Below are 72,089 nucleotides of genomic sequence, written 5' to 3'. Positions count from 1 at the left end.
TCATACTCCCTACCTTGTACAGAATTACTTAATAATATTGTCACTGGCTGTATGAGATTAAATTTAATTTGTATTAGATTAAACTTCAATTGTCTTAAAACTATTAATATCACTATGTATTAGAATAAATTTAAAAGTGTTATTTAATTAATTGTATTAATTGTATTAGTTATAATATTATGTTAAATAGCATGCAAAGTTAAAAAAAAAAAAAAAAAAAGTTTATAATATATGGTAATAGTAAAAAATATTAAAAAAAAATAAAGAAGAAAAAAAAATTATACTAATATTAAAAAAAATAAATAAATAAATATAACAATAAAAAAATAAAAAAAAAAACTTTAAAAAAAATGCATGTTATACAAAAATAATGCATGTAAAAAAAAACTAGTTAAGAAACTAAAATATAATTATTGTATTATGGTAGTTGACGGGACTACCTCATATCTTATTGTGACGAGTAAACCATCCTTTTGTACAAAAAACATTATATTATTATCAAAAAAAGGCACGGACCTTGAGTCTGTGGAGTTTGTTTTCATTATAAAAAAAAAAAAAAAAAAAAAAAAACCTAACCTAATCGTTTCTTGGATATGGACATACGAGGCGGGTGTGTAGGGAAGAGAAGGACCGATGCAGCCACTGCGCTGGTCCTCATATGAGGACTGAATGCGACAAGTGGTTGCGGGGAGAAGCGCCTCAGTGCATTAACTGCACTAAGGCCAAGAAAGGCAGCGCTGAGCACAGCGCCTTTGATCGAGAGTGTACAGAAAGAAAGAGGTGGGACGCTCTGGCCAGATCGGCGGTAGCGTATTGCTAGGGTTGCCCAAGGTGAGTCCTTCCAGTACCGAATATTGCAGGCCAATCTCCAGCGGAGCCAAATCGCCACAAGGGAGCTACTGCTCGAAGCCACCAAGCGTAAGGCATGCGTAGCGTTGCTGCAAGAGCCCTACGTTGGCGGGGCGAAAAGTATGAGGACATACAATGGAGTGAGGATCTTCCAGTGCGAAGGGGAAGGGGGTGGCGCAGTAAAGGCGTGTATTGTAGTACTCGACGACACACTGGATGTCGAACTACATACACGCCTTAGCAGTAACAACATCGTTGTGGCCGCCCTCAGAACCAAAGCCTGGGAGATGATTGTAGTGTCCTTCTACTTCGAGCCCGATAAGCCAGTGGGGCTCTACCTGGACCATCTTAGGCGGATAGGGAGAGAGCTGGGTATCCATAGGATGGTCCTGGGAGGCGATGCAAACGCAAAAAGCCCGTGGTGGGGTGGCGAAGTGGAAGACCCGCGAGGAAGAGACGTGTCTGCTGTACTGGAAGAAATGGGAATGCACATACTCAACACCGGGGACATCCCTACGTTCGATACCATCAGAGGTGGGAAAAGGTACTCCAGCTACGTGGATGTGACAGCGTGCTCCGACGATCTGCTGAACCGAGTGGACAACTGGAGGGTTGAGGAGTGTCTCACGAGCTCGGACCACAACGGCATATCCTTCGGCATCAGACAACATAAATCCACAGGCACGAACATAATACGAACTACACGCATATTTAACACACACAAGGCAAACTGGACTCAGTTTCATGAGAAACTGACCCAGCTGATGTCGGACAGACATTTAACTATACAAGGCATAGACACAATACACAGCACACAACAAATAGATGATGCAATAGACAAATACACTGAAGCAATCACACAGACATGCAGAGACACAATGCCGACCAAAAAACACACACAGAAATTCACCTTGTCGTGGTGGAATGATGAGCTCGCGCAGATGAAGAAGCAGGTGGCCACGAGGAGACGCAGGATCCGAAACGCAGCACCTGATCGCAGAGACCGCGTGGTCGGATTGTACCTGGAAGAAAGAGAGATGTATGAAAAGGCAGTGAAAGAAGCACAAGAGAAGAGTTGGAAGGAGTTTTGCCGGAAACAGGATAGGGAGGGGGTCTGGGAGGGCATCTACAGGGTGCTTAGTAGAGCCACAGGGAGAGAGGAGGATCTGCCCCTTTCGAGGGGTGGTGAAACCCTCGATGCCCGGAGCTCGGCAGAACTGTTGGCGGAGACCTTCTACCCCGAGGACCAGGAAAGTGGAGAAAGTGAGGGACATCGTCGGGTGCGCCGGTGTGCGGAGTCCTTGGACACCGAACCGCCGGCGGGCCCGGACGACCCTCCTTTCATCATGGAGGAGTTGAAGAGAGCCGTAAGGTCCTTCAACCCCAAGAAGGCCCCCGGGGCGGATGGCCTCACGGCCGACATCTGTCAGCACGCTGTAGATTGTAACCCGGGATGGTTCCTTGCCTTGCTCAACAGATGCCTCTCTGCCGCCTACTTCCCCGCACAGTGGAAGTGGGCGACCGTGGTTATACTGCGAAAGCCGGGCAGGGAATCATATCGGGTACCGAAAGCCTATCGACCGATCGGCCTCTTACCTGTTCTCGGCAAAATCTTCGAAAAGATGCTGGTCGGCCGACTCAGGTTTTACCTGTTGCCCAAAATAAGCCCCCACCAGTATGGCTTTATGCCACAGAGGAGCACCGAAGACGCCCTCTATAGACTAGTGAACCACATCAGAAATATGAGGGAGGAGAAGAAGATTTCTGTTGTGGTATCGCTGGACATAGAGGGAGCCTTCGACAGCGCCTGGTGGCCAGCCATAAAGGTGCGGTTGGCTGAAGTTGGGTGCCCGGGGAACGTGAGGCGGGTGATCAGCAGCTACCTGAGTGAAAGGGGAGTGAAAGTTAGATATGCGGGTGTGGAAGTGAGTAGGGGGACCAGCAAGGGGTGCGTGCAGGGGTCCATAGGCGGACCAATCCTGTGGAACCTCTTGCTGGACCCTCTGCTATGGATGTTAGAGGAGATGAAAGTATTCTGTCAGGCGTTTGCCGACGATATTGTGTTGGTGTTTGAGGGTGATACTGCACTTGAAATAGAAGTTGAAGCGAACCGTGTCCTAAATCTAATACACAAATGGGGTAAAGACAATAAATTAAATTTTGCACCACATAAAACTTGTGCCCTCCTTTCCACGAGGAGGTTGAAATATGACGTGCCACGGCTCGCTATGGGGAATGTGGAAATAAAATATTTTTCTCAGATTAAGATATTAGGCCTTACAATTGACAGCGGCCTCACCTTTAACGCCCACGTCGGGACGGTATGCCAAAAGGCAATCGCCCGGTATAAACTCTTGGCTAGGGCAGCCAGAGTTGGTTGGGGACTTAGCCCAGATATCATTAGAACTATTTATGTAGCTGTTATCGAACCGACTATTATGTATGCATCGGCAGCGTGGGCACCCACCGTGGAAAAGATGGGGGTCCAAAAAAGGCTGAACACCGTACAACGGGGGTTCGCCCAAAAGATCTGCCGAGCATATCGGACCGTCTCCCTGAACTCAGCTATGCTGTTGGCTGGGATACTCCCCCTTGACCTCAGAATACTCGAAGTTTCGAGATTATATGGGATCAAGAAGGGGGTGTCGCACCCAGCGTTGGGAGACAGGGAGGTGGAAAGAATGGCTCCGGCGATTGAGGACCCACATCCGGCAGAGCAGGAAGGGCTGGGGTTCGGGCTGGTGGACGAGGACTCGTATTCCGACGTGGCTAATAGCCACGTACATAGGATCTACACGGACGGCAGCAAGATTGAGGGTCGAGTCGGAGCCGCCCTTTCCGTATGGGAGGGGGAGGCCGAGACGAAGGCCGTCAAGCTTGCTTTGCCGCCGTATTGCACCGTCTACCAGGCCGAACTCCTAGCGCTCCAAAGAGCAGTAATAAGAGCCTGCAAGAGTGGAGTGCCGAAGGTCGGCATCTTCAGCGACTCCAGATCGGCCCTCCAGGCCGTCACACTCGGTTCCCCCCACCCCCTTGCTGTGCAAACAAGGGCGGCCCTCCGAAAAGCTGCTTCGCAGAGGCGGGAGGTCGCTCTGTTTTGGATTAAGGCGCACGCAGGGCTAAGGGGGAACGAAAGAGTTGACCAATTAGCCAAGGAGGCCGCTCTGGGGTCGAAGAGGAAACCCGACTACGATCTGTGTCCTGTTTCATTCGTCAAGCGTATCCTGAGACAGGATACGATCGGGGAATGGGACAGGAGATATGATGTGGGGGTGACGGCTGGAGGCACGAAGCTCTTTTTCCCAAGCGCTGCTGCTGCATACAAAATAGTTCGGAAAATAAACATCACTCACCACACCACACAAGCACTGACTGGACACGGTGGATTCGCCTTCTACTTGAACAGATTCAAGCTGAAGGAGAATCCATCGTGTCTGTGTCAGCCCGGAGTCGACGAGACGGTTTCTCACCTGTTGCTCGAGTGTCCGATTTTTGCAAGAGATAGATATGTTATTGAGCAAAAATTGGGCATCGCGATGACGGGTGAGAATCTGCCTGCGGCCCTGGGGGACGAGACGAGAAATGAGTTTTTAGAGTTTTGTCAACAAATTGTGAGGGTGGTGAACAAACGAAATTGTGATAAGCTACTGTGATATTAGGGTTAAGTAATTGTTGTGCCGTTTTAATTAATATTGTTTTATTTGATTGTAATGTTTAATTGTAATATTTTGTTTTAAATGTCATCTTTTATTATTGTATTTTAATATTAATTTTAAATAATTTTACCGGACATTGTTAATATTTTGTATTTCATATCTGTATTTATAAACATTGTATTTTTAATTTAGGCCTAATTGTTAATAAAAAATTTGTGGTATTTGATTAAATGAATAAAAAACACCTCTGGACTATATTCCAGAGCAAAGCACACAACACCCTGAGATGGCGGGTGCTTAAAAAAAAAAAAAAAAAAAAAAAAAAAAAAAAAAAAAAAAAAACCTAACCTAACCTAACCTAACCTAACCTAACCTAACCTAACCTAACCTAACCTAACCTAACCTAACCTAACCTAACCTAACCTAACCTAACCTAACCTAACCTAACCTAACCTAACCTAACCTAACCTAACCTAACCTAACCTAACCTAACCTAACCTAACCTAACCTAACCTAACCTAACCTAACCTAACCTAACCTAACCTAACCTAACCTAACCTAACCTAACCTAACCTAACCTTTTTTTTTTTTTTTTTTTTTTTATAGTGGAGAATGCATTTAGGCATACCTAGAGCGCTCGGGGAAAGGGCCCTGGGTTATGTCGGACTCACACCGCAGAATGCGGCGACTACCGACTAAACTCCACTGTGTTCCGTCACTCCGCTGTATTGGCAGGGTCGCGGGTATTTGGTCGAACCACTTCCGCAACCCCGTCAGCGGCAGCCTATTTTTTATATAGGCCCATCGCGATTAAGGCCTGGCTTGAGTTCGCCAGTTTCTCCTTCCTGGGGGGCGGCGTGAACGGAACACGTCTCACGCCGCCTCACCGCACCGGACGATGGATTATGTCCCCGTTCCACCGTTCGGCACCCATCATTACGGAAGCAAGTCGCGACCGTGTACAGCGGTTGCGACTCGGCGACTGCGCCCAATAAGACGTCGCCGCCGAATAGGATCTGCGTTGGGATCTCCCTCGCGGACTCGCTCTGCTTCCTCCTTCTGCGACATCACATCTTCACAGAATGTGATAGCCGCGCGCCACGACCTGTCGCTGCCAACCATTGCGCGAGCTATGGAAGACAGAGAGAGGTCAGGGCCGACGACTGCGACTAGGCGAGCACGGGGCTCGGACCACGCGGGGCACACGGCGAGAGTGTGGTCTGCCGTGTCCTCCGGACTGTCACACCAATGGCAAGCCATTTGCGGCTCCCGCCTGGCGACTTTGCACAAGTACCACCCGAAACAGCCATGTCCGGACAGCACCTGTGTCAGGCGGAAGGTAATTGCCCCATGCCGCCTGTCGCACCATTCGCGTAGGACCGGTCGGATGGCTTCGACCGTCCTCGCTCCTGCGCTGGGCCTCTCGAGCCGGCGTTCCCACTCCCTGAACCGCCGCTCGAGAGCATCGGCCCTCCATTGCTGGACTTGCTCCAGGTATGGATTAATTCCATGCGATCTGGACGCGGTGACGCGGCGATAAACGTCCGCCAGCATCTCGGCATCCAGGTCCCACGGGGGCGTCCCAGCCATGACACACGCGGCCTCGAAGGACACTGTGCGATATGCCCTCACGACTCTGAGCGCCATGACCCGCTGCGGTCTACGCAAGTAGGGTCGGGTACGGACGCTCAAAGAGTCGGCCCAAATGGGCGCACCATAAAGGGCCATGGAGCGAATGACGCCGGTGTATAGACGACGACACGCACCCCCAGCCCCTCTTAGATTCGGGAGCAGACTTCCAAGTGCCCCGGCCACCCCAACAAGACGGGGAGCGAGGCGACGAAAGTGCTCCACAAATGTCCACCGGCTGTCCAGCACGATGCCCAGGTAGCGCAAGGTGGAACCGACGCCGATGGACGTGCCACCCACCTGGATAGCTGAACCAGCAGCCTGCGCCCTTCGACGGCCGCGAAACAAAATCGCTTCGGACTTGTTGAGAGCGACCTCTAAGCCAAGTCGTCTGATTCGGCGCACAACTTCCGCCACACCAGCGGTCGCAATAAGGGCTGCCTCCCTATACGAGGCCCCGCGTGCAGTTACCAGGGTGTCATCCGCGTAGCAAAGCACGCTGACACCCGGTAGATAAGTGGCACGCAGGACCCAGTCGTAGCCGATGTTCCACAGAAGGGGCCCAAGAACCGAGCCCTGTGGAACACCGCACGTCACTGCCTTTTCTTGCCATCCACGGCGCGCGGGGTACGCCACAGCCCTCTCCGATAAGTAGGACTGCAACAAGCGTACCATATACCCGGGCACGTTGTGGTAGCGGAGCGCTTCGATCACGCAGCTCCATGGCAGAGTGTTGAATGCGTTGGCGATGTCAAGAGACACCGCCAAAAGCACTCCGCCTTCATTATCCGCATCATCAGCGAGGTTCCGCAATTCAGCAATCGCATCGATAGTGGACCGTCCCCGGCGAAATCCAAATTGGTTCTCGCTTAGGTCCGGCCCCACTCCCTCCAGATGGTCGATGAGGCGAGCTGCGAAGACGCGCTCAAAGAGCTTGCTCACCTCATCGAGCAGCACGATCGGCCTATAAGCCGAGGGCGAGTCGCGCGGGCGTCCCTCCTTCTGCAACAGGACCAAGTTCCCGGTCTTCCACCTACGGGGAAATTGGCCCTGTTGGAGGCATTCCGTGAACAGCTGTTCCATCCTGGGTCCAAGTGACTCTAGTGCCAGCACCCAAGCCCGCCCGGGAACACCGTCAGGGCCGGGGGCGGCATTCTTCGCCTTTAGGCGCTCTACTGCCACAGCGAGCTCGTTGCGAGTGACTGGAGGGACATTTTCGTTGTTGAGCTCCTCCTGCGCAGTCATCGCGGGTGCCATCGGTGGGGGAGAATGTCTTCCCCGATCCGGAAACAAGGACGTCACCACTTGCTCCAGAAATCGTGGCTCGAGACTTTGAGACAGGGGCGGGGCCCAAGGGCGAAGCTTTTGCCTCACCCTCTTATACGGCCGACCCCAGGGTTCACGGTTCAAACTCTCGAGCATCTCCTCCCATGCACGGGTCTTAGCGCTTCTGATTGCGTCCTGCAGAGACACAATACAGTCCCTATAGACGGCGTATAACCGCGCTTCCTCATCTTCGTCACGCCGCCTACGGCGCCTGTGCCTGGTGTACGCCCGCCTCGCAGCCACACATGAAGCACGCAGCTGGGCAACATCGGCGGACCACCAGTACATTTGGCGCCTACGTGGAACCGACCGCACCCTCCGCATGCTCGCGTCGCACACCTTTGACATTGCTTCAGCAAGCCAAGTGGCCTCTTCCTCTACGTTTACGCTGCCATTCTGCTGCGACGGGAGCCAAGCCTGCACTAAGGCAGCCTCAATGAGGAGCTCCCTATCGAGGCTACCAAGTGCCCAGCGCGGACGACAATCGCCAGGGGGGAATTGACTGGGAGCCGTTGAGGGCGTGGAGACGCTAAACCGGATATAACGGTGATCCGAGAGCGTCTCCACGTCCAAAAGAACCCTCCAGTCTTGTATACGACGAGCGAGAGGGGGGCTCGCAAACGTGACATCTACAATGGATCCACCCCTCTGCCGAACACAAGTTAATTCTGCTCCACGGTTAATAACCGTCAGTCCCGACGCAACTGCCCAGTCAGCGAGTATTGAGCCACGTATATCACTTGCCACACAGCCCCAAGACACCGACTTGGCGTTAAGGTCCCCGGCCAGAAGCACAGATTGAGGTTGTGCGAAGTCTAGCAGATCCCTCAACTCAACCAGGAACTGCTCGAAATCGGCGAGGCAGCGATTCGGCGAGAAGTACGCCCCAACAACGGTGAAACCCTTGACAACCGCCGAGACGCATCCCCGCCGCCTTATGACTTGCTCAAGCTGTGTGACGCCTTGAGCAACTAGCGTCACCAAGCCATCCAGATCGCCCGCCCAGTTATCCCGGGGGGGCAGATTGTATGGCTCGGACACTACCGCCACGTCAATCCCCCACTCTGCCAGACTCTGATGTAAAAGGTCCTGAGCCCTGGCACAGTGGTTGATGTTGGCCTGTAGGAAACGCAGTGGGGCCATTACTGCGTTTCCATGGCTGCCTCCGTTTGTGGTACCTCATCAGGTACCGGAGCAGAGCACGATGGGACTCGAGCGCCATCTTGCTTCCGCATTCCGCCTCTTTTAGGCTTCGGGGCCTTACAGGCTGCGCTTCCAATCCGATGCTCTGCCGGTAGCTTTGCCTCCGTGCATAGGGCGCAGCGAGCGGAGGCGGCATCGCATCCACCAGCTTTATGGCCTGTTTCACCGCAGCGGAAGCAAGTGGCACTCCTGTCCGTCGACGAGGAGCAAGTGGCGCTGACATGGCCCAACTCCAGGCAGCGGTAACAGCGCAGGGGCTTCTGCTCAGTGAGAGATACTTTCGCCGAAACCCACCCAACCATTACGCGCCCCGCCTGCGCCAGCTTCTTCGCCGCAGTCACCGGGCAACTAACCCAGGCTGATACAGCACCTCGGGGGCCCGCGCGCAGGCCACCACACTTCACATGCTCCGCGGTACACTCCCCTGCGTGCGAGACCGCGGCCGCAATGTCCTCGACTGTGGCCGAGTCATCCAGGCCAGTGATTCGCAAGTCTGCGCACTTGACCGGCCTGGACACCTTAACGTTATCCTCACCGAGGACCTCCCGCAATTTGGCGGCAAGGGAGTCCGCTTCTTTGGTGCTGGAAGCACCGGGGATCTCTAGTATCCTGGCACCAGTGACGGCGCGCTTAAAACGCATTGCACTGATGCCAATTTCGGCGAGGTCTATTTCACGCCGCGCCTCCGTCAAAACACCGGCGTAGGTTACGCCACGCTCCTTCGCACTCGGCTGCAGGGTAAGGACGACAGCCGAGGAATTCGGAGCGTGGAGCTTTCGCGACTTCTTGCGGGACTTAGCCGCGCGCTTCTTCCCTTTCCCCTTGTTTCCTTTTCCTCGCTTTCCAACCACAGTCCACTCTCCATCCTTAGACGGCTGCTGCGGGAGGCCATCTTTTCTGGGGGGCTTTGAACCCGCCGGAACAGGCTGCACGACGCCCGTTTCTTTCCCCTTTTCCAATTTCTTTTTCTTGTTTTTCTTCGAGGTTGCCTCGGTCCCCACCGCTGGGACCGCTGCCTGCTTCGAGGTTTTCTTTATTGCGGGCCCAGGCACAGGTCTGCCTGGTTTCGATGTTGCCGCAACACCTGCGTATGTTTTCGCCTTTGATGGAGGGGACGGTGCAAGTTCTTCGGCCATCTCTTCTTCAGCCGCCTTCGTCGCTTTCCTGCTATCCGCCGCCAGCGGAGGTCTTATGCGCTTGGCCGGCAGCAGACGCTCCTCTAGGGCCTCGAATCTCGCGTTTATCATTGCTCCGACCTGGCGCAAGATGACAGCAACCAGATCGGAGTCTGAATCTTGGGGCTGAACAGGCAGCGACGAGCCCTGAGGGGCCTTCACCTCTTGGAGCTCCCTTTTCAGGGAGTCGAGCTCCGCCTGGAGGCGGGAATTGGCTGCCTGCAGCAATCTCGTCTCCTCAGACACAGTGCGCTTCTCCAACTGTGCCACCGACTGCTCAATATCATCGTGGGCTATCTTCAAGGTCTTTTTGAAAGTGCCCTTGAGATTTGATGACCTGGTCAACACCTTCTCTATTGCAGCCAGGTCATCGGCAATGCGGCGACTGAGATCCTCAGATGTGTTCAACTTTACTGGGATGGGAGGGAGAGGAGCGCTAGCTCGCGCCACTTCAATGCGCTCGGCGCACTCAGCAACCTCTTTCTCGGCCTGCGCCTCCAACTCCATCTTACGCATCCTCGTCATATCAAATGTGGCCTCACGCCGAGTGGCGCTTGAACCCGATGGGCGGCCCTTCCCTCTTTTTGAGGTGGTCTTCAAAAATGGGGATGTAAAAACCCCTGTGCCATCTGTGTCGGAACCTGAACAGCTGGTGTCCAGCGTCCGCTTCCGCCACAGCCTGTCTCTTCCATCCTTTTCTTTAATGCTGTTGACAGAGCTGGAGCTTGAACGCAGCACAGCCCTGCCCCGTCTTGTCTCGACACGCGCTGGAGACATACTTCCGTCAGTGTCTTCCAAATCGTAAAAGTTTTCAGTGTCAATTGTGTGTTTGCCAGAGTCGTCGTTGATCATTTCGGAGTTAAAGGACATTTTTGTTCCCACGAGTATGGGGGATATAAAACGTCCATCCGGGCGGTGCCCCCTGCACCCGGATAACCCTTTTACACCATGGAGGTCGGGCGGTATCCATGGGTGTACACAGCTAAAAGCTCACGCTCTCCCGAGCCAAACTGTCCAAGAAGGACAGGAAATCCACGCCGCTGGACTACAACGCGGATTTGAGGGTTTTTGATGAGGTGTCCTTCCTCTCAGGCCAGCCGATTAAGGCAAGCCCCCTGGTCCGTCGTAGCTGCTAGACGTGACAACAACACTACGACGGATAACAGGTTGCCCGACGGGAGGCCGAAGCCCCTAACCAGGCAACAGAAAACCTGCCGCCCAGCCCGCCGCGCCGCGATTGATACAACCGCCATCCATCGCTGCAGAGCAGCCCGTCGTCCAGTAGGACTAAAACATCCGCAACCACTGGTTGCCATACCTCGCCGCAAAAGCAGCACTGTTCGAATATGAACCCAGCACATTCTCTGCAAAGCAGAAATTGCAACAAGGACGTGGCAGCCCTCGAGTTCCTCCACGCTGGTTTTGGTCCGCGCCGGCAAGACAACCGGTACCCCCCATATCTGGAGGGCCTCCCCCTATCCGCCACCTGAGGACGCACCCGATGGGAGACCAGAAACTCCACACGGGAACCTAACCTAACCTAACCTAACCTAACCTAACCTAACCTAACCTAACCTAACCTAACCTAACCTAACCTAACCTAACCTAACCTAACCTAACCTAACCTAACCTAACCTAACCTAACCTAACCTAACCTAACCTAACCTAACCTAACCTAACCTAACCTAACCTAACCTAACCCCCAACTGAAGGAATGAAAGAAATGATGACTAGAATGAAAGAGATGACAGAAAGTATGAAGGAAAATGAAAGCAAAATGGAGAGACTGAGTTCGCTTCTGGAGGGCAACATGGCTGTCGCCAAAACGGCGACTTATGCGAGCGTTGTCTCGAGGGGAGTCATTGAGAAACTCCCCGAAGCAAGGGCGCTGCATTCAGTCATGGTGTCATCCAAAGACGAACAAGAGACAGGCGATGAGGTGCTAGAGAAGATAAGGAAGACTGTGGATGCAAGGGACGGATGGGTAAAGGTGGAGAGAGTAAGAAAGGTTAAGAATAGAAGGGTAGTCGTCGGCTGTGCGAATGAGGAAGAAAGAGTCAAGGTGAAGGAAAGACTGAGTAAGAATGAGGGACTAGTAGTGGAAGATGTTAGAAATAAGAGCCCCCTTCTGGTCTTCAGGGATGTGATGAAGTGTGACACTGCTGACTTCATCACTGCGCTGAAGAACCAAAACGCAGGCATACTTGAGGGCTTGAAGGGGGAAGAGCGAAATGTTGAGATAGCATATGTGATGAAAGCTAGGAACCCCCTCCAAAACCACGTAGTGGTAAGAGCGGACCCACAGGTATGGAGAAGATGGATGAATGAGGGATACGCCCACATAGGGTTGGGCAGAGTGAGAGTAATGGACCATAGTCCACTGGTGCAGTGCTCCCGTTGCCTTGGTTATGGGCACACTAAGAGGATGTGTAGGGAGGAAAAGGAAAGATGCAGCCACTGTGCCGGTCCTCATATGAGGACTGAATGCGACAAGTGGTTGCGGGGAGAAGCGCCTCAGTGCATTAACTGCACTAAGGCCAAGAAAGGTAGCGCTGAGCACAGCGCCTTTGATCGTGAATGCTTTGAACGAAAGAAGTGGGACGCTCTAGCCAGATCGGCGGTAGCGTATTGCTAGGGTTGCCCAAGGTGAGTCCTTCCAGTACCGAATATTGCAGGCTAATCTCCAGCGGAGCCAAATCGCCACAAGGGAGCTACTGCTCGAAGCCACCAAGCGTAAGGCATGCGTAGCGTTGCTGCAAGAGCCCTATGTTGGTGGGGCGAAAAGTATGAGGACATACAATGGAGTGAGGATCTTCCAGTGCGAAGGGGAAGGGGGTGGCGCAGTAAAGGCGTGTATTGTGGTACTCGACGACACACTGGATGTCGAACTACATACACGCCTTAGCAGTAACAACATCGTTGTGGCCACCCTCAGAACCAAAGCCTGGGAGATGATTGTAGTGTCCTTCTACTTCGAGCCCGATAAGCCAGTGGAGCTCTACCTGGACCATCTTAGGCGGATAGGGAGAGAGCTGGGTATCCATAGGATGGTCCTGGGAGGCGATGCGAACGCAAAAAGCCCGTGGTGGGGTGGTGAAGTGGAAGACCCGCGAGGAAGAGACGTGTCTGCTGTACTGGAAGAAATGGGAATGCACATACTCAACACCGGGGACATCCCTACGTTCGATACCATCAGAGGTGGGAAAAGGTACTCCAGCTACGTGGATGTGACAGCGTGCTCCGACGATCTGCTGAACCGAGTGGACAACTGGAGGGTTGAGGAGTGTCTCACGAGCTCGGACCACAACGGCATATCCTTCGGCATCAGACAACATAAATCCACAGGCACGAACATAATACGAACTACACGCATATTTAACACACACAAGGCAAACTGGACTCAGTTTCATGAGAAACTGACCCAGTTGATGTCGGGCAGACAATTAACTATACAAGACATAGACACAATACACAGCACACAACAAATAGATGACGCAATAGACAGATACACTGAAGCAATCACACAGACATGCAGAGACACAATGCCGACCAAAAAACACACGCAGAAATTCACCTTGTCGTGGTGGAATGATGAGCTCGCGCAGATGAAGAAGCAGGTGGCCACGAGGAGACGCAGGATCCGAAACGCAGCACCTGATCGCAGAGACCGCGTGGTTGGATTGTACCTGGAAGAAAGAGAGATGTATGAAAAGGCGGTGAAAGAAGCGCAAGAGAAGAGTTGGAAGGAGTTTTGCCGGAAACAGGATAGGGAGGGGGTCTGGGAGGGCATCTACAGGGTGCTTAGTAGAGCCACAGGGAGAGAGGAGGATCTGCCCCTTTCGAGGGGTGGTGAGACCCTCGATGCCCGGAGCTCGGCAGAACTGTTGGCGGAGACCTTCTACCCCGAGGACCAGGAAAGTGGTGAAAGTGAGGGGCATCGTCGGGTGCGCCGGTGTGCGGAGTCCTTGGACACCGAACCACCGGCGGGCCCGGACGACCCTCCTTTCATCATGGAGGAGTTGAAGAGATCCGTAAGGTCCTTCAACCCCAAGAAGGCCCCCGGGGCGGATGGCCTCACGGCTGACATCTGTCAGCACGCTGTAGATTGTAACCCGGGATGGTTCCTTGCCTTGCTCAACAGATGCCTCTCTGCCGCCTACTTCCCCGCACAGTGGAAGTGGGCGACCGTGGTTATACTGCGAAAGCCGGGCAGGGAATCATACCGGGTACCGAAAGCCTATCGACCGATCGGCCTCTTACCTGTTCTCGGCAAAATCTTCGAAAAGATGCTGGTCGGCCGACTCAGGTTTTACCTGTTGCCCAAAATAAGCCCCCACCAGTATGGCTTTATGCCACAGAGGAGCACCGAGGACGCCCTCTATAGACTAGTGAACCACATCAGAAATATGAGGGAGGAGAAGAAGATTTCTGTTGTGGTATCGCTGGACATAGAGGGAGCCTTCGACAGCGCCTGGTGGCCAGCCATAAAGGTGCGGTTGGCTGAAGTTGGGTGCCCGGGGAACGTGAGGCGGGTGATCAGCAGCTACCTGAGTGAAAGGGGAGTGAAAGTTAGATATGCGGGTGTGGAAGTGTGTAGGGGGACCAGCAAGGGGTGCGTGCAGGGGTCCATAGGCGGACCAATCCTGTGGAACCTCTTGCTGGACCCTCTGCTATGGATGTTAGAGGAGATGAAAGTATTCTGTCAGGCGTTTGCCGACGATATTGTGTTGGTGTTTGAGGGTGATACTGCACTTGAAATAGAAGTTGAAGCGAACCGTGTCCTAAATCTAATACACAAATGGGGTAAAGACAATAAATTAAATTTTGCACCACATAAAACTTGTGCCCTCCTTTCCACGAGGAGGTTGAAATATGACGTGCCACGGCTCGCTATGGGGAATGTGGAAATAAAATATTTTTCTCAGATTAAGATATTAGGCCTTACAATTGACAGCGGCCTCACCTTTAACGCCCACGTCGGGACGGTATGCCAAAAGGCAATCGCCCGGTATAAACTCTTGGCTAGGGCAGCCAGAGTTGGTTGGGGACTTAGCCCAGATATCATTAGAACTATTTATGTAGCTGTTATCGAACCGACTATTATGTATGCATCGGCAGCGTGGGCACCCACCGTGGAAAAGATGGGGGTCCAAAAAAGGCTGAACACCGTACAACGGGGGTTCGCCCAAAAGATCTGCCGAGCATATCGGACCGTCTCCCTGAACTCAGCTATGCTGTTGGCTGGGATACTCCCCCTTGACCTCAGAATACTCGAAGTTTCGAGATTATATGGGATCAAGAAGGGGGTGTCGCACCCAGCGTTGGGAGACAGGGAGGTGGAAAGAATGGCTCCGGCGATTGAGGACCCACATCCGGCAGAGCAGGAAGGGCTGGGGTTCGGGCTGGTGGACGAGGACTCGTATTCCGACGTGGCTAATAGCCACGTACATAGGATCTACACGGACGGCAGCAAGATTGAGGGTCGAGTCGGAGCCGCCCTTTCCGTATGGGAGGGGGAGGCCGAGACGAAGGCCGTCAAGCTTGCTTTGCCGCCGTATTGCACCGTCTACCAGGCCGAACTCCTAGCGCTCCAAAGAGCAGTAATTAGAGCCTGCAAGAGTGGAGTGGCGAAGGTCGGCATCTTCAGCGACTCCAGATCGGCCCTCCAGGCCGTCACACTCGGTTCCCCCCACCCCCTTGCTGTGCAAACAAGGGCGGCCCTCCGAAAAGCTGCTTCGCAGAGGCGGGAGGTCGCTCTGTTTTGGATTAAGGCGCACGCAGGGCTAAGGGGGAACGAAAGAGTGGACCAATTAGCCAAGGAGGCCGCTCTGGGGTCGAAGAGGAAACCCGACTACGATCTGTGTCCTGTTTCATTCGTCAAGCGTATCCTGAGACAGGATACGATCGGGGAATGGGACAGGAGATACGATGTGGGGGAGACGGCTGGAGGCACGAAGCTCTTTTTCCCAAGCGCTGCTGCTGCATACAAAATAGTTCGGAAAATAAACATCACTCACCACACCACACAAGCACTGACTGGACACGGTGGATTCGCCTTCTACTTGAACAGATTCAAGCTGAAGGAGAATCCATCGTGTCTGTGTCAGCCCGGAGTCGACGAGACGGTTTCTCACCTGTTGCTCGAGTGTCCGATTTTTGCAAGAGATAGATATGTTATTGAGCAAAAATTGGGCATCGCGATGACGGGTGAGAATCTGCCTGCGGCCCTGGGGGACGAGACGAGAAATGAGTTTTTAGAGTTTTGCCAACAAATTGTGAGGGTGGTGAACAAACGAAATTGTGATAAGCTACTGTGATATTAGGGTTAAGTTTTATAAGTGTTGTGCCGTATTGTTTTATTATTTTCATTGTAATGTTTTAAATTGATGTAAGTTTTTAAAATGTAATATTTAATTTTAGTAGGTATTTTATTATTATCTTAGAAATTTCATTGTAAATTATTAATTTGTATTTTAAACTTTTAATTGTATTCATTTATTTTATCCCGTTTTTTATTATTCTCATTGCAATGTATTAATAATGTAAGTTTTTAAATGTTATAATATTTAATTTTAGTATTAATTTGGAAATGTTATTGTAAATTGTTAACTTGTATTTTTTATTTTAAATTGTATTAATTTAGGCCTAATGTGAATAAAAAATTGTTTGGTATTTATTTGATTAAAAGAATAAAAAACACCTCTGGACTATATTCCAGAGAAAAGCACACAACACCCTGAGATGGCGGGTGCTTTTATTTAAAAAAAAAAAAAAAAAAAAAAAAAAAACCTAACCTAACCTAACCTAACCTAACCTAACCTAACCTAACCTAACCTAACCTAACCTAACCTAACCTAACCTAACCTAACCTAACCTAACCTAACCTAACCTAACCTAACCTAACCTAACCTAACCAGTCATTTGCCCGAACGCGACACGTTTACAGCGAATCTGCAACGTTCCATATATTATTTTTGAAAAAAGTGGTATTTTTTAAAGTCTCAAATACGTGTTATATATCAAAACTTGCGCGCTTTTACGCTCTATTTAGTCGTGGAAAAAGTTTGAAAATTCGTGCGTTAAATAAAAAGATACAGTGAAAAGAAAATTTTACTTCTTAAAGCAATATAACGTCGTCGCTTGTAAGTCTCGATTTACATCGAGGACTTTACGAACTACAACTGTGGTGTTGTGTGTTATAGTGATACGCATGTCTGTGTGAAGTTTCGGATTTTTTGGACCTGTAAATCAGGAGAAACAAACAGTTTTTGGTAAGCCGGGCGGTGGCAATCCCCCTTAACTCAATATAATTATAGTGAAAGATAAGAGTATATCTAGACGCGTCTTTCCAAAACAAAGCTCTTGGTTTTTGTTCCGGGGAAATCGGAGCTAAATTGGCGAAGCTAGACGCAAAAGTGTTTTTAACCTATAAGCAGAAACTTTCTCCGCCAAAACTGCACTTTCCCCCTTTCGCTTACACCTTGTTTTTTGTTGAACTGTGTGCCCAAATGCTTTATACACCCTCCTACACAAAGCTTATAACTTTTTATTACGTATTTTAAGAGAAAAAGCTAAGTAGGTCACGGGTGTATTGACAAAAACAACAAGCACGTGGCGGTAGATTATCATTATCTATTATCATTGTAATTTAATTTATATTTTGGATTTTTGTAAGTTGTTTAGTAAATTGTAAGTTTATCAATAGTCCAGCTACATCATTTTTGGTGTAGCTGTTAGATTTAGCTATATATTGAGTGCTTAGGGACCATTAGTTACACACAACAATTATTATATTATATATATATATATATATTAATTTATTTGTTCATATATGTACTAATTTTCATTGTATTTATACATTATCATTGACAGGCGACTCCCCTATTGGGAGACCTGATAGTTTTAAGTATAATAATTATTGACTTCAGTTTTTAATATTGACTAGCTTACTAGGTAGCTTACTAGGTCGAACCGTACGATAATTATCGTACAGATAGATAATTTTGTACAATAATTATTGACTTGAGTTCTCAGTATTGACTGGCTTTAGTTTTATTTATTGACCTAGATATTATTAATATCTTACTGTGATATTACAACAGCTGTTGACTTGACTATATATTATATACAATTATATATAACTATTGGCTTGACTTTTTGACTATTTTTACCTACATATTATTCACTAGTTTGACCTAGATATTATTAATATTTTATATCTGTATAGTACTTAATATTTTATAATTTATATTTGTGACTCATTCTTATTTGACCCAAATATTATTAATATTTTATTTTAAATCTGTATATTAATATATCTGTGATATTCATTTTTATTTGTAATTTTGTAACTATTGACAGGTATCTCCCCTATTGGGAGACATAATAGTGTTAAGAATTATTGACAGGGGTTTTTTTTGTTTTTTTTTTTTTTTTTTTTTTTTTTTTTTTTTTTTTTTTTTTTTCCCCTAATTCGTCACCATGATCCACACTCCCCAGAGGCGTGCCAGTGACACGTTCACAATTTCGGAACCTAACAAGCCTGCAACCACAGCAGCGCCTAAGACTATGACAAGTCGGACAGCAGAAGGGCGAGCCTGTATGCTGAAAGGAAAAGCCCACCTGCGAGAGTCTCGAAATTTAAAGACTGACATAAAAGATGGGGTTATACTGGCATTAGAAAGAATGTTTGACATTATAAAAGAGATGGACACTGAACTGACCAATGCCAGGGCTGGTATAGGGCGTAGTGGGGACCCTATACATCCCCCCCCGCCATCCAATGCTGGCTCCAGTGTGGACCTAAGTGAAGGAATCAAAGAGATGATGACTAGAATGAAAGAGATGAGGGAAAGCATGAGGGAAAATGAAAGTAAAATGGAAAGATTGAGTTCGCTTCTGGAGGGCAGCATGACTGCCGCCAAAACGGCGAGCTATGCGAGCGTTGTCTCGAGGGGAGTTACTGAGAAACTCCCTGAGGCGAGGGCCCTGCATTCAGTCATGGTGTCGTCCAAAGACGAACAAGAGACAGGCGATGAGGTGCTAGAGAAGATTAGGAAGACTGTGGATGCAAGGGACGGATGGGTGAAGGTTGAGAGAGTTAGAAAGGTTAAAAATAGAAGGGTAGTCGTCGGTTGTGCGAATGAGGAAGAAAGAGTCAAGGTGAAGGAAAGACTGAGAAAGAATGAGGGACTAGTTGTGGAAGACGTTAGAAATAAGAGCCCCCTTCTGGTCTTCAGGGATGTGATGAAGTGCGAAGTTGACGATTTCGTCACAGCATTCAATAATCAGAATGTAAGCATCCTTGAGGGCTTGAAGGGGGAAGAGAGAAAGGTAGAAATAGCGTATGTGACGAAAGCTAGGAACCACCTCCAGAACCACGTAGTGGCCAGGGTGAGTCCACAGGTATGGAAGAGATGTACGAGTGTAGGGCACGCCCATATAGGGCTTACTAGAGTGAGAGTAATGGATCAAAGTCCCCTAGTGCAGTGCTCGCGCTGTCTTGGATATGGACATACGAGGCGGGTGTGTAGGGAAGAGAAGGACCGATGCAGCCACTGCGCTGGTCCTCATATGAGGACTGAATGCGACAAGTGGTTGCGGGGAGAAGCGCCTCAGTGCATTAACTGCACTAAGGCCAAGAAAGGCAGCGCTGAGCACAGCGCCTTTGATCGAGAGTGTACAGAAAGAAAGAGGTGGGACGCTCTGGCCAGATCGGCGGTAGCGTATTGCTAGGGTTGCCCAAGGTGAGTCCTTCCAGTACCGAATATTGCAGGCCAATCTCCAGCGGAGCCAAATCGCCACAAGGGAGCTACTGCTCGAAGCCACCAAGCGTAAGGCATGCGTAGCGTTGCTGCAAGAGCCCTACGTTGGCGGGGCGAAAAGTATGAGGACATACAATGGAGTGAGGATCTTCCAGTGCGAAGGGGAAGGGGGTGGCGCAGTAAAGGCGTGTATTGTAGTACTCGACGACACACTGGATGTCGAACTACATACACGCCTTAGCAGTAACAACATCGTTGTGGCCGCCCTCAGAACCAAAGCCTGGGAGATGATTGTAGTGTCCTTCTACTTCGAGCCCGATAAGCCAGTGGGGCTCTACCTGGACCATCTTAGGCGGATAGGGAGAGAGCTGGGTATCCATAGGATGGTCCTGGGAGGCGATGCAAACGCAAAAAGCCCGTGGTGGGGTGGCGAAGTGGAAGACCCGCGAGGAAGAGACGTGTCTGCTGTACTGGAAGAAATGGGAATGCACATACTCAACACCGGGGACATCCCTACGTTCGATACCATCAGAGGTGGGAAAAGGTACTCCAGCTACGTGGATGTGACAGCGTGCTCCGACGATCTGCTGAACCGAGTGGACAACTGGAGGGTTGAGGAGTGTCTCACGAGCTCGGACCACAACGGCATATCCTTCGGCATCAGACAACATAAATCCACAGGCACGAACATAATACGAACTACACGCATATTTAACACACACAAGGCAAACTGGACTCAGTTTCATGAGAAACTGACCCAGCTGATGTCGGGCAGACAATTAACTATACAAGACATAGACACAATACACAGCACACAACAAATAGATGACGCAATAGACAGATACACTGAAGCAATCACACAGACATGCAGAGACACAATGCCGACCAAAAAACACACGCAGAAATTCACCTTGTCGTGGTGGAATGATGAGCTCGCGCAGATGAAGAAGCAGGTGGCCACGAGGAGACGCAGGATCCGAAACGCAGCACCTGATCGCAGAGACCGCGTGGTTGGATTGTACCTGGAAGAAAGAGAGATGTATGAAAAGGCGGTGAAAGAAGCGCAAGAGAAGAGTTGGAAGGAGTTTTGCCGGAAACAGGATAGGGAGGGGGTCTGGGAGGGCATCTACAGGGTGCTTAGTAGAGCCACAGGGAGAGAGGAGGATCTGCCCCTTTCGAGGGGTGGTGAGACCCTCGATGCCCGGAGCTCGGCAGAACTGTTGGCGGAGACCTTCTACCCCGAGGACCAGGAAAGTGGTGAAAGTGAGGGGCATCGTCGGGTGCGCCGGGGTGCGGAGTCCTTGGACACCGAACCGCCGGCGGGCCCGGACGACCCTCCTTTCATCATGGAGGAGTTGAAGAGATCCGTAAGGTCCTTCAACCCCAAGAAGGCCCCCGGGGCGGATGGCCTCACGGCTGACATCTGTCAGCACGCTGTAGATTGTAACCCGGGATGGTTCCTTGCCTTGCTCAACAGATGCCTCTCTGCCGCCTACTTCCCCGCACAGTGGAAGTGGGCGACCGTGGTTATACTGCGAAAGCCGGGCAGGGAATCATACCGGGTACCGAAAGCCTATCGACCGATCGGCCTCTTACCTGTTCTCGGCAAAATCTTCGAAAAGATGCTGGTCGGCCGACTCAGGTTTTACCTGTTGCCCAAAATAAGCCCCCACCAGTATGGCTTTATGCCACAGAGGAGCACCGAGGACGCCCTCTATAGACTAGTGAACCACATCAGAAATATGAGGGAGGAGAAGAAGATTTCTGTTGTGGTATCGCTGGACATAGAGGGAGCCTTCGACAGCGCCTGGTGGCCAGCCATAAAGGTGCGGTTGGCTGAAGTTGGGTGCCCGGGGAACGTGAGGCGGGTGATCAGCAGCTACCTGAGTGAAAGGGGAGTGAAAGTTAGATATGCAGGTGTGGAAGTGTGTAGGGGGACCAGCAAGGGGTGCGTGCAGGGGTCCATAGGCGGACCAATCCTGTGGAACCTCTTGCTGGACCCTCTGCTATGGATGTTAGAGGAGATGAAAGTATTCTGTCAGGCGTTTGCCGACGACATTGTGTTGGTGTTTGAGGGTGATACTGCACTTGAAATAGAAGTTGAAGCGAACCGTGTCCTAAATCTAATACACAAATGGGGTAAAGACAATAAATTAAATTTTGCACCACATAAAACTTGTGCCCTCCTTTCCACGAGGAGGTTGAAATATGACGTGCCACGGCTCGCTATGGGGAATGTGGAAATAAAATATTTTTCTCAGATTAAGATATTAGGCCTTACAATTGACAGCGGCCTCACCTTTAACGCCCACGTCGGGACGGTATGCCAAAAGGCAATCGCCCGGTATAAACTCTTGGCTAGGGCAGCCAGAGTTGGTTGGGGACTTAGCCCAGATATCATTAGAACTATTTATGTAGCTGTTATCGAACCGACTATTATGTATGCATCGGCAGCGTGGGCACCCACCGTGGAAAAGATGGGGGTCCAAAAAAGGCTGAACACCGTACAACGGGGGTTCGCCCAAAAGATCTGCCGAGCATATCGGACCGTCTCCCTGAACTCAGCTATGCTGTTGGCTGGGATACTCCCCCTTGACCTCAGAATACTCGAAGTTTCGAGATTATATGGGATCAAGAAGGGGGTGTCGCACCCAGCGTTGGGAGACAGGGAGGTGGAAAGAATGGCTCCGGCGATTGAGGACCCACATCCGGCAGAGCAGGAAGGGCTGGGGTTCGGGCTGGTGGACGAGGACTCGTATTCCGACGTGGCTAATAGCCACGTACATAGGATCTACACGGACGGCAGCAAGATTGAGGGTCGAGTCGGAGCCGCCCTTTCCGTATGGGAGGGGGAGGCCGAGACGAAGGCCGTCAAGCTTGCTTTGCCGCCGTATTGCACCGTCTACCAGGCCGAACTCCTAGCGCTCCAAAGAGCAGTAATAAGAGCCTGCAAGAGTGGAGTGCCGAAGGTCGGCATCTTCAGCGACTCCAGATCGGCCCTCCAGGCCGTCACACTCGGTTCCCCCCACCCCCTTGCTGTGCAAACAAGGGCGGCCCTCCGAAAAGCTGCTTCGCAGAGGCGGGAGGTCGCTCTGTTTTGGATTAAGGCGCACGCAGGGCTAAGGGGGAACGAAAGAGTTGACCAATTAGCCAAGGAGGCCGCTCTGGGGTCGAAGAGGAAACCCGACTACGATCTGTGTCCTGTTTCATTCGTCAAGCGTATCCTGAGACAGGATACGATCGGGGAATGGGACAGGAGATATGATGTGGGGGTGACGGCTGGAGGCACGAAGCTCTTTTTCCCAAGCGCTGCTGCTGCATACAAAATAGTTCGGAAAATAAACATCACTCACCACACCACACAAGCACTGACTGGACACGGTGGATTCGCCTTCTACTTGAACAGATTCAAGCTGAAGGAGAATCCATCGTGTCTGTGTCAGCCCGGAGTCGACGAGACGGTTTCTCACCTGTTGCTCGAGTGTCCGATTTTTGCAAGAGATAGATATGTTATTGAGCAAAAATTGGGCATCGCGATGACGGGTGAGAATCTGCCTGCGGCCCTGGGGGACGAGACGAGAAATGAGTTTTTAGAGTTTTGTCAACAAATTGTGAGGGTGGTGAACAAACGAAATTGTGATAAGCTACTGTGATATTAGGGTTAAGTAATTGTTGTGCCGTTTTAATTAATATTGTTTTATTTGATTGTAATGTTTAATTGTAATATTTTGTTTTAAATGTCATCTTTTTTATTATTGTATTTTAATATTAATTTTAAATAATTTTACCGGACATTGTTAATATTTTGTATTTCATATCTGTATTTATAATCATTGTATTTTTAATTTAGGCCTAATTGTTAATAAAAAATTTGTGGTATTTGATTAAATGAATAAAAAACACCTCTGGACTATATTCCAGAGCAAAGCACACAACACCCTGAGATGGCGGGTGCTTTAAAAAAAAAAAAAAAAAAAAAAAAAAAAAAAAACCTAACCTAACCTAACCTAACCTAACCTAACCTAACCTAACCTAACCTAACCTACGCAGGCATACTTGAGGGCTTGAAGGGGGAAGAGCGAAATGTTGAGATAGCATATGTGATGAAAGCTAGGAACCCCCTCCAAAACCACGTAGTGGTAAGAGCGGACCCACAGGTATGGAGAAGATGGATGAATGAGGGATACGCCCACATAGGGTTGGGCAGAGTGAGAGTAATGGACCATAGTCCACTGGTGCAGTGCTCCCGTTGCCTTGGTTATGGGCACACTAAGAGGATGTGTAGGGAGGAAAAGGAAAGATGCAGCCACTGTGCCGGTCCTCATATGAGGACTGAATGCGACAAGTGGTTGCGGGGAGAAGCGCCTCAGTGCATTAACTGCACTAAGGCCAAGAAAGGTAGGGCTGAGCACAGCGCCTTTGATCGTGAATGCTTTGAACGAAAGAAGTGGGACGCTCTAGCCAGATCGGCGGTAGCGTATTGCTAGGGTTGCCCAAGGTGAGTCCTTCCAGTACCGAATATTGCAGGCTAATCTCCAGCGGAGCCAAATCGCCACAAGGGAGCTACTGCTCGAAGCCACCAAGCGTAAGGCATGCGTAGCGTTGCTGCAAGAGCCCTATGTTGGTGGGGCGAAAAGTATGAGGACATACAATGGAGTTAGGATCTTCCAGTGCGAAGGGGAAGGGGGTGGCGCAGTAAAGGCGTGTATTGTGGTACTCGACGACACACTGGATGTCGAACTACATACACGCATTAGCAGTAACAACATCGTTGTGGCCACCCTCAGAACCAAAGCCTGGGAGATGATTGTAGTGTCCTTCTACTTCGAGCCCGATAAGCCAGTGGAGCTCTACCTGGACCATCTTAGGCGGATAGGGAGAGAGCTGGGTATCCATAGGATGGTCCTGGGAGGCGATGCAAACGCAAAAAGCCCGTGGTGGGGTGGCGAAGTGGAAGACCCGCGAGGAAGAGACGTGTCTGCTGTACTGGAAGAAATGGGAATGCACATACTCAACACCGGGGACATCCCTACGTTCGATACCATCAGAGGTGGGAAAAGGTACTCCAGCTACGTGGATGTGACAGCGTGCTCCGACGATCTGCTGAACCGAGTGGACAACTGGAGGGTTGAGGAGTGTCTCACGAGCTCGGACCACAACGGCATATCCTTCGGCATCAGACAACATAAATCCACAGGCACGAACATAATACGAACTACACGCATATTTAACACACACAAGGCAAACTGGACTCAGTTTCATGAGAAACTGACCCAGCTGATGTCGGGCAGACAATTAACTATACAAGACATAGACACAATACACAGCACACAACAAATAGATGACGCAATAGACAGATACACTGAAGCAATCACACAGACATGCAGAGACACAATGCCGACCAAAAAACACACGCAGAAATTCACCTTGTCGTGGTGGAATGATGAGCTCGCGCAGATGAAGAAGCAGGTGGCCACGAGGAGACGCAGGATCCGAAACGCAGCACCTGATCGCAGAGACCGCGTGGTTGGATTGTACCTGGAAGAAAGAGAGATGTATGAAAAGGCGGTGAAAGAAGCGCAAGAGAAGAGTTGGAAGGAGTTTTGCCGGAAACAGGATAGGGAGGGGGTCTGGGAGGGCATCTACAGGGTGCTTAGTAGAGCCACAGGGAGAGAGGAGGATCTGCCCCTTTCGAGGGGTGGTGAGACCCTCGATGCCCGGAGCTCGGCAGAACTGTTGGCGGAGACCTTCTACCCCGAGGACCAGGAAAGTGGTGAAAGTGAGGGGCATCGTCGGGTGCGCCGGGGTGCGGAGTCCTTGGACACCGAACCACCGGCGGGCCCGGACGACCCTCCTTTCATCATGGAGGAGTTGAAGAGATCCGTAAGGTCCTTCAACCCCAAGAAGGCCCCCGGGGCGGATGGCCTCACGGCTGACATCTGTCAGCACGCTGTAGATTGTAACCCGGGATGGTTCCTTGCCTTGCTCAACAGATGCCTCTCTGCCGCCTACTTCCCCGCACAGTGGAAGTGGGCGACCGTGGTTATACTGCGAAAGCCGGGCAGGGAATCATACCGGGTACCGAAAGCCTATCGACCGATCGGCCTCTTACCTGTTCTCGGCAAAATCTTCGAAAAGATGCTGGTCGGCCGACTCAGGTTTTACCTGTTGCCCAAAATAAGCCCCCACCAGTATGGCTTTATGCCACAGAGGAGCACCGAGGACGCCCTCTATAGACTAGTGAACCACATCAGAAATATGAGGGAGGAGAAGAAGATTTCTGTTGTGGTATCGCTGGACATAGAGGGAGCCTTCGACAGCGCCTGGTGGCCAGCCATAAAGGTGCGGTTGGCTGAAGTTGGGTGCCCGGGGAACGTGAGGCGGGTGATCAGCAGCTACCTGAGTGAAAGGGGAGTGAAAGTTAGATATGCAGGTGTGGAAGTGTGTAGGGGGACCAGCAAGGGGTGCGTGCAGGGGTCCATAGGCGGACCAATCCTGTGGAACCTCTTGCTGGACCCTCTGCTATGGATGTTAGAGGAGATGAAAGTATTCTGTCAGGCGTTTGCCGACGACATTGTGTTGGTGTTTGAGGGTGATACTGCACTTGAAATAGAAGTTGAAGCGAACCGTGTCCTAAATCTAATACACAAATGGGGTAAAGACAATAAATTAAATTTTGCACCACATAAAACTTGTGCCCTCCTTTCCACGAGGAGGTTGAAATATGACGTGCCACGGCTCGCTATGGGGAATGTGGAAATAAAATATTTTTCTCAGATTAAGATATTAGGCCTTACAATTGACAGCGGCCTCACCTTTAACGCCCACGTCGGGACGGTATGCCAAAAGGCAATCGCCCGGTATAAACTCTTGGCTAGGGCAGCCAGAGTTGGTTGGGGACTTAGCCCAGATATCATTAGAACTATTTATGTAGCTGTTATCGAACCGACTATTATGTATGCATCGGCAGCGTGGGCACCCACCGTGGAAAAGATGGGGGTCCAAAAAAGGCTGAACACCGTACAACGGGGGTTCGCCCAAAAGATCTGCCGAGCATATCGGACCGTCTCCCTGAACTCAGCTATGCTGTTGGCTGGGATACTCCCCCTTGACCTCAGAATACTCGAAGTTTCGAGATTATATGGGATCAAGAAGGGGGTGTCGCACCCAGCGTTGGGAGACAGGGAGGTGGAAAGAATGGCTCCGGCGATTGAGGACCCACATCCGGCAGAGCAGGAAGGGCTGGGGTTCGGGCTGGTGGACGAGGACTCGTATTCCGACGTGGCTAATAGCCACGTACATAGGATCTACACGGACGGCAGCAAGATTGAGGGTCGAGTCGGAGCCGCCCTTTCCGTATGGGAGGGGGAGGCCGAGACGAAGGCCGTCAAGCTTGCTTTGCCGCCGTATTGCACCGTCTACCAGGCCGAACTCCTAGCGCTCCAAAGAGCAGTAATTAGAGCCTGCAAGAGTGGAGTGGCGAAGGTCGGCATCTTCAGCGACTCCAGATCGGCCCTCCAGGCCGTCACACTCGGTTCCCCCCACCCCCTTGCTGTGCAAACAAGGGCGGCCCTCCGAAAAGCTGCTTCGCAGAGGCGGGAGGTCGCTCTGTTTTGGATTAAGGCGCACGCAGGGCTAAGGGGGAACGAAAGAGTGGACCAATTAGCCAAGGAGGCCGCTCTGGGGTCGAAGAGGAAACCCGACTACGATCTGTGTCCTGTTTCATTCGTCAAGCGTATCCTGAGACAGGATACGATCGGGGAATGGGACAGGAGATACGATGTGGGGGAGACGGCTGGAGGCACGAAGCTCTTTTTCCCAAGCGCTGCTGCTGCATACAAAATAGTTCGGAAAATAAACATCACTCACCACACCACACAAGCACTGACTGGACACGGTGGATTCGCCTTCTACTTGAACAGATTCAAGCTGAAGGAGAATCCATCGTGTCTGTGTCAGCCCGGAGTCGACGAGACGGTTTCTCACCTGTTGCTCGAGTGTCCGATTTTTGCAAGAGATAGATATGTTATTGAGCAAAAATTGGGCATCGCGATGACGGGTGAGAATCTGCCCGCGGCCCTGGGGGATAAAATGAGAACTGAATTTTTGAATTATTGTGAATATATTGTTGGGGTGGTAAATAAAAGACACAGTGATAAGTAGTGATGTTAGGGTTAAGTTTTATAAGTGTTGTGCCGTATTGTTTTATTTTTTTATTTTATATTATTGTCGTTGTAATGTTCTAATTTATGTAAGTTTTAAATGCAATGTTGAATTTTAGTATTTTATAATTATTTTGTAAATTTTAGTGTAAATTGTTAATTTGTATTTTTTTACTTTAAAGTGTATTTTATTTTTAGGCCTAATTTGTGAATAATAATTTAATGGTATTTTATTGATTAAAAAGAAAAATAAACACCCCTGGACAATATTCCAGGGAAAAGCACACAACACCCTGAGATGGCGGGTGCTTTAAAAAAAAAAAAAAAAAAAAAAAAAAAAAAAACCTAACCTAACCTAACCTAACCTAACCTAACCTAACCTAACCTAACCTAACCTAACCTAACCTAACCTAACCTAACCTAACCTAACCTAACCTAACCTAACCTAACCTAACCTAACCTAACCTAACCTAACCTAACCTAACCTAACCTAACCTAACTTTTATACATAGAAACTTAACACAAACTAACCTAACTTTGACATTAACCTAACCTAAACTAACCTAACTTTTATAGAAACCTTGCCCAAACTAACGTAAGTATTAAGCTAACTTTTGTAGTTAGGTTAGTTCAGGTTAGGTTTCTGTAATAGTTAGGTTAGTTTTCTATAAAAGTTAGGTTAGTTTAGGTGAGATTTCTGTAATACTTAGGTTAGTTTGGGTAAGGTTTCTTTAAAAGTTAGGTTGGTTTAGGTGAGATTTCTGTAATACTTACGTTAGTTTGGGCAAAGTTTCTATAAAAGTTAGGTTAGGTTAATGTCAAAGTTAGGTTAGTTTAGGTTAGATTAATGTGAAAGTTAATGTGAAAATTATCAAAATAAAATATTTTTTTTTAATTGATAGAGCAAATCGGACGCAATTTTTAGCAAAAAAATTTTTTATGAAAAGTGAATATTTTTCATTCTATAGGGAAATCAAGTTTTCAGTATTTGGATTTTTAAAAAAAAATATTAAAAATAAACTAATAATTATAGAAGTGGAGCAATTACTGATTCTCATGGAGCATTTAAGGAGCAATTTTTTGAGATATTAATAATTAAAAAAAAAACTTTCCGCGCTAACTTCCTTCGGGTTATGTAATTAAAAATAAACAACACAATTCGTTTGTTTTTATTTTATTATAAAATAAATGCACGATATACCATAACAATATTACACTTTTTATGAACAATTTTATCGAAGAAAGAATTATAATATCAATGTGAGGCATGCGGCTGCGCAAACTGCAATGGGAGCGGTCGATGCACACTGCGCGCTGCGCACCGGCCCCAGCCCCCAGCTGCAGCGGCCAGGCGGCAGGCGCCCGTCGCCGCGCTACCCGAACGTGGGCACCCAGCCGGCCAGCGCCTTCGACAGCCAGCGGCTGTGTCGCTCGCAGACGGGCTGCCGAACGAAATTGCTCAAGTTATACTACCTTCTTCTGTTACGATTTTAATTACAAATTCCATCTAAAAAAGGAAACTTAATTATAATTCTTACAACCTATCTTAATAGCTAAATTCTCTCCTCATTTAGCAGAAACGGATTTATATTATAAAAAATAGTTTATAATATAAAGATTTTTGTTATGTTTATTTACTCTGTGATTGACCATACGCACCGGCTCACCGGCCAATTTGCGCGTCCACCACCGAGTTTGAGAAAAGAGAAGTACCAGTTCGGCGATCGCGGTCCGCAGAGCGGCGGCGGCGGCCTCGCAGCCGCCCACGCTCCGCACCTCGGGCGGCTCCAGCGGGTGGAGCTCGCTCAGCTCCACCACCACCGCCTCTTCCTTCCACCACTTCTTGCACTCCACCGAGCGGGCCGTCTTCGTCACCTGTGAACATCGAGTCGCACGTGAGTCGCGTCGCGAGATTTTCGCTCGATGGTTTTCAACGAACGGAAGCATCGCGGGCCGGACCTTGATTCGGTACTCGGGGTACGTGGCGGGCAGGCTTTTAAACTGGGCTTTGACAAAGGTCCACCCGAAGTGGAGGCGCACGAGCAGGCGCAGCAGCTCGCGGTCGGCGGGCGCCAGCGCGGGCAGCGCGGCGCGCACCCCCCCGCTCGCCACGTCCACGGCGCAGCCCAGCACGATCGTCGACAGCTCCTGCGCCAGCCGATCCGGATCTGCGAACCGAATCGTACGCGTCAGACGTCGCGACCGCTCTTCGAGAGAGGGCAGAATCGATGAAATGAGCGATTACATTTCCAATATTATTTAATTTTAAGTTAAAACCTTTTTAAAGATAAGCCTTAAGGACGCTGTCACAAATCTGCGTTACTCAAATTTAGGTATCTAACGTCGCCACGTGGTTCGCGGGAACATCGCGCTCACGTAAACATAGCGCATTCCATTTTATAGACCATCTTCATACTTGATATTATTTTTTTTATATTTTTATTGAAATTGATTCCAGAAGATTACTGGGAACTTTAAAAATTCATTTTGTTACTATTATTAGTAGGTACGATCCTTATAAGTATTTTAGTGTATTCAACCAACTTAAAAAAGTGTGACTATTTTACAACAATTTGAATATGAATTGTATTATTGTATACAATATCGAAGCTTTTAAGAAATGTATAAAATACTTTTTTAAGAATTATTATCATACATAATATTATATGTTACCGGCAATATATTAAACCCGGCATTGTAAGCAATTCTTAGTAAATGTATGTTATTCCGAGAAACAGTCGGAATGAAATAAATTAAATTCGTTACCACACATTCACATTACCTATATCTTTAAATATGAACTTTTCCTAAGTAGCAAACACATTTGCAAATGTGGGTAGTTTTTGGGGTAGCTATTAACCAATATGAGGTCAAAACTAAAATACAAGATGGCACCGACGAAAATTTGAAATCTTTTCGTCATGGGTGTCATTTTCAAGGAGTTGGAGTAGCTATTAAATAAGTATTAATCAATATGAGGTCAAATCTAAAATCCAAAATGGCGCCGACGACAATTTGACATCATTTCGACACGGGTGTTATTTTCATGGTTTTTGGGGTAGCTATTAACCAATATGAGGTCAAAACTAAAATCCAAGATGGCGCCGACAAAAATTTTATATATTTTCTTCATGGGTGTCATTTTCATGGTTATTGGGGTAGCTATTAACCAATATGAGGTCAAAACTAAAATCGAAGATGGCGCCGACGAAAATTTTACATCATTTCGTCACGGGTGTCATTTTCATGGTTATTGGGGTAGCTATTAACGAATATGAGGTCAAAACTAAAATCCAAGATGGCGCCGACGAAAATTTTACATATTTTCGTCATGGGTGTCATTTTCATGGTTTTTGGGGTATCTATTAACCAATATGAGGTCAAAACTAAAATCCAAGATGGTGTCGACGAAACTTTACATCTTTTCGGCATGGGTGTCATTTTCAAGGTTTTTGAGACAGCTATTACCAAATCCCCAATGTAACCGTCGATAATTAGGTATATTTTTCTTACTCCTTTAAAGTAAACTTAAATAAAATAACAAAAACGTTAACAACCACAGTTTTGTAGAAAGTCTTAAAAAAAACAATTTTAAAGAACATTGAAATGCATATTTAGAAATTTAATATAAAACGCAACTCTGTGGCAATCATGTTAATATTCTGACAGATATTAGTAACTTTAAATATATTCTTTAAATATATTCGCTAAACTTTATTTAAAATAAAGTTTATCTAAAACATTTAAACGAAGAGAATAAAATAAAAAAGAACGTGTGTGCCGAGAAAACGTGTCAGGAGTGAAACTTCTTTGGCGAGATTCATAGATACCAAAATCGCCGCCTTGCTCCATAACGCGACAGTATTACCATGACGCGATCTTGAAATTCAACGACCATCTTGGATTTTAGTTTTGACCTCATATTCGTTAATAGCTACCCCAAAAACCATGAAAATGACACCCATCACGAAAAATGTCAAATTTTCGTCAGCGCCATCTTGAATTATAGTTTTGACCTCATATTCGTTAATAGCTATCCCAAAAACCATGAAAATGACACCCATGATGAAAAGATGTCAAATTTTTCGTCGGCGCCATCTTGGATTATAGTTTTGACCTCATATTCGATAATAGCTACCCCAAAAACCATGAAAATGACACCCATGACGAAAAGATGTAAAATTTTCGTCGGCGCCATCTTGGATTTCAGTTTTGACCTCATATTGGTTAATAGCTACCCCAAAAACCATGAAAATGACACCCATGACGAAAAGATGTAAAATTTTTGTCGGCGCCATCTTGGATTATAGTTTTGACCTCATATTCGTTAATAGCTACCCCAAAAACCATGAAAATGACACCCATGACGAAAAGATGTAAAATTTTCGTCGGCGCCATCTTGGATTTCAGTTTTGACCTCATATTGGTTAATAGCTACCCCAAAAACCATGAAAATGACACCCATGACGAAAAGTTGTAAAATTTTTGTCGGCGCCATCTTGGATTATAGTTTTGACCTCATATTCGTTAATAGCTACCCCAAAAACCATGAAAATGACACCCATGACGAAAAGATGTAAAATTTTCGTCGGCGCCATCTTGGATTTCAGTTTTGACCTCATATTCGGTAATAGCTACCCCAAAAACTATGAAAATGACACCCATCACGAAAAAAAGCCAAATTTTCATCGACGCCATCTTGAATTGTTTTACCCCACCAATCTATTCAGTATTCAACAACCCATAAAAAAGAGGATCTCAGGCAAGGTAATTTAAAAAACATAATTTTAAATTACAAATAATTGGAATATGAAACTTATACAGTTTACTCATAAAAAGTATCAAATATTTCAAATCACGAAAAAGACAGTGCACGCACAATAATCTTTTTTATTTCGTTTTTATTTTTGGCACGAGGAGCGATACACCCGTCCTTCCAAGAGCGCTTCTGAGCGCGGTCTGACGAACCGCGAGAACAAAATGTATGAAGAAATCGACAAGTATTTTTAATTTAGCTCATTATTGAAATAAAATTTTGATTTAGATTCATAAAAATTACACCATATAGAAAGGACTATATATCCCTCAATAAGATATAGTTAAGAAGATAGATTAGGCTCTTAATTTTCCTAAAATGGTACCGGTTTAGACCCCATTTTTTTGCATTTTATGCGTTTATTGTGATGGAAAAAACGTATTTCAGCGACAATTTTGTATGACGTCGTACAATTTTTATAAGATGAACGTAGAGCTGAATATATTATCTTTAAATTAAGATATTACTATGTTCTCACGTGTAATTGTTTTAAGTTAAAATGGTACCGAAAAACAGCGTGTTTTTGTAAAAATACGTTATAGCGTCCTGCGCTTAAAATAAAAATGAACATTTACATTAAAACGTTTAGATTACTGCTAACTTTTATAATACGATATTAATATTATATTTTTGATTTAATTGATTTATAATTGAACGAACGAATGAATCAAAAGCGGGATCGTGGCTCAGCGCACCGGCTATGAACATGGCGCGAGGCTCGGTGACGTTGCTGGGCACGGGGCAGGCGGCGAGCGCCTGCGCGCAGCGGCGGCGCGCCGGCAGCCGCGCCAGCGCCGCGCGCACCACGTCCGCCACCAAGCCGCGGTGCCGCCTGCCGTTATATGCAACATGCATTATTTCTTACTACGCCTTCCTTCCATTTACGTTTGACTTCAGTATGAATTGTATAGAGACTCTTGCGATTTTTTTCCAAATAATATTATCTTCGATGTTACGTACTATGGTATATATGATTAATACCTTTACGTTATAGATAGAAGGTCCGCATTGACTCTCTGGATAAACCCAGTCCGTATAAGAGTGTGAAAAAAATTAAAGTCCGGTGGCCCCTAGTGAGGTATGGGGTAGATGCATTATGCATACATCTATTTCGCTGATCTATTTTCTAGTGATAAGTAGGTGATCGGCCTTCTGTGACCTCCCAGACCGAGACATTGTTTTCTTCGTCTCCACCGAGAATCGAACCCAAGACCCCTCACGCGTTTAAAACAGCTGCACCGAGGGGGCCGAGCGGTCTGACCACAGATCACAGAAGGTATAAGGTAAGGTGGTGGTATATTTATATTAGTTTATGTTTCACGCTAAATATTCGAAGTATGAAGCGACTGAGGTACGAGAAGATTCCTCCACTTCGAGTTTTTCATCAATTGCAATAATATTACATAGACGAAAGTTGTGGATGCGCTCACCCCATGATGCGCACGAGCCGGTCGCGCAGCTTGCACGAGCCGGCCGCGGCGCAGAGCCGCAGCGCCAGCAGCGCCGTCAGCAGGAAGCCGGCGCTCACCGCGGGCGCCGGCAGCGACTCTTCCGCGCTGCGGAACGATCGTTATATCATTCATATTAAAACAACAAACCGCATAGCGATTAAAAATATCGACACAAAATATACATTCACCTCACGATCGCCGGCCACTTCCGACGCATAGCGCACAACAGATCCAAGTATAACGACAGGGTTTCGGACTTCTTCAATTGAACTGCGGTTTAAATAAAATAAACAATTACGGTAACACAAAAAGCAATATTAGTTTGGAATACGGCTCGTTACACAGTAGGGGAGCGTGCGGGGCTCGCTCACCGTCCTGCTGCAGCAGGCGCGCGGCCAGCATGTCGAGCGCGCGGTAGGCGACGTGCTGCAGCGCGGGCCGCGCGCCGCCCAGCGCCGCCAGCGCCGCCGCGCGCAGCTCCGCCGGCATCGCCTCCTGTCGAACCGTTTGCCTTTCTATTGTAAAACCTTTTAACGGATTTTATACGAACGTAGCAGGTCTACTCGGCTAGTGGGCATATTGCCGATAAAAAAAGTAATTTAGGTTAAGGAAGAAAATGAAACAAGTAGGTAGTAACTTAAATATAATATTATGTAGGTACATACTCAGTGGCAGGCCTAAATTGTGGCATACACACATATGTATGCCACAATATAGGCCTGCCACTGAGTGCAATAGGTACACTGAATACGATCCGTTCCAAAATTTTAATTGCCAAAGGTATAAAATAAGACTCGTAAAAATAAAAAAAACAAGAGAGTATGTACACGATAACTTACTAAATGAGGAGACCTCTTTAGGGGCGACAGATCGGGTTCGATGGCCAGTATTTCGGCGAGTTTGAGCAGAGCGTCCGTCGTCAACGCTTCGCAGATGCATAGTTCGTCCGCTGATCCTCCTCTTTTCTTATTCTGTGTTCCAAAACCTAGGTTTGTTTAAAATGAAGCAATTATGAAAGTCTTATCTCGATTATTTATTAATAGAAAGAAAGAAAATGCGTTTATTATGGCATGAGTCCACAACACAGGTCCACAATAAAAAGATAATGTTTCGTTTGCAAATAAATGTTACGTCTCGCTATCGATTATTATCTATATGTCGGGGACGGTCAATAGCACGGATGTAAAACGATTCGAAGCACGTCGAGTTCCGTGTGGTGGCAGCACCGTCGCTACAGTGAAGTGGGCGGCTTACTTCATGCTTGTACCGAGTCTAGCCGTCTAGCCGATGAAGGCTCGCCCTCGGGAGTCGGGGCGGGCGACGGCACTTCACATTCAAACATCTAAGAGTTCGGACCTTCAACTACTTGGAACTGTTAATCTTTTCTTTGCTAGTGTTTAATTTTAATGTGTAACGTAACGGTTATTAAAAATGATTGTAAGTATTGTATGGCGTTTCTTTGCTCGATTACCCAATGCAACGCCCACAGCTTGAAAATAGATCACATTCTACACCTTTCCCCGACATATAATAAGTATATATATATATTTTATTGTAGGGGTTTTCCAACGCCTGAAAATTATTAAAAGAATAAATACCTAGTTAAAATCGGTAAAAAAATAAGTAAGCACTTAATTTTTAACCGACTTAAAAAAAGGAGGAGGTTATCAATTCGGCCGGTATATGTTTTTTTTTATGTCGGTGCCCAGCACTAAGCACTTAGCCTTATTAAGCCCGTGAACCGACATCAAACCTTTTTAGTAAATAGCACATCTAAATAATATTATGTTGTCTATATTATATATTTGTAATTATATATGTATGTATGGTTTTCACACATAAACTACTTGACCGATTTCAAAAATCCTTTCACCATTAGAAAGCTGCATCTTCACTGCGCAACATAGGCTAGGTTTTATCCCGAAAATCCCACGGGAACGGGAACTATGCGGGCTTTTCTTCGAAAACGCGGGCGAGGTCGCTCGCGGAAAGCTATTATTATATATTAATTAATAATGTCAAATATTTTTTATTTTTTACTTTTCCGCTTTTGAAGTCTCTTGTTTTTAACATAGTTATTTTTTACACTCACGTAAAATGTTAAGGTAAACTTCGCCGACAAGTTTATACAAGTTTCGCAGCCTGGAATCTATATACGCGTCTCCCTCTCTTTTAGAATGATAATACGTAGCCTTCACAATTCGAAAAGTCGGTAAAGCCAAAGTTGCGACCTGTAACAAAATGATAATCGTATGTCAGCAACAGTCATCCGGTCAGAAAGAACAAGCTAGGTCAGGAGGCGCACACGGCACAGCGCACCTTAGCGGTGATGAGCGCCGGCTCGCGCGCCAGCGCGGCCAGCGCCTGCTGCACCGCCGGCTGCGCCGCTATGGAGAACAGCAGCTCGCTCATGGACGTGCTGCGGTCTTTGTAGTACACGTACCACAGCAGGGAGCTGTGGCTCAATATCGCCTCCCACTCCATGTCCGAAGCTCGCCTGACGGTCATAATAAACAAATGTACAGAGCGATAGAGGTAGTGGTTAATATCCTACGGGCCACGGCCACGGCAGAAGTGAAAACTTAATTGATGTCTATACCTTTCTCGCTCACATACACCCGTCAGGAGTTCACCCGATCAGGCTTTTCAAGTAATAGAGTGACGAATTATTATTTATTAGATACGAATGAACTCGCAAACCAAGTTGGCCAAACACCCCACCGCCCACGCCACGTTCGGCACCCACCCGTCGGGCAGCGCGCTGTGGCAGGCGGGATGGCGCGGGTCGTCGGGCAGGTCGGCGCCGGGCTGGCGGCGCCACAGGCGCAGCGCGGCGGTGCGCGCCGCCACCACGCGCGCGGCCCGCGCGCAGCGCGTGAGTCCCGCCTCCGATGCCGTGTCGGTCGCGTTCATCTGGAACGCGTCTTTGTGCATCATTTTATTTTATCTGTGTCGCTATGTCGTAATATTATAATATACGCGATATGCCTCGCGTTCTAAGATTCTCATTTATACTGTGACGATTCGTATGTCGCATTACTACTGTTGACGTATGATATGCTGGGTATGATCGCAGTAAAGTCCGAAATTACGAATTCATTTTTATAATTTACCTGAATGCTGTGAAAATATCCATTCGATTGAATCAATTCCTTGAACTCCGATTCATCCTTGTCGTAAAACGTTCTCTGTATATACTCCTTTTTTAGAAAATCTTTTTGTGCTCTTTTGGCGACTTCGAACACTGTATGGGCGCGGGCGTATGCGTAGTAGTAGCCGTACTTATTCGAAAGGTCGGTCAATAATTTAACGACCGATACGAAAAAATCTTTACAACCTTCTTTTTCTATTTTATATAAAAATCGCAACGCCCAGTTTTTTCCCTTTTGAAGAATATCATCGAACGGCATCTGAAACAAATAACATTAACCGTGTAAGTTTCGTTACAAACGAATTACCTTATTTTCGCAAGGGATCAAGAATGCGATCTCACCAGCGGCGTGGTGTAGGTGAAGTAGGCGCTGTCGGGGTGCACCTCGTGCAGCGAGTGCAGCACGGCGAAGTCGCGCGCGAGGTCCGCGCAGGCGCGCACGAGCCGCCGCACCGCCGGCGACCACGCGCCCCGCGCGAAATCTTTCGCTTTGTCTATGTTGCTCGCTGCCTTCAGCAAATACAGCCCGCGGAAAAGAACATTCCGGCTAAATATTTCGATATCCTTCTTCCTCAGGTATATTTCCTCGTTCCCGTCCAGAATTGGCATTATTCCTTCGCGACGGAAGCCGAGAGACTCGTCCTCCGCTTCCGTGGGACAGTTCAAAAGCCCTAAGATGCAGTCTTTGACCAGGGCGAAGGTTCGCACCGTAGTTGAACATTTATAATCTGTTGGATTTTCAAAAAGTATTTCGTGGATCTCTCCTATCGTATCGTTTTCTGTGGTTCGGTTGAAATAATCCGTTATGTAGAAACTCAATTCCGCCAAATGATTCACGAAAATCTCATCATAAGGATATTCGCTGAAAAGACAAATGCGCTCAGATAATCAATCAAAATAATAGATCGGAAAAACATTAAATTTTAGATGTGAAAAAATAACACCGACTTCAAAAACGGAAAAGTAAAAAATAAAAAAGATTTGTTATTATTAATTACTAAGTACATAATATTATTCTTTAGATGTGCTATTTACTAAAAAGGTTTGATGTCGGTGCACGGGCTTAATACTAAGTAGGTACCTTGTGTTTGGCACCGACTTAAAAACTATTTAATAAATACCTAGCACCTAAGCCTAGCACATCTAAATAATATTATGTAAGTAGTTTGAAGTCGTTTGTTTTTAACGCAGTTAGGTATTTTTATTTAATACTTTTTAGTGTATTTTTCAACAAGAATCAAATGAGCCCAAACTCGATAAAGTTGAGTCAGTATATTATTACTGAGTTCCTATAGCCACCTTCAGATTCCATCATCAAATCAGCTCTATGTCATGATAATGTTTCATCGCTATCCAATTTACATTTATATACAAAATTTCAGCTCAATCGGTTACCGGGAAATGAATCAAAGTTACATTGCTACATTCCAATCGAGTACCTACAGACAAAAATGTTCATAAAATAAAAACTACTGGGCCTATCCGAATAAAATTTTTATAGGACCAATTCGACACCATCCCGCGTCGAACAAAAAAAAAAGAATCACGTAAATCGGTTCAGAAATCTCGGAGAAATCGGTGAACATACATAAAAAAAAATATACCGGCCGCATTGATAACCTCCTTTTTTTGAAGTCGGTTAAAAATGGTGTGAACCGACATTGAACAAAAACAATTGCAAACAAAAGCCACCAAAGAGATTGGTCACTCACAGAAGTGCGAGCCGGCGCTGCAGCGCGGCAGCGGCGCCGCGCGCGAACTGGCCGGCGGCGCGGTGCGGCAACCGCGCGCGCGCCGCGCACGCCTCCGCGCATTGCTGCCGGCGTCGCGCGCTCTCATCGTTGTCCCCCACCTTTGCATCGTTTATTTAAATTCATAAGTATCAAAGCTTTTTTATATTATTTTATGAAATATAATGATATATGATATAAATAAATAAATAAATGAAATTAATATTAGTACCTACAGAACGAAAATATGTATCACTTGCTTTCCGCCGGCGGCTACGCCCGCGTAGTCAAAAAAACCCGCATAGTTCCCGTTCCCGTGGGATTTTCGGGATAAAATCCTATCCTATGTCCTTCCTCAGGTCTCAAACTATCTCTGTACCAAATTTAAAGTAAATCCATGCAGTATCTATTTGAGTCTAGCCCGGCAATACATACGGAGTACGGACATACAGATATACAGACAAACAGATAAAAATTCTAAAAACTATGTTTTTGGCTTCGGCTTTCTATTGTATCACGCCACGCCCCAAGTATTCTTAATAGAAAAATAATAAATAAAAAATTATACATATTTATTTAGGTACTTGTGCTTTTCCCTTAGTTTAATACTTCAGAAATCTGTTAGTTTTAAGCTAAGGTTTTAAGTATTTGGCTCCCTTGCAACAGATATCAATTATAGTACAAGTGAGTTTTTCTTTTACTTTTTCTTTATGTTCACTGTGAGACGTATAAGTATATTAAGAAGAGCTGGAACGTCAACACATTTACACATTGCACATGTTAGGCCGGGAGATACTGACACAAAATTTCGGGTCATTTGTAACAGGATGGCGGTCTAGAGGGGTCTTACTTATCCGACGAGTGTGACTTACGCCCACGCGACTAGTCCGCCGGTACCAGCGTTCTGACCATCATTTTTCTTTTTGTCATTGCGTAATAAGACCTCTGTAGAACCGCCATTCTGTTACAAATGACCCGAAATTTTGTGTCAGTATCTCCCGGCCTATGTATGTGTCATATTTTGCAATTGTTTATAAATACAGGGTGATGTAATTGGTGTAGTACGAATATCTAAAAATCTATGAAGAATTTTGTGATACAGTAAATGGAAGAATTATATACTATTTTACAGTATTTAATAAAATCATTTTATTTTTTGTTCATTTTCATTAGAAATGTCAATTTTTCTCACCAAGGTGGAAATTGGGATGATAAGGATCTTGTTAGAAAAATATAAATTTTGACTAAAATCGGCATTTTTTTTTTTCAAAAATCAAATTACTAATTAATAATCAAAGTTATCCACAATATTAAAAAAATAAGCCAAACTATACACAATTTTTACTTGATGCAATCCTCAAAGATCATGGACATAGTGTATTGCGCCTTCCACCGTACCATCCAGAACTCAACCCAATAAAGTTACTATGGGGCATAATTAAAGGGAAAGTAGCATCACATATAATGTGGAGGAAGGAAGGTGGAATTCCTCCATCGAAAAAGGGAGGATCCTCGACCAGTCAACTCGACTGGCCGGCCGTAAAGGCCCCGATGGATGATGTCGGAAAGTTGTATATATATCTCTGTAGCGAAAACATTTCGCTTGCGCGATTCAGAGCGAGGTGTCGCTACAGACATCACGTCGGGGTCACCACTGTGGAGGAAGGAAGGTGGAATTCCTCCATCGAAAAAGGGAGGATCCTCGACCAGTCAACTCGACTGGCCGGCCGTAAAGGCCCCGATGGATGATGTCGGAAAGTTGTATATATATCTCTGTAGCGAAAACATTTCGCTTGCGCGATTCAGAGCGAGGTGTCGCTACAGACATCACGTCGGGGTCACCACTGTGGAGGAAGGACGGTGGAATTCCTCCATCGAAAAAGGGAGGATCCTCGACCAGTCAACTCGACTGGCCGGCCGTAAAGGCCCCGATGGATGATGTCGGAAAGTTGTATATATAGCTCTGTAGCGAAAACATTTCGCTTGCGCGATTCAGAGCGAGGTGTCGCTACAATAATATTTCTTAGATATTTTTACTCGACCAAAGTTAGGACAAGACTGCTCCGCAATCATTATCAAAACAACCATCCGTGTGTTGGGACTTGGGAGTGAGCACACGTGTTATTTGTATTGTTTTTATGACCTGAAATTTAATTATTATTTGATAATTGAATGATTATTAATACTTTTATCCAATTGATTATTTTTAGAATAAATAATTAAGTTCATCAATTGATTTACTTTTAAATTATAATTTTACAGGTAAATTATGAGAGCTTTCATAATTATATTTGCATATATTTATCTACAACGCACCCATTTTACAATTCAAGTCTAAAATGAAACTAGAGTCGCATTTATTTTTGAACATACTGTAAGTGAAATTGCATAAGTGTGAGTACTGTGAACATGCCAGCTTTCCTTAATTGACCGATACAGGAAACAATTGTTAATGTTACCATTGTATATATGTCATTAATTTATATATTACCTACACGGGTTTAATTGTTTCTGTTAGATCTCCAAATAAATAAATAAATAAATACTTAAATAAATAACTAGCAGTTCGGTACGCGCTTCGCTACACGACATGAAACACCGACGGCCATAGTATGTTAGAACACAACAGAAAGCAATAATTCCAATTCGAAGCCAGGTCAAAACGAAATGACCGCATGAATGACATTTACTGTAAACACCTTGGTCAACACTGAAAAAAGTTTCAATTTTGTCAAATTCAAAAATCCTCGTCTGATAGAAGGTTCAGTTTGACACTTGACAGCATGTGGCATATAATCCCCATTTGTAAAATAGTCCGAATTCATTTGTTACCTACACAAAATGTGCTGAATGATGTACCGCACTACCGATTTTGTACAAACTTTACATAAACCGTCTACTTAATAGACCGAACAAAGCCTTAACATTTTGGTTTGGACGTTAGTTGAATAAACAACGTGAGACGATTCGATCCGTACGAATGCGCCACGATTCAAAGGAAGGCATTTTATTCGACCGCAAAACATGTTCCAATGGGAATAAGTTTCTTACAACTATAATGACCCTGCTATTGATCGACAAAAATATACATCTAACAATCAAGCTAACAATAATCTTCTTCTATATATATATATATATGTATATAAAAATGAATCGCAAAATGTGTTGGTAAGCGCATAACTCGAGAACGGCTGAACCGATTTCGATAATTCTTTTTTTATTATATTCCTTGAAGTACGAGGATGGATCTTATGTAGAGAAAACGTAAACATGTACCACGGGCGAAGCCGGGGCGGACCGCTAGTATATTATATTATAAACGTTCTATAAATGTCATTTTACTCTAAGATTTATTGAAAGTAGAATAATGGTAGAATAACAAATAAATTAGAGAGACTAGAGTCTAGACCACGATAATATAGACGTCTCACCTGAACTGTCAGATGAAGTTCGAAAGTATGGAGAAGTAGAGACAATGCGAGGGCGGGGCAATCGGTCACCAGAGTCACGTTTGGCGATAATAACGTGTCAATAGCACTCGCAGTTAGCAGCGTTTCTGAAACATTATAGACGTATAAACGTATCACACGTTCGATATGGTTCTAATCGTACTACAATTTCCAGGCACCATTCTGCCTTCTGCCTGCCTTCACGTATCCGCTGTTATATTATATACCACTGGCCAAGAGTCCAGAAATAAGCAGAGCATACATTTACTTTTAAATCAAATATGATGTTTACCATCACGCGCAAGACATTCCAGAATGATTTTGATAGCTGCTAGTCGGCGGGGGCGAGCTTCGGGCGCGCCGAGCGTGCGCTCGAGCAGGTCGGCGCGCAGCCACCTCGCCGCCGCGCCGCTGCAGTGCGGCAGAGACAGGCCCGCCGACGTGCACCACTGCACCACCGGTAAAGGTAACTGAAAAATATTGTACATTTTTGTTGCTTAGTTAAATGAGTAAAGCTAGGTAATACTTTTGCAAAAGACTATTCGTAAGACAGAGAGCGTTATCATATTATATTTCATAAAATCAATAATTATAACAATTTGTATTTGTAACGTAATGGCTTTCAATCAAACAATATTTATAAGTACATAATATACACTTGTAACCAAGTACGTGAACTCAACTAGAGTAAAAAGTTTAAAAATGAGTCGGTCACAGTCGGCTTACCTTTTCGAAGGATTTAAACATAAGATCCAGTTCCTCTTCAGTGAAGAATTTCGCCAACTCAAACACAAGGTCGACAAGGCAGCGACTAGCCGCCTCGCTTTCGAGCCATGCCCGTACCACTTTATCATAAACTGAGTATAGTGAATCTAATCCGTGATCCTTCACTTTGGTTAATAACCCGTCTATATTCTGCAAATCCACATAAAAACTAAGTAATGCTCCCAAAACGGCCGCTTCCATATTCTTGTTGTCGGATTGTAAGAAATAAGCATTGCATGTCGTATTTAAGAAGTCTTCGAAGCCAGATTTGTAATTACATATAACGATTTCGTTATTGGCCTTCAAAAACTTAAGTATTAATATATGTATCTCGATGGCCTTAAAGACTTTGCCTCTATTCTGTCGCTCAGACTCAATATTATTAACAATAGCCTTAGATAAGGTTTGCCAGTAAAATTTCGTATCTTTAAAGCCCGCTTTTAAACGATCGGTCAATCTTTTGGCAATTACATCGGAAGCACTGGCTGCTTTATTATTGGTTTGATTATTTTCGATGAAAAACTTTTCAAAAAAGATTTTGTACTTTTTCGAGAATCTCAGAAACTCCTCTAATTTGGTGGCACTCAACTGTGAGTTTGTAAAACCTATTCCTTCAGAACTGAAATATAAATGAATAATAATATAAGTGTGAATAGTATAGATTATAGGTACTTACCTAAATAAGAATCCTAGAAAAGCGGAATCCAATAAGTAGGTACTCTAATATATTTTTTTTGTTACCTACTAATTTATGTGTGATTAATCGTGTTGTTTTAAATAACAATTAATTTTTTTCTTTCTTTGTAACTGAAATATTTAAATAGTAATGATAACGGGGTCTAACTACTAAAAATCAAGTAAAAAAAATGTACCCGTACTCACACAGTAGCAAAGGTGTCAAGGTAAGTTTCGCAGTAATCACTTAGTAATAATTCAACTGATTTCTTTTCCAGAAGAGATAAAAGCACCTCGGTTAAGACAGAACCGTCACCCCATATGCCTGTAATTAAATAGGTAGTATCGGGAATTTAAGAAAAAAAAGCGTGTGTGCCGAGCACATGTATCAGAAGTGAAACTTCTTTGGCAAGATTCAAAGATACCAAAATCGTCACCTTACTCCATGACATGACAGTATTTCTAGATTATTATTACGACATTATCAGATTTGAAAACGTCAAAACGGTACACTACTAAACTAAAAGTCAAAACCTCGTCAAAACGGTATACATAGGTATTGTACGAGAAACATCACTGTATAAAAATGATCACTCATTTATCACTCTTAGACTCTTAGTGATGTATGGACAAATAGATCATAGTACGCGCAGTATAGTACAGTCGTTGATACTAAATCAAACACTTGATGCACACAAACACATTACACATAATACGAGTAGAAAAGCGTGTGTAAATTTTAATAAGTAAAAACACTGAAAAAATACCCTATATATACCTACTTACCAGTTTGCAATGATTCGAGAAAGGTTTGTATAAGAAGATCTGGCTTGTCATTCCAATAAGTCGATTTCTGTAAATTTACGTAGGTATTTATTTACAAAGTTGCTTTTTTTTCTTAAATTATTTTCTAGCAAAACAACAAACGGAACCTCTATAGAATCACTTCCTTGTCTGTCCGTCTGTCAAGTCTCTTTTGCTCAGGAACGCGAGGAGGTAAGAAACAACGGGCACAGATTGATTTTATTATATTGCATTTAATTGGAAAGCATACCTCTGGTGAGGAGTCGGCGTGTCCGGTCACCAGGTGGAGCAGACAACGCCGCACCCAGCCCGGCAGAGCATCTTCGACGTCCGCGGGATCACTTTTCTGAACGACATTCACTAACTCCTGCAAAGCAATAATGCTATTCTTTACGTATTTTAATATATTATGTATAAACTATAAAGTTTAGTTAATGCAATACTAGCTGTGCCCCACGGTTTAATACCCACATTGCTCCGCTCTTATTATTGTTAGCGTGATGAAATATAATATAAGCCTTCCTATTAAAAAAACCACATGAAAATCCGTTGGTACTAAATCCGTTGGTAAGCATACATAGGGACAGAGAAAGCGACTTTGTTTTATACTAGGTACTTACCTATGTAGTGATCATCAGAATATTACGTGAGCTACCTATAGAAATACTAGATATTACCCGCGAGTTCGCCCGCAGGTAAAACCGCGCGGCACAGCATGTATTTAAAGGTTTCTCATACTCCAGTTCAGAAATCGTCAGTATGCGCATTAGCGAACATTCCAGGCGCACTGCTGCAGAAGCGAGGCAGTCCCAACAGCATTCTAAACGCATCACTCGTAAGGCAGTAAGCGATCTATCAGAATGAATAGTCAAACCATAGACTACCCGTGTAGAAATTCTGACAAAGCGTGATTTTCACTGGATTACTACAATGGGCAAATCTACGGGCCAACATATTACTTCGGATCGCCAGTGCCCTACGCTCAACGCCTGTGCTCAACGCTCTAAATCTACATTATCCTTGAGGTCATCAGTTAGCATGTGCTCGAGATACTTAAACTCTTTAACTCGTTCAACTGTTATCGCGTTAAGAGATATGCATATATCAGACGCACATTTTCTATGCTTGCCAACGTCCCCAAAAACAATGCATTTACATTTAGACACATTATAAAGCAAGCCGTGAGCAGCGACATAATATGTCTCACAGACTTTGAGCATCTCAGAAATGGCACTTGCAGTCGGAGCCAGCAATACCATATCATCGGCATAGCTTATGTTGCTACATAATACCTCCGATCCGCCAAACAACACGCATATTGCTGAGTACGTCATTTACGTAAAGATGAAACAATTTAGGCGACCACAGTCCCCCTTGTCTTTATAACTATTAAGCGATATAACAACTAGGTAAGTAGGTTCCCAAAAACGACATTATCAGAAAAAGTGTGATTTATTGATATTGTCCGCCACTAATTACCTTAATCCTTAATGGTAAAACATCCGACATCACAACATCCATAGTAGCTCAATCTGTAACATAATAATATTACTATAAAGTAAACGAAACAATTATGTATAAGTTGAAAATAAACAAAATAGTAGGTATCGAAGGCAAACCGAGGCAAACGCTATTCAAAATCCCAGTCTAAACGAATATTTTAGTTATTAGAAAAATAAAAATTCTTTTTAGATAAAATTATAGGTAAGTACCTAATCTGTAGCCCTCGATCAATTAATAGATAATGAGTATTATTTGCAATGGTGCAGTTTGTTGAATTTATACAAATATAATATTCTTAATTCTATGAATTATTAGCCTTTCCAAGTATTTTTTTTTTTTTTTTTTTTAAAGATTTATTGCAACCAAACAACACAATGATAAGCTTATACATTCTAAGACACCGTCAAAAAATACAAAAAAAAAAATTACAAAAATAAAACATATTATGGTAACAATCGAATTATAACTGACATTAATATTATTATATCAAACTTGCATTGTAGCTGCAAAAAGGCCCTGGCTCAGCATATTGTTGCAGAGGCAAACTCCACAACGCTGGTAATTCTGCCAGATACCCACATGGCTAGTTTGCGCCTCTAAGATGGAAGGAGTATGAAATAAGATAAATAATAATAAATAGATATACAATAAATATATAACATATAAAGGATAAGTTACATATATATAGGAGACAATATTTTTGGTCAAGTTTATGGGTAGAACTAGGTATGTGTTAATCATGAAATGAAGTCGATATAAGCAAGCAATAAGTAATAATAATATAATATAATATAATTTAGGATACGAACTCCGTATTCTGGCTAAGAACACAATAATAATATAACTATCCAATAAATTGTTATATTAGCCAAAAACGATAAACCGGTACATTCAATAGGTCATAAATCATAAACGGTAAGTTTTACAAAAAAAGTTTACAAGATATGCATAAAAAATCATTAAAAAATGCGGAATTTTATTCAGTACAAAAAAATATCAAAATAATTTTTGTCCTAAAGTAAAAGGCTTTCGAGATATTTGCCAAAAACTTATCGCGAAGCTACTGGGCCTTGGTCCTGACCTAAAAAAATATGAAATTAGATCGGAACTTTATTTACCTACTGGGGAAAGGCGATTTACCGTTTTGAACCTTATTTTGAAGTTTGAACACTTCACAGCGAGCGTGGCGCCCGCGACGCGTTTTTCCAAACTATACATAGCCAGAACGCAACCATAGGAAACTGCTCGTGTATACTTTGTAATGCTGTTTTTAAGTGTATTACAAAATATACACGAATTTTGCGTACTGATCGTGTATACTTTGTAAAGCGGATGCTTGCTTCTTCGTTCCAAACTATACACGATCAGTACGCAAAATATAACTTAATATACCTACTACACCACTTACGCTTGAGCGAAATAATAAATATATAGGCAATCAAAGACTTGTACAATCAATATTATCTATCTACTTTTATTCTTCTTGATTGATTCAGTAAAATATGGAATAAAAATATTATTAGGTGAGCTTTGAAAAATAAATAGGTAACAGATATAAGGGTTACCTATGGGTTAGGTTAGGTTCGTGTTTTTTTAACTACACAAAAATAGGAGCCCCGCCGTCGCCTCGCAACCGTCTTCTTCTGGACTTATTAGATTCTTACATTTTTTTAGCACTATTGTCAATTGTAAGTCGTGCAGTATAGTCGGGAACGAAGACACAAGCATCCTCGATACAATAAATATACGATCAGTACGCAACATAACATACACAATACACATGCATTTTAATAATAGATTTCAAAACAGCAATACAATTATAATATAAACACGAGCAATGGAAAGACGCCGCGCTTACTCCGAAACATACACGATTAGTCCTTACTTACTTCACTAGGTACAAAGTATACGCGAGTATTTGCGTACTGCTGTTGTATAGATTGGAAGAACTTTGTAAAAAAGGTATTTCCAAACTATACGTGATTAGTTTCACACCGTTGCGTACTGGCCTAGTATAGTTTGGAAAGACGCGCCCGCGACGGGGACGCGTGCGGCGTGACGGGGAGACCGTCATAAAATGAATCATACAATTAGCATTTAGCAAAAGTATTTATAATTTTTAACCGACTTCAAAAAAAAGGAGGAGGTTATCAATTCGGCCGGTATATTTTTTTTTTTTTTTTATGTATGTACACCGATTACTCCGAGGTTTCTGAACCGATTTACGTGATTCTTTTTTTGTTCGATGCGGGATGGTGTCGAATTGGTCCCATAAAAATTTTAGTCGGATAGGCCCAGTAGTTTTTATTTTATGAGCATTTTTGTCTGTAGGTATTTGTAAATTTTGCAAGTGAAAGTTTGAAGTCGGTTGTTTTTAACGCAGTTATCACTTGTAATTTAATTAACTAGGTAGGTAGGTACTACCTATCTTATTTTCCAGACGAGTCATTCAAATCCATAAAGATACTCCATAAAAATGAAATAGGTATAGGTAGGTAAGTTAGAAATTATTAACCGACTTCAAAAAAAGGAGGAGGTTATCAATTCAACCAGTATTTTTTTTTAGGGCTGGCAGGCTTTAAATCCCCTGTCCAGCCACTGGGCTAGGTTCACGACCTAACTGGACCACTAGGAGAATATAACAATAAAACCTATTGAATTTATATTTTTTGGTTTTTATGGCATTCAAATGCTTTATAAATATAAATTTATAAAGAATAGAAAAAATTCGATCACGAGGCGGGACTCGAACCCGCATCCTTCGCGCCATTCCGGGGCGGATGCCTAACCAACTCAGCCACTCGTGACCCGCCCGAGTAATCGAATTTATTCTATCCTTTCAGTTTTATGTGTGGTCGGGCGGGTCACGAGTGGCTGAGTTGGTTAGGCATCCGCCCCGGAATGGCGCGAAGGATGCGGGTTCGAGTCCCGCCTCGTGATCGAATTTTTTCTATTCTTTATAAATTTAAATAAAACCTATTTTTTTATTATGTTGTATCTTTAAATTTTGTTTTAGCCGTTTTTTTTATCTGTGCTCTATGACGTGTTTTTAACCAAATTTCAAGACTCGGTGTTCACCATCTGTGCTACCTATAAGATGTTACTTTTTGCAGGTTTTCATTCCCTTGCGAATGTCGAAATTTGCGATAATTCGCAGTATAATCGGCTGCATCTTTTGATTGCGTTGGCTTATTCGTTTGATTTTTCACAGCATCAAGGGACCGTAGATTTGAGTAGGTATTCAAAAGAACTAAGTTCGTTACAAAACTTCGAACTGAAATCAAACTACTAGCAAACGCATTGAAAAAGATACAGCCGTTTCTGCTGATAATTTACGACATTCGCAAGTGTCGCCAGGGATCAAAACCTTCAGGTTCACTTCCCGTGAACCGAGAATCTTGAAATTTTGTAGGAAGTTACGTCATATAAGTTATAGCACAGATAATGGAAAAATTGCAAAAAGCATAAACTTAAAGTTAAAACATATAAAAAATGTTTGTACCTATGGAACTCTTGGTGGGCGAATCCGACTCGCACTTGGCTGTTTTTTTTTTTAAATCTACTATCTGCGTGTCAATTAAATTTATCTAAATATAGCTTTGGTAACTTGACCACGACTATGTGATCCCCCGGGCCCCCCTGGCACTAAAGCTGGCTGCTGGATCCACCCTTGCCTACATGTTTTGCCAAAATAAATAGGTTAGGTATAGGTATATAGGTAGTTGACGAGATTTAAAAGGAAATTCACGAATTTTGCAAAACTCAAAAAATTTCATTCATGTAAGTAATCTTTGACAAGTAACTACATAAATTTATATTTTTTGGTTTTTATGGCATTAAAATGCTTTAGAAATATAAATTTATAAAGAATAGAAAAAATTCGATCACGAGGCGGGACTCGAACCCGCATCCTTCGCGCCATTCCGGGGCGGATGCCTAACCAACTCAGCCACTCGTGACCCGCCTGAGCAATCGAATTTATCCTATTCTTTCAGTATTTTTATGTGTCGTTTTTTTTTCTATTCTTTATAAATTTATATTTATAAAGCATTTTAATGCCATAAAAACCAAAAAATATAAATTCAAGAAAAGGTCGTGTTCCATCGTTACAATATTGTATTCACTGAAAAGTTAAATCATCTCAATAGATGGTGCGCGGTGTGTCCCACACACATAAAAAAACTGAAAGAATAGGATAAATTCGATTGCTCAGGCGAGTCACGAGTGGCTGAGTTGGTTAGGCATCCGCCCCGGAATGGCGCGAAGGATGCGGGTTCGAGTCCCGCCTCGTGATCGAATTTTTTTTATTCTTTATAAATTTATAAGTAACTACATAGGTATTTATTTATGAATTTTCATTTTTTTTAACTACTATAGCCACAGAATACATAGGTAGTACATAGTAGCTAAACGCTAAAATACCGTACTCCGTAGTCGTCCTCGTCCGTAGTCCACGCAAGCATAGAATAATAATATTAGTAGGTAGCTAGCGCTAGCGTATAAAATAGTAGGTACGTATTATATACTTACATAATAATATACAATAATAATATTATAATAGGTACTGACCTATTATAATATTATTATTATATCCTAATAACATATTATTATAATAAATAGAGAGCTAATTAGTTAATAGTTATATCAACAAAAATAGCAATTACAAACCTTTGGAATGTTTGCACAAGGGCGTAGGTACATCTGCTATAAAAAACACTGTTTATATAACTTCCAAATTACAATAAATCTATCTACTACCTAGCCTATATTTTTGTAGACTTTACCTAAACGAACTTAAGAAAAGCAAGGTAAAAAAAACAAACAAACACATCTACGCTCAATTCTGTAAATTACTATTGCTAGTGAGGTAGTGAAGAGTGAAGACTGAAGAGCGGGCTAAACTTGAACTTGTGTCATTCAAATCCCCAAAGGGCCTCTAGCTAGCGCGATACGTGCCCGCCCGCGGCCGCGTCGCGCGTCGCCAGCTTCTAGAGAAACGTTATTCGGCTAATCGGTTTCTGTAACGAATACCGATATCACAAGTTGACCCGGACGCGGCGCGGCGGAACTGAATAATTGTCCAATGTCCAACTTCTTCCAAACTAAGATCGATAAGTTTATATTATTAAATCTAATGTTTTTATAAACCAAAATAGTAAAATGTAGGTATCTAAAATAACGCAGAAGATAATATTTGAAATTTGTAATACCTATGTATTAATTGGAATATGTAACTAATAATGTTATTATTAAAATGATTGCATGCCAGTTCACATTGCGAATAGGTACTGTAACGCAATATTAGGTAATATACCTAAGTTAACATCAGCTAATGTATCATTTTCAAGCAATGAATAAATGAATTTGAATTTGAAATAACGAATCTAAATATAGTGTACATTCGCTATCTAATTGTAATTATCTATATTGGTACTTGGTAGCTACCTAATGAAAGTTTTTTTTTGACGTGACAACGTCTTAGAATTATTCGATATAGCCGGCTGCACGCACGAAAAAACATGACTCATGCGGCGTTACCTCGCTCTGAGGCGTTCCATGTAAGGCTTGAAGTGCAAGCGAGAGCGCGGAACGAGCGACAAAGAAGCACAATTGTTGTCACATTCAACTATCGTCAGTAAACCGACTTTACAGACAACCAATTTTTTTTAATGACATGGACACGTAAAACAATTCCTCGATACTTACCTACTCATATTTATTTTACTAGTAATTTATTAACCACCCACCACATAAAACTCGAACAAACACAAAAACTGAGTAGTATTTGGTACAGTACCTATAGTCTCATTTAGTGAGTGTCAAAAAATAGGTATTCGTTTTTCGGTGCGGTATGGATATTCAAATTTCAAGCTCGGCCATTTGACATACCTAGTTAGCCGAAATTCGTATAACGGGGTCATGCGTACAACGTTGTTTTCGTCAGTATGTCAGTATACACGTGGTGCGGGCCTCCGCCCTCCGCGCCGCGGCCGCAGTCGCCGCCATAGAGGCGCCTCTCTGATCACTCACTACGGTGTCTTTTGATTTATTTCAAATAATAATGTGTGTTTTTTATAAGAAATTCACAACATTACCTACTTGATAGGTAGTGCGAGATCACAGCAATTTAATTTTTTTTTATTTCATGAAGTAGGTACCGTAGGTAAATAATAACTTACCTATCAAACTCAAACTCAAACTCAAACATTCATTTATTCAATTAGACTACTATTTAGTAGCACTTTCGAATCGTCATTACCATGTCATTACATAGATAAGTATTTTTAACATTTACCACCGATTCGGAAAGCAGTATCTATGGAGAAGAATCGGCAAGAAACTCCATAGTTGCTCTTTTAACATCATGTCAATATTACAATATATGAAACTTATATCTAACTACATAATATATCATAATATGCCAAAGAACAGCTGTCCTGTGGTTTTTACGCGACAACCCTCCATGGGTTTTTATCGTCCATATATTATTCCTGAATACGGTAGTACGCTCTCTGAACTACCTAGTACTAGTTCAGAGAGCGTTCATTTTTTATATAAGTTTTAAATTTAGAACTACTAAACTCTTTAATATTGTGAGGAATTCTATTGTAAAAGCGTATACCTTGACCCATACATGAATTTTTAACTTTAGCTAATCGGAAAAATGGCATTTCAATTCTATTCCTGTTCCTTGTGCCATAATCGTGTCTATCTCCTACTCTTGTGTGTAAGTCGGAGCTTTTGTGTACATGCAAAATATTATTAAATATATACTGTGATGGTACAGGATACCAGTATTCTTAAAATGATCTCTTAGTGAGTCCCGAGCACGTAAATTATATATAGAGCGAATGGCTCTTTTCTGTACGATAAATATAGTTTCTATATCTGCAGCCCTGCCCCACAGTAGAATTCCATGACATAATGCTATGAAAGTAGCTGAAATAAACCAATCTAGCCGTATCTTCATCGGTGAGATGCCTTATTTTTCGGACTGCATTTGCAGCTGAACTGAGCTTACCTGCAGCGGTGTTGACATGGGCTCCCCACTGTAGTTTCTCGTCCAATGTTAACCCTAGAAATACAGTAGACTCAGTAGGATGCAATACCTCCCCGTTCAAGGTAATATCTCTGTTCACCTTTTTTACGTTAGGAAGTAAAAATTCAACACAAGTGGTTCTTTTGGCATTTAATAATAAATCATTGGCAGTAAACCATTCAGATATGTGTGAAAGAGCACTGTTCACTTCGTCAACATTTGGGTCATGCCTATCCACATTAAAAATTAATGAGGTATCATCTGCAAATCGTATCGTATTGTATACTTAATCGTATTAAAATAAAAAAATTAAGACCTAAGAAGAACATCAGTTAGGTATAGGTACGTGAGTTACGTCTGGTCATCAGTATCCTAATCAGCTTACAAAACGGTCGCGTTAAAGTATAGGTATTATAATATTATTATTAGAAAACTTTTTAGTAGTGCCGAGTGCGTTATGTGAAACCAGTTATTGCAAAAATGGTCTCTATCTTAAGAATTAATTTATGTTGCCTTCCCTGTATTTTTAGCAGATATGGCGGATCGCAGAGCGGCGCGGGCGCAGAGCATTTTTAAAAGTCAAACAGCAAACTATTATTGACACTTGCAATATTCAAAAGCTCAGCGCGCTACCTTTCGTATATATTATGAACGCTTTGATGCTCCTCGGGAATAATTAATAATAATTGTTGTTATTTGATTTTGAATATTATTTTAATGAGGACAATGTTGTAAATAGTTTGGCCTTAGTGTTTGGCAATCAAAATGCCCTTTTTCGGTGTTCAATTTAATCACAGCACACAATTTATTAAATTTATTTGAAAATGCCTTCTGATTGTACCTACCGTCTAAATTTAATCCATTTCTGAAAGCAATAACAAACCGTTGCAATCATAGGTTGCAATGTTACAATCAACATTTTGAAAATCAATTCAAATAATTTTAAATAATACAGACGTATAACATACCTAGTCAATATTATTTTATACTAGCTGCGCTCCGCAGCTTCACCCACGTGGCTCCGCTCTTGTTGGTCTTGGCGTGATGATAATAATATACCTATTATTATAGCCTATATCCTCGATGAATGGGCTATCTAACACCACAGAATTATAACTACCTAGTATAATTTTTAAAATAATAATTTTTCAAATCGGACCAGTAGTTCCTGAGATTAACAAACGGGGTCAAACAAACAAACCCTAACAGACAGATTAAAATCTAGCGGTGTTTATAATTTTACGATAACATACATCTACCTACATCATGTTTTAGTTTATTTTTACAGATGATAAAATAAGAAACGTATCATCAATATAATAATATTATGTACTAACTATGACATATATTTTGCTCCTTTTTCAAGTAATTTATCTCTTATTTTGTTTGGCTATGACCTTAGGCTATGACCATCTATATTTCCGTGCCTGTGTCCGTGCCTGACAACGGGCTGGTCACCTTACAAAAAGACGACAATTTCCCAACGGGAACGCCCTCACTCGGGCCAGTTTTTTTGCGCCATAGTGCACTGTCTAGTAAGTAGTTTAAAATATTTGTTTATTATTCTGTGATTATACTATTCTTTGCACCAAGGAATATTTGTGTATTATTATGTGATTATACTATTCTTAGCACGGAAATGGACGTGCACAGACGTGAGCGTTGTTCACAGTGTGTTCACAGTGTAGTGTTATCTGCGTATTTTTTATCTGTATTAAAAAGCGAACACGTCAAACGTTAAAAATGTCACTAACACGCGTTGCTTATTCCGTTACGAAGAATTTGGCATTCACTAAACAGCTGTGTTCGCCGGTTAACACTTTAATTTTGCGAAGTAATTTTGCGACAGTAGCCGCTCAAAAAACAAATTCTAAAATGTACATTGCCGAGGAACGAGGATCCGCATACTCACCCGACTATAGAGTCTATTTCAGTAAGTCTAGATACATAAGCACTGATAAAAACTATCTTTACGTCACGAACCTATCTTGATGTTACAGAAAAGGTTCAATTTATATTATTATCTAATTATCATAAAGTTCTTAAATTAAAAGGTCATTATGTATTTGCTACTCATAAATGTCGCTAATAGAATATAATCTAGGTAATAGGAATTGGTTGTTTATCATAAATCATTTATCAAAGAAAAAAAGAAAGACATTAGTTACAACTTACATACAATAACATGCAGAAATAATCTTTAAATATTTTACTATAAATTAAGCTTTAAAAATAAATTCTAATAGATCTCTTGGCAAAATGTTATCATTAGGAATATTATAACAGAACTTTACTAAAAGATATTTATTTCAGAATTTTCTCCAAGTAATTAAAAATATATGGTGTTTGTATTGATGTTTTTATAATAAATGTTGACATGCACTTGTGAACATCAATGAAATACATATTTATTTTTTAATCATTTTAGTGTATCAATACATTTTATCTATAATATGATTACTTTCTAATTCATACTTTAGTTCGTTTAAAAATTTATTTACGTTATAATGATTTAACCAGTTCACCTATGACATCCATTTTATGGATATTATCCACAATAATAAAATAAAGGGGGTCTTCAAGTCACATGAGTAGAAAGACGGAACAGAGACTAAGCTTCTTAAGAACATTGAACATTAAAATTGTTACCTATTTTGGTAGGGCTGTCACAATAGGTTAAGACAAATTAAACAAAACATTTGTTAAATAGTTTGATAATTAAACACATTAGTTTTATAATTATACGTCATTACATACATACTTACAAATGCTAAACTTGTAATAATAATGAAAGGTAAAACACACCGTGTACAATTCTCTTCTTATTAAAAAAGGACCTAATAAAATAAACGCAAGTAGGTACTTACTTGAAAAAGTAATAATCAAAATATTTACTCACCTATTGTACTCCCTAGGATAGTTGAAGTATGATATATTTTTAGTTTTTCTAGTGTTATTCATACACACAGTACAATAAACAACCATTTTTGACAATGAAATATTACATTTTATATTAAAATATTCAAACGCGACAAGCGGCCAGAGTCACACACACATGCCCCGCTTACTTGTAATAGTGCAATCGATTCTCGCGTTTGTTTGAAGCTTATTAGTCTCTGTTCCGTCTTTCTACTCATGTGCTTCAAGTATAGAGTGCGTAGAGTGAACTGGTACCTTCTAGGGAAGCGCGTTCCATCTTAGACCACATCTCAGCTTAACATCAGGCGAGATTGTGGTCAAGCGCTTCCTTATTCTCAATAAAAAAAATATATATTATGTATATTGTTATTACCATAAACATTGTAATACAGCTTCAAGTTCTTTCTGATATTTGGAGTAGTGATTATTTCTCAAATTACAATAATATCATGGTATTATATCCACACACACCAGTGCAACCTGTGTCAAATTTAAACTCTGCTACTGGATTCAATCTTAAATTTCGTAAGAATGCATGATTTTAAATTTTAATATGTAATGCATTTTTAATATTATGCATTTATTATAAACTAGCTTCCGCCCGCGACTCCGTCCGCGCGGATGTCGGTCTTCGCGTGGATGGTTTATTTTTCCATTTTGAGTCATTCCAACTCTGACAATGACATCTTATAAAATGTCTATTGTACCCAAATACGGCTAGGCCTATAATAATACGCAACGTGTGTTCGCGGTTCTACAGAACAACGTCTATGGATAAAACTGAAAAATTAAGATTATTTTTTTTCTACGTATTTTTCCAGGATAAAAAGTATCCTATTTTACGCCCAGGATAATAAGGTATAATTATACCAAGTTTCATCGAAATCGAACCGTTAGTTTTCACGTGATGTCTTCACATACAGACAGACAGACAGACAGACAGACAAAAATTTTTTTAATAACATTTTTGGGTTTGGTATCGATCCAGTAACACCCCCCGCTAGTTATTTTTTCAATATTTTCAATGTACAGAATTGACCCTTCTACAGATTTATTATAATATGTATAGATGAATCAAAACTTGGGTACTTATAAGTTATTATGTCAAGCAATAAAGTGCTACTAATCACAATACAAAGAATACTGCTCTATTATCAAGAAATGTTTTTTCTAATGAACATTTTTTTTTATATAATCTCAGTATTAGCTATCACATGAAATTATTTAAATTTATATTTTTAAATAAATTAAAGTAAAGTTTGAAGATTTAATTGAACTGTGGAATTCTCTTAGCAAAGTCTAATATTATATAGTTAAAATCAAAAACTGAGAAGAAGACAAAATTCAACAAAGCAGACTATTCAACAGAGAGACAACTCGGGGAAGAATCGGTAGTCTTCAAAGAGAACCTTTTACCTTGCTGTCTGGATAGTGGAAATACAAATCTAAATGCTTTATAAATAATTAGGTTTCCGCCCGCGGCTTCGCCCGCGCAGTCAAAGAAAAACCTGCATAGTTCCCGTTCCCGTGGGATTTCCGGGATTGCGTCATTTTCCCGGGATAAAAAGTAGCCTATGTCCTTTCTCGGGTATCAAAATATCTCTATACCAAATTTAATGAAGATTGGTTCAGTAGTTTATTGGTTAACTCTGTCTGTCTGTCTGTCTGACAGAGTTACTTTCGCATTTATAATATTAAATAATTATTTTATATTGCTTTTCCGAATTAATATCATTTTGTAAATTACAGTGTATCAATATTTTACAACTGTAAAAATAATGTAATTTAAATATACATAGCCCGTGGCTTCGCTCACGTTTTCTAAGAAATACCCGCATAGTTCCCATACCTGTGGGAATTCTATCGTATGTGTTAATCCAAGTTACCCTCTATATTATGTGTGCTAAATTTCATTGTAATCGGTTCAGTAGTATTTGTGTGAAAGAGTAACTAACATACACAAACACATACATCCATCTTCACAAACTTTCGCATTTATAGTATTAGTAGGATAGGATTCTGTTAAAAAAATTTCTTCTTGCACACTTGACTGTGGGTTTTTTTATTATTTTTTTATTCATTTATTTAGGTCTACCAATTTGGTTCATTGTTAAATTATGTGTTTCTATTCATAAGTTCATCTCATTGTCGTGCTGTTCCCTCTCACAATATGCCTAAAGTTTATAACTCTGCAAGCACATTATATCATTGAAGTGTTTTTATTGATGAGGTCACCCTATTTTTTTCGTTGCCAAAGAGATATTAAATAGGTTGTATATAAAACAAATTTAAGCAATTAATACCACAATCTATACTTTTCAACATTTTTTTTATATAATATGGCATTACTTTAGCTCCTTTTTACGTAAGTAAAAATCATCATCAGCAAAATGAACAACCAATTAAAAAAATAACTTTATTGTATGAGCATAAACCCAATGAAGATGTTGTGCATTACTCATAAATGTCTATAGACACAGCTTATTTACTTATAATAATAATCAATATAATCTTGAAATGTTAATGCCTTCATCACAACTTCCTGATTAATTTTATTTTTATTATCTTAATGTAATACTTGTGCTTAAAGTATTATTTACTGATAACTGATGTAATATTACTCACATTTAATGATTTGTTCTCTGTAAGAAGTGGAAAGAAGACTTTTAAATTATGTTATTTGAATTATGGATAGTTAGATTTGAACATGTGAATAAAGTACAATTATAACTCATTATTTTAACAAGAAAATTTAACTATCTATATATATTAAGAACTAGCTTTCCGCCCGCGGCTTCGCCCACGCAGTCAAAGAAAAACCCGCATAGTTCCCGTTCCCGTGGGATTTCCGGGATTGCGTCATTTTCCCGGGATAAAAAGTAGCCTATGTCCTTTCTCGGGTATCAAAATATCTCTATACCAAATTTAATGAAAATTGGTTCAGTAGTGAGTAGTTTATTGGTTAACTCTGTCTGTCTGTCTGTCTGACAGAGTTACTTTCGCATTTATAATATTAAATAATTATTTTATATTGCTTTTCCGAATTAATATCATTTTGTAAATTACAGTGTATCAATATTTTACAACTGTAAAAATAATGTAATTTAAATATACATAGCCCGTGGCTTCACTCACGTTTTCTAAGAAATACCCGCATAGTTCCCATACCTGTGGGAATTCTATCGTATGTGTTAATCCAAGTTACCCTCTATATTATGTGTGCTAAATTTCATTGTAATCGGTTCAGTAGTATTTGTGTGAAAGAGTAACTAACATACACAAACACATACATCCATCTTCACAAACTTTCGCATTTATAGTATTAGTAGGATAGGATTCTGTTAAAAAAATTTCTTCTTGCACACTTGACTGTGGGTTTTTTTATTATTTTTTTATTCATTTATTTAGGTCTACCAATTTGGTTCATTGTTAAATTATGTGTTTCTATTCATAAGTTCATCTCATTGTCGTGCTGTTCCCTCTCACAATATGCCTAAAGTTTATAACTCTGCAAGCACATTATATCATTGAAGTGTTTTTATTGATGAGGTCACCCTATTTTTTTCGTTGCCAAAGAGATATTAAATAGGTTGTATATAAAACAAATTTAAGCAATTAATACCACAATCTATACTTTTCAACATTTTTTTTATATAATATGGCATTACTTTAGCTCCTTTTTACGTAAGTAAAAATCATCATCAGCAAAATGAACAACCAATTAAAAAAATAACTTTATTGTATGAGCATAAACCCAATGAAGATGTTGTGCATTACTCATAAATGTCTATAGACACAGCTTATTTACTTATAATAATAATCAATATAATCTTGAAATGTTAATGCCTTCATCACAACTTCCTGATTAATTTTATTTTTATTATCTTAATGTAATACTTGTGCTTAAAGTATTATTTACTGATAACTGATGTAATATTACTCACATTTAATGATTTGTTCTCTGTAAGAAGTGGAAAGAAGACTTTTAAATTATGTTATTTGAATTATGGATAGTTAGATTTGAACATGTGAATAAAGTACAATTATAACTCATTATTTTAACAAGAAAATTTAACTATCTATATATATTAAGAACTAGCTTTCCGCCCGCGGCTTCGCCCACGCAGTCAAAGAAAAACCCGCATAGTTCCCGTTCCCGTGGGATTTCCGGGATTACGTCATTTTCCCGGGATAAAAAGTAGCCTATGTCCTTTCTCGGGTATCAAAATATCTCCATATCTGTAGTTTAGGCGTGATTGAGTAACAGACAGACAGAGTTACTTTCGCATTTATAATATTATAGTATGGATGTATATTTCTCTATGTAGGTATTAAAAGAAAAAAAAATACAAAAAATTGGAAATAATTTATTAGCACTAAATATCCTTTAATTGTGGTATTAATTGCTTATATATACAACCTATTTAATATATCTTTGGCAACGAAAAAAATAGGGTGACCTCATCAATAAAAACACTTCAATGATATAATGTGCTTGTATTTTGGTGAGACCCGAGAATGAGATGAACTTATGAATAGAAACACATAATTTAACAATGAACCAAATTGGTAGATCTAAATAAATGAATAAAAAAATTATAAAAAAACCCACAGTCAAGTGTGCAAGAAGAAATTTTTTTAACAGAATCCTATCCTACTAATACTATAAATGCGAAAGTTTGTGAAGATGGATGTATGTGTTTGTGTATGTTAGTTACTCTTTCACACAAATACTACTGAATCGATTACAATGAAATTTAGCACACATAATATAGGATAGGTTTCATCCCGGAAATCCCACGGGAACGGGAACTATGCGGGTTTTTCTTTCAAAACGCGGGCGAAGCTAGTAAGAACATAAAATTGCTCGTACTTATAATAATTATTATTAAAAGTGCAAATTTAATTTAAGTTTCTCGATTTTTATATATTTTTCTTCTCGATGATGTTGTTTACGACTTTAAAAATACATTATTAATATAATGTGTTTTAAATTTTAATAAACTAAGGAAATGTTCGGCCACAGAGGACGAGAGCGGCCCCATATCGCCGCTGCACGACATCCCGCTGTGGGCGGACCGTGAGCAGCGGCTGGCGCACATGGTCGTGGAGGTGCCGCGCTGGTCCAACGCCAAGATGGAGATCAGCCTCGGCGAGCCGCTCAACCCCATCAAGCAGGACGTGAAGAAGGGCGCGCTGCGGTTCGTCAGCAACGTGTTCCCGCACCACGGCTACATCTGGAACTACGGCGCGCTGCCGCAGACGTGGGAGAACCCGCAGCACGTGGACGCGGGCACGCAGGCGCGCGGCGACAACGACCCCATCGACGTGATCGAGATCGGCGAGCGCGTGGCGGCGCGCGGCGACGTGCTCACCGTGAAGATCCTCGGCACGCTGGCGCTCATCGACGAGGGCGAGACGGACTGGAAGCTGCTGGCCGTGGACGTGCGCGACCCGGCCGCCGCGCGCCTGCACGACGTGGCCGACGTGGAGCGCGAGTTCCCGGGCCTGCTGCGCGCCACCGTGGAGTGGTTCCGCCTGTACAAGGTGCCCGACGGCAAGCCGCGCAACCAGTTCGCCTTCGACGGCGAGGCCAAGGACGCCGCCTTCGCGCACCGCGTCGTCGACGAGGTGAGCCTACCGCCCCCCAACGTATAGTGTATACGATATGCATATTTTAGTGACATAGTCACATTTAGTTTATATGCAGCAAATATGCCACTTTTCAAAAAGTTTCAAAAGCGGTAACTAACTATAAAAGTTTGGAAAGAAGTAATTGAATAATTGAATTGAAAGAAGTAAAAAGTATGTGTGTTAAAAATAATCTTCTTCAATTATATGAAGTCTTATTTATCTTTATGATAATATTATCGTGTGTTTGTAATCTGTTTGCCTTATAAATATTGATTGTGTACATATTAATTCCAATTCAATATTTATATTCACTTGTTCCTGTATTCATATCTCCTTTAGAAATTTAAATTTCAAGTATGTACCTACATATCTTTTACTTTAGCATTTAGTTTTTAACCGACAACTTGATTGATGTTTTTTTTTTTCGAGGTTCGTGTGTCAAACGGGTTGCATACCTATCATAAGATTTTTAAATTAAAAATATAACTTACAGTTCTGCAATAGTGCACAGGTGTTGAAAACAGTTTTTAAACAGTAAACTCGCGTAAGAAGTGATATTCGCACTCAACAAGACATCCGTAAGTTAATTAAACATCATTTTACATTTACAATCGTGAGTGAAGAATTAAATCTACCCTATATCAGAATTTCTAACGGTAGTATTGAAGAAGGAGTATTGAAGTAACAATAAGAATTCATATTAATAAAAATATATATTTTGGCTATAAAAGAGCGACATATTTTTATTAAGAAACTTCGTATTAAACCACATTAAATTTTATATAATTAGACTAGCGCCATCTAACGAAATCTCAAGGAACTATAAAGTCTAATCAATATCATGACAAAGTGTACTGCCTGCGGGAAATTTGCGTCGTCGGCAGATGGCGTAAAATGCAATGAGTGCGGTTGCTTCTACGATAAAGTTTGTGTCAAAATTCCCAAAAATGTTAAAAATTCAAATAACTGGTTGTGCCCAATATGCACAAGTAAAATGCCACGAAGAGATAATACGGAAACCCCGGTGAAAGGCTGTTCACCAGCGCTTTCTGAATCCGATAGTATGGGAAATGTAGTGGAAGAATTAAAGCTCTTTCGAACCGAGATGGTAAACGAAATGAGTGAGCTCAAAAAGGAAATACTAGGTTTAAGTAATAGAATGAATAAATTATTTGATACAGTAGAAGGACTGACATCGAGGCTGGATACCGTGGAGGAGAAAATTATAGCATTGGAGGAGCAACGTTCAATAAATACATGCAATCACGATGAGGATATCGCGAATACAGTCTCTCAATTAAAATCTGAATTAAATGATCGCGAACAGGAGTCCCTCCTGACCGATATTGAAATTTCTGGTTTGACAGAATGCGACAATGAGAATCTGGTGCATCTCGTAACCCTCGTCGCTTCAAAACTGAGTATTACAATCAACGAAAACGATATTGTCTATGTACAGCGAATGGGGCCTCCACGTTCCCATTCCTCCGAAGATCTAAAGCCCTCACCCCGTCCTGTGGCCGTACGTCTGGCGCGGCGCTCGCTCCGCGACGAGTTTATAAAAGGCGCTCGCGTACGTAGGGGCGCAGATACATCGGGATTCAACTTACCTGGTCCAATACGTAAATTATATGTTAATGAACGTCTAACCCGCACGAATAGACAGTTATTTCGCAAAGCACGGGATGAGGGAGCAAAGCGAAGTTGGCGGTTCGTGTGGACGCGTAACGGACGTATATACGCGCGGAAACAGTCTGGGTCTCCGGCAATGCGAATCAAGATGGATTCAGATATTGCATCGGTTTTTGGCATAGCCTAGGTTCGAGTATAATAATAAAATATGTTATAGAAGTATTATGTGCAGATTTATTACTAAAGAACGAATTCACCAATAATAAAAATGTGTTCATTTCGATGAGTTTAAAAATTAAGGAATGTATCTGCTTCTATTATATTCACATTGATCCTCAGTTTCTAAAATCGGTATTAATATGTTTATTTAATAAAAACTTTGTAATTAGTACGATAGATGTTAATATGGCGAATTATTACGATGTAGATAACTCTATTATTCTTCCTTTATGTAGCTTGAACACTGTATCTTTTATATTAACCTCTAAATGGACCGGCTATGCTTACAATTATTATAATATTCTATTTATAATAATTATTGACTATTATGAATATACAGTAAACGCGCAAGCCTGGTTTTTAATTCAAAGTCCAAAGAAGAGGATATTATTATCATTAGTTATGTTTTATGATATAATGTTTTTTATTTGCTTTTATAAAATTGTTAAATTGATACAAAAGGTACCTTTTACAAACATTAAAAACAAATACCAAGTGTTTATAGCATCTAACTTAAATAAATTGTATTACAATTACAATCATTTTATCTCATTTATTTTTGCAATATTCTCACTAAGGTTTATAATCATGAAGTTATATTTATTATATTTTATAGAATTTTATTATTTTTTATATTGTGGAAAAAGTCTTTTTACAAGTCATCAAATAATAATATCAGACATAACAAAATATATTTCTGGTTTATTTATATACGGTTTTTGTGATTCAACATGTAAACAGGCGTCGTTATTATTCTGCTTACAATTATTTCGGTTGTTCGGTTGTTTTATCCATTTATTTATGATCTATTTTTACCATGAGTAATAAACGGAATACCAATTTGATATTAGGATTATTAAATGTACAGTCTCTTTTTACCGGTTGTGAAGAATTACAAGTGATGCTCGAAACTCACGGTCTTGACATTTTAGCCTTGAATGAGACATGGACGAAGGAGGGAATGGAGAGGTTTGCTCCCATCATGCCTGGATACAAATTGTTAAACACGCCTCGTCCGCACGGAGGCCGGGGAGGAGGGGTGGGCTTTTATGTACGCAAAGGCTTGAGAGTACGAACCCGAGCGCACCCTCCGTCTCTATTGGAACAGATGTGGATCGAGCTGACGATAGCCGGTGTGGGGCGAGTAGCAATCGGTACTGCTTACAGACCCGAGAGCATTAGAGTTGCAGCCGCTATCGACGCTCTTAGCGAATCTGTGAGCTCATTCGGAAGCTGTACTCATTTATTTCTGCTGACAGACTTCAATATTGATTTAACGAGAACAGACAGGGGTCAAGCTTCTGAGTTCCTCTCTTTTTTGACGCAACAAAATTTACATCAACTTACTAAAGAGCCTACTCGGATCTCAAAAACTGCACAAACTCTCTTAGATTTGATTATTACCGACAGCCCAGAAGTTTGTGAAAGTATGAATATTATACACAATCGGGACCTTAGTGACCACGCTTTAGTCATATTAAAATGTAAAATTAAAAAAATAAAACCTGTGCCAAAATATAAATATACGAGATTATTAAAAAGTGTTAATTTGGAAGAATTTAATAAAGATTTAGTTTCTTTACCTTGGAACTCAGTACAATACGCGAAAGACATGAACGAAATGACAAACATTTTTAACCAACTTATAAATAAATTGTTTGATAAACACGCTCCAATAAAGAAAATTAAGATTCATTCAACGCCGCGTCCTTGGGTCACGAATACAGTAAGGACCATGATGCTACTACGAGACAAAGCACTAATAAGGGCGCGAAAAACTAAGAACGACGCACACTATCGCTTTTATCAAGACTTACGTAATTCGGTCATTAGTGCTTTGAGACGAGAAAAAACGGCATTCTTCACCGAGTATGTAAATAATAACAAATGCAACCCGAAAGCAATGTGGAATTTTTTACGTCAAATCTCGATTACTGGCAAAAATAGGGATACAGATAGTTTACCGCACCATTTAAACGACGCTAATGCTATTAATAAATTCTTCCTCGATGTACCCGGGCAAACAATGATAGATACAAATCTAATTAATTTTTATAACAATAATAATTTCGGCGTAAGTAATCAATTTAATATAGAGCCATGTACAATAGATCAAGTCAAAAAAATAATATCAGGTATACAAACGAACGCGGCTGGCCAAGATACAATTAATATTGATATGATAAGGATGACTTTATCTGTAACTCTACCAATTATAACGCGGATGGTTAACACATCTATATCTACCCGAACATTTCCGGATGCTTGGAAAACTGCTAAGATAAAGCCTTTGCCAAAAAAACCAATTGTGGAGGAACTGAATGATTTACGGGCCGTCAGTATACTACCTGTTTTATCAAAAATTATTGAGCGAGTAGTTTGTAATCAATTAGTAAAATTTTTAGACAGCGAAAAAATCCTACCAAATGTTCAATCTGGGTTTCGAGCGAAGCATGGCACAGCTACAGCTTTAGCACACGTAACTGATGATGTCATATCAGACAGTGATAATGGGATGGGTAGTATTATGATTTTATTGGACTTCACTCGTGCGTTTGACTCCATCGATAAGGAACTTTTGTTAGCCAAATTAAAGTACTACGGTGTTAATCCAAATGCTAGTGGTTGGTTCAGATCCTATCTATCTGATAGAAAACAGTTTGTTGTCACCGAAAAGGAAGGAAGTTTAAATTATTCAAGAACTGAGCCAACTCCGCGTGGTTGTCCTCAGGGTTCAATACTCAGTCCGGTTTTATTCACACTGTACACTACTGACCTGATAAAACACATAAAACACTGTAAAGTACACTTGTATGCCGATGACACGCAGTTATATTATCCTATAGACCCCAAAAATTCAATAATCACAGAGCGTCAAATTAACGAAGATTTAAAACGGGTGTCATTATGGGCTAAACAGAATGCTTTGGTACTTAATGGATCCAAATCCAAATACATTGTATTAGGTACAAAAAATCAAATAAAAAAAATAAAAAATCTTAATTTGGAAATAAAGATCGATAATAAACAGTTAGTTGAAGTGGATAGGGCTAAGAATCTCGGCATAGTTTTGGATGGACAGCTTAAATATGACGATCATATAAATCTCACTATCAGAAATGCCTTTTACAGATTGAAAGTCTTGTATGGTCTCAGGCAAGATCTATCAGAGCGGTCCAGAATAATGCTTACAGAGTCATTGGTTCTGTCCCACTTTAACTACTGTGATACGATATATGGTCCCCGCTTGTACGCTAAAACGGAGCGAGCAATACAGCGTGTACAGAATGCGTGCGCTCGTTTCTGCTTCGGTATACCAAAGCGTGCACATATCACGCCTTACCTAAATAGCCGAAGGATCCTAAAGATGGCCGGTCGTAGACAGTTACATCTAGCAGGCCTGGTACATAGATTGGTACACACTGGAGTTCCTGTCTACCTCTATGAAAAATTGAAATGGACCCAGGAGTACCATGGTAAGAATACACGAGGTAGAAGTAGCAATGCATTGGTAATACCGAAGCACCATACGTCGGGTTTTAAGGGTGGTTTCAAGTATTCTGCCTCGAAGATTTGGAATGACCTTCCTCCACCCTTGAAACTTAATATGTCATACATATCGTTCAAGCATAAATACAAAATTATACTTTTGTACAAACAAATATCAAACTGGACACCCCAATAAAGCAAAATTGTGGATTGCAAATGTATTTAATATAATATTATATCCTTCTATATATTTATATGTTTTAAGTATATATAAGTAACGAAGTATATACATAGATATGTGTTTATTTTATTTAATATAATCATAATAATGTGTACTTAATTATCTATAAATCTGTTTTAATATATTATTCGTATGTAATTTTTAATAATAACAATGCAAATTATTTTTAGAACTGTAAAGAATGTTTTTTGGTTGGTATTTGTATTTTAATGTAGACTTAGTGAGCCTCGGAAATAAAAACTTACGGGCAGACTGAAAATCAGCGCTGTTCAGGTGTTAAAGCCCGACAGCATGGCTGAGTCTGACCCGATTGCCATGTAAATTCTCTACTTAATTTTTTTAAGTAATGTAAGTAGTTTTTAAGTGTGTGTAACTTAATGTGGCAATAAATATTTTTTCTTTTCTTTCTTTCTTATGTTATTTACTTTTGTCATACCGGGGCAACCACCTAGAATATTGTGATCCAGGAAAATATAATGTTTCATATTGGTTGAGATGGTTGTTTAATTATCTCAACAGATAGCATGTCCCTTCATCGAAGACTTAACACGAACAGATTCACACAATTCATCTCGTCTGTGAAAGTCCGAATATTTTTTGTCTTTTTATCCAAAACCCCCTTAAATAAGTAACGGTTTACGGGTTTTTGGATAAAAAGACGATGTAAATCCCATCGCACGTATTCCTATGGTGCTAAAATATGTAACAAACTAGATTTTTTTCAAAACTTGAGTACCTATGTTGCAGCTTGACGGTATGAAAACAAACAATATTAATTAATGTGGTATGTGTGGTACGTGTGCAGGTCCACGAGTTCTGGCGCGGGCTCGTGTCGGGCGCCGTCACCAACGCGGACGACATTAACAAGTGAGTTACCTATCATTTCGTAATGAATTGTTTCTGCGACTTGTTCGCTTTCACTTTGATTTTTAACCGACTTCAAAAAAAGGAGGATCTTTTTTATGTATGTATGTCGTGGCCATATCGTAGATTTGCTCATTTCATGGTATGATCGATCATTTCACGAAATGGTCGCATTTCATGAAATGGCCAACATAGTTTGATCAGATCGTTAAATAGTCAACGTTTCACGATTTGGTCATCCACATTTGGCCAGATCGTATAAAATATAAAGAGTCCATATTAAAAATATTCAGAATATTCTAAAAACTTGTTTAATGTCATTTAAGTTAGTGCCGCGGCAGCGGCCGGCAAATGCCAAAAGCAATCGTTTTTGCAATAGAAAACAGTTAGGTTAGGTTAGACTTAGATAAACAACGCACGAGCCGAGCGAGCAAAGCGAGCGTGCCGCGGCAGCGGCCGGCGAGTGCCAGAAGCGGATCGCTTTTTAAAAAACAATTATAATAATATAGTAGGATATATAAATATATATCCTAAGAGAAAAAATGCGTCTTAAATTATTTTATTTAAGATGCATTTTTTCTTCAATATACATATATAAGATATCCACATTCTACCAATGATTAATGTAACTATTTTACGATATGATCCAATAATTTTGATCATTTCATGAAAAAACCGCGCGTTTAGTTGGCCATATCGTGAAACGATTTCTTATCATTGATCTGCTCAAACCACATCATGATGTGGCCAAACTAAATTGGCCATTTCACGAAATGCGACCATTTCGTGAAATGGCCAATCATTTCATGAAATGAGCAAATGTACGATATGGCCACGACATGTACGCCGATTACTCCGAGGTTTCTGAACCGATTTACGTGATTCTTTTTTTGTTCGATGCGGGATGGTGTCGAATTGGTGCCATAAATAAAAAAAAAAAAAAAAAATTATTTGGAGAGGCTCAGTAGTTTTTATTTTATGAGCATTTTTTTGATATGAAACACCTATAGGCGCACGTAAATCCGATTTCTGGCGTGGCAATGTTGATGTTTTTTGTAAAAAAAAAAAATAGTAGGTAGTGTTTTTTATTAAATAAAGTACATTTTGGCGTAGGCCTTTGCGTCTATAGTCTATGAAGTGACAGAGGAAACTTGATCTCGGGGTCGTGTCACGTGTGCAATCTCAAATTCAAACATTTATTTACTCAAAGACTTCTTTTAGAAGCAGTTTTGAATAGTCACAACATAGTTTTACCGTTTACCACCGATTCGGAAAGCAGTTTCTACGGTTAGAGTGAAGTCCCGTGACCCCTAGTGGGGTAAGGGGCGGATGGATTATTATTTATACATCTGTTTCACTGATCGATTTTCTTTGAGGACAGGCGATCAGCCTTGTTTGTCCTGCCAGACCGAGATTTTTTTTTTCTTCGTCTCCCCGGAAATGGAACCCGGGACCCCTCGGTCGTATGCACACGCAGCGTTTGTACGGTTAGAACCGCACGTAACTCCACGGTCGGTCTGTGCGCAGGATGAACGTGACGGTGGAGGGCAGCCCGTTCCGCGCGGAGCGGGCGGGCGCGGGGGCCGCGCTGGCCGCCGCGCCGCCCGCCGCGCTGCCGCAGCCCGTCCCGCACGCAGGTACGTGACACGTGTGACGGTGTGCAGTGTGCACGTCGCACGAGCACCACCAGTCCGCCATGCCTCGATTCAAATATTATGCCATTACAAAAATGATGATGATGTAACTGTGCTATCATAAATATAAATCCCTTTTATTATGCAACATTTATTATGTACTTTGATAGTGATAAAACATGAATAGAAACTGTGCGCAATCAATTAAAATATGCACATTCACTTTTCTTGACTTCATTGTAAAAGTATTTATCCATACTAATATTATAAATGCGAAAGTAACTCTGTCTGTCTGTCTGTTACGCTTTCCCGCTTAAAACCTCTCAACCGATTTTGATGAAATTTGGCACAGGCAATCTTTAGACCCTGAGAAAGAACATAGGCTACATCATTGCGAAATTCACATTTATTGCGAAATATATACCTACCACGGGCGAAACCGGGGCGGACCGCTAGTATTTTATAAATGACACTGAGTTGCCCGAACGAGTTCGGTCGTGTCGTGACCTCGCCTTTCACTCCATCGATATTATATCGTGTATTTTAGCAGGAACTTGTTAATCTATACTAATATTGTGCTAATAGCTATTATAAAACTGAAGAGTTTTTTGTTTGTTTGAACGCGCTCATCTCAGGAACTATTGGTCCGATTTGAAAAAATCTTTTGGTGTTCTTTTGGTGCCCATTCATCGAGGAAGGCTATAGGCTATATATAAAAATATATATCATCACGCTAAGAACAACAAGAGCGGAGCCATTCGGGTGAAACCGCGGAGCGCAGCTAGATTCTAATAATACGTATCCATGGGGTGATCCGCCGGCCGAGCGGGCGACTCCTTGCAAGAAATAGTATGTGGAATGAGTTACTCAATAACCTACTCGCATTTATTGGATGATGCGTGCGATTAATGTAGCGTTGATTGTTTCCAGTGGATAAGTGGCACTACATATCGAGCCTGTAAGCGCGATCTCCGACACTCGCCGAGCGCTGACGTCGCGTTATGCAAAACAGGAACTAGAGTTTGCGTAATGCGCTACAAACATTATATTATACGTTTCAACGAGTTTACTGAGAAAATAATAATTATCGTTTTAGTCACAATTCAATTTAAAGTTAATTTTTATTTGGCTCTTTTACCTTCACTATTTAAACCTTGTCACTGTTTTGTGTTAAAACGGAACAGTTGTCCACAATAAATTTTCTATGTCTTTTCTAATATTATGAAAGAAGGCAATAAAAGCCGGTGTAGTCGGTTGTGGATGCTGTGACGTCACTGTACATGTTTTAGCAGTAGGTAACTATTGCATGTTTGTATTTATTGTTGGGTTGTATCTTAATTAATAAGGATAATTAAAGAATAGAATGAGCCGATTGTCCGGTATCAATAATATAAATATGTAGGTATGTTTTATATTAAATGGTTAGTTACAAGGAGCACTTTTTATTTCTGAAAATCCTTATCCCATTGATGTGTTTATAAGATGAGAAATGTGAAACTACTAGTATAGTTTTACATTATCTGTGGTCGACAAAAATGATTCGATGTTAATTATGGCTCAAGGCTCTAACTGACATTCGCGTTTGGGACAAGTAGAGCGTCACTCGCGAGCTCGTGTCCGTGTGGCCACTGGCCAGTGAGCAGCACTCCGCAGCGTTGCCATTTGAATTATTGTGTCACTACATACCTATAGTGAAATTTAGGAGATGGATAGTGATATTCAGAAAAAAAAAATCAGTGAAAAAATATTTGATGTGTGCTAGACTTGATATTTATGGAATGGTGTGTTTTGGAATTGGGTTGAAGTAAAATTCAATTTGCCAAGTAAAAGTGACCTATTGGGAAACGTTTCCACATAAAACTTTATTTGATTATGCTTTGGGATTTCCCGACTAATAAATCAACTCTAAAACATGATTTAGTTAGTTCCTTGCATGATAGTTTTAGTTCCTCAAAGTAAGAGATACCTAAACACTTATTGCAATTAGATCTAAAGTTTTTGTGTGGGTTTTCGTGGTGGAGATTTCGCAGTACCATGAAGGTACCACTGAGAAAAAGACTTTATTATCAAATAAGTATATCTGAAAGAATGAGAAACCCAAGAATAGTGTTGCCCAAATTCAGTCTTGGTCTTGTTCTTGCGTTTTTGCAAGACCAAGAACAAGACCGCGTATTTTTAGCAAGACCAAGACCAAGACTGACCTTGCAAGACTTGAGCAAGAACAAGACATAGCCTGCAAGACTCTTGCGTCTTGCAGCTAGGACTTAGCGCTATTTCACTGAGTAGTTAGGTGTAACAGTTCGGTGTATA

General features: G+C 42.3%; 2 protein-coding genes across 7 annotated transcripts; one reads left to right on the top strand and one right to left on the bottom strand.

Annotated features, from left to right (window-relative positions):
• Positions 1-28,922: 28,922 nt before the first annotated feature.
• LOC123693455 lies at positions 28,923-53,164 on the bottom strand. 5 transcript variants are annotated; one of them, XM_045638565.1, is made up of 22 exons: positions 53,130-53,164; positions 46,085-46,137; positions 44,856-44,972; positions 44,588-44,654; positions 44,009-44,126; positions 43,088-43,745; positions 42,654-42,831; positions 42,344-42,468; positions 38,895-39,034; positions 37,525-38,044; positions 37,145-37,441; positions 36,778-36,944; positions 36,351-36,528; positions 36,124-36,262; positions 34,871-35,016; positions 34,403-34,526; positions 34,220-34,301; positions 34,011-34,136; positions 33,276-33,412; positions 29,724-29,932; positions 29,424-29,639; positions 28,923-29,206 (listed from the first exon to the last, which is right to left on the bottom strand). In XM_045638565.1, the coding sequence occupies exons 2-22, from the start codon at positions 46,124-46,126 to the stop codon at positions 29,138-29,140; spliced, it is 3,855 nt and encodes a 1,284-aa protein (XP_045494521.1). In that variant the 5' UTR covers positions 46,127-46,137; positions 53,130-53,164; the 3' UTR covers positions 28,923-29,137. The 5 variants fall into 5 exon arrangements, with proteins under 5 accessions (XP_045494521.1, XP_045494520.1, XP_045494522.1 ...); XM_045638564.1 differs by lacking the exon at positions 53,130-53,164 and adding an exon at positions 50,777-51,234; XM_045638566.1 differs by lacking the exon at positions 53,130-53,164 and adding an exon at positions 50,777-51,234 and having other exon boundaries at positions 29,478-29,639.
• A 1,653-nt stretch (positions 53,165-54,817) lies between these two features.
• Positions 54,818-71,211, top strand: LOC123693457 (inorganic pyrophosphatase). 2 transcript variants are annotated; one of them, XM_045638571.1, is made up of 5 exons: positions 54,818-55,080; positions 61,093-61,697; positions 68,087-68,148; positions 69,673-69,782; positions 70,710-71,211. In XM_045638571.1, the coding sequence occupies exons 1-5, from the start codon at positions 54,891-54,893 to the stop codon at positions 70,739-70,741; spliced, it is 999 nt and encodes a 332-aa protein (XP_045494527.1). In that variant the 5' UTR covers positions 54,818-54,890; the 3' UTR covers positions 70,742-71,211. The 2 variants fall into 2 exon arrangements, with proteins under 2 accessions (XP_045494527.1, XP_045494528.1); XM_045638572.1 differs by lacking the exon at positions 69,673-69,782 and having other exon boundaries at positions 54,822-55,080.
• The last annotated feature ends 878 nt before the right edge of the window (positions 71,212-72,089 follow it).

The sequence above is a fragment of the Colias croceus genome, chromosome 7 (genome assembly GCF_905220415.1).
Source record: "Colias croceus chromosome 7, ilColCroc2.1".
In the NCBI taxonomy this organism is placed as follows: domain Eukaryota; kingdom Metazoa; phylum Arthropoda; class Insecta; order Lepidoptera; family Pieridae; genus Colias; species Colias croceus.
This window is presented reverse-complemented; position numbering and strand designations above follow the sequence as displayed.

Excerpts from the sequence above, each read along its gene's own strand:
- LOC123693457 (XM_045638571.1), top strand. The coding sequence starts at position 54,891 with ATGTCACTAACACGCGTTGCTTATTCCGTTACGAAGAATTTGGCATTC. Across the intron at positions 55,081-61,092 it reads CGACTATAGAGTCTATTTCA|AGGACGAGAGCGGCCCCATA; the intron begins GTAAGTCTAGAT and ends GTTCGGCCACAG. Across the intron at positions 61,698-68,086 it reads CGCACCGCGTCGTCGACGAG|GTCCACGAGTTCTGGCGCGG; the intron begins GTGAGCCTACCG and ends GTACGTGTGCAG.
- LOC123693455 (XM_045638565.1), bottom strand. The coding sequence starts at position 46,126 with ATGGATGTTGTGATGTCGGATGTTTTACCATTAAGGATTAAG. Across the intron at positions 35,017-36,123 it reads AGTTTACCTTAACATTTTAC|GTTTTGGAACACAGAATAAG; the intron begins GTGAGTGTAAAA and ends AAACAAACCTAG. Across the intron at positions 29,640-29,723 it reads ACCCCGAGTACCGAATCAAG|GTGACGAAGACGGCCCGCTC; the intron begins GTCCGGCCCGCG and ends CGATGTTCACAG.